Raw genomic sequence first — 72,089 nt, 5'->3', positions numbered from 1 at the left:
TCACTTTTGACATCCATAAATTGACGGAGGGGGATAGATTACATCAAATTGAAAGTTCGTGGCGTGAAATTAGGAGGTTTTGAAATTTATGGGGTCTTTTCAAATCGCACGGTAATTCATGAGTCATTTGTAAAATTTTCCTTCATTTTATCTCTACCTCTTCCATCAACTATTATCTCATCTTACCTTCATCAATAATAGATCATTTCACTTAATTTATTATTATTCTTATTTTTTCTTTTAGCTTCCTATCAGTTTTTTATGTTAGGATTTTCTTTGCTTCTCACCAACATCAATGTTGTTTTTTTGGGGTATAAGAATTTATCTCTTTCTTGTATCTCCTAATCCTGTCCTTGCAAGTCACATATCATGTTATGCCAATCGTATAATGTGACATCCTTAAGTAATTTGGCAATCAATATAGATAATATTTTTTTCATAAAGATATGCTACTAAAAAAAAAAAAAAAAGATTAGGAATGAAAAATCATGAAATTATAGATCTAACAGTTTAGAAGTGGATGGGTGATGATTACTTGATGGCTTTCGCTATTTACTAGCCTTACCTAGTGGTAGCACAAGTGCAATGAGCTTTTATGTTCTCTTTTTTTTTCTTTTTTTTTTTTGCTTGTCAATTGTGTATTAAAAATAATTTTCCTCTAATTGATCATTCTACTTAACTAGATGCATGTTTTTTCTATGTTCTTAGCTACTCACTCTATTTATTATGGTGCATTTCACACATAAGGCATGCTATGATTACAGATTCATATGTAAGCTTCTCAGGGAATGTGCAAGAGCAAGACTTGATAGATAGCAGTTCCCAGTTGTTACTTGTTTCAAATAATATTGTTTTAATTTGTGGAATAATGTTAATTTGGGATGTTGTAATACCTGATCTAATACCGTTGTGTTTTTTAGTTTTTAAGTTGGTCCATTTTGGACCCAAAACTATGCCATTTGGGAGTTGAATTTTTATACATGGGATTTATAGATCTTGTTTCCTTTTTTGAGATTTTAAAGTTGTCGACCAGTGTATTCAGACCTTAAAAGTAATATGCTTTTTGTATAAGATATTATATAAATACTTGTTCTTATTACTAAATCCTATGTTGTAATATATATATATATATATATATATATATATATATATATGTGAGAGCCATAAGAGTTGAGGATCAGTGTTTTCATTGGCTTAAATTTTATACTTTATTTCCCTCATATCTCTCTCTCTCAATTATAAACCAACCACCTAGTTAGGTAACCTCGGGTGACCTCTTAGTCCCATCTTAAGCCTGGGTTTTGGCGTCTTTGGGCATGGTTAAGGGTTAGTTTCGGCCAAGGGTATGTGTTGTGAGTTCTTGGAGAAGAGCCTATGTCTAAAGAAAGTAGTAGATTTTAGTTTTCGAGGATGTGGAGATCCAGTTCTTCTGTTAGCTCTAGGTCTTCCTTACCACCTAATGTTGTTAATATTGAACATTTCTCTACTGAAGATGGTAATTCTTTTAATTTTGATAAATGGAATATCCCTAAACTTTCTGCGAAGGAAGTTTACACCGCTTATTGGTTAAAATCCACTTTTAATGCTGAATACTCTATTAAAACTGTTGAACAAACATTTGCTATTTCTAGCAATAATGAAAAATATCAATTGTTTAATAAAAAATTTGTTAATAATTCTCTTACTAAAGGATTTAAATTTTTACATATTGGATCTGTCCAAGTAACTGTTAAGCCTTTGACTAGATTAGGCATTAATGCCTCTGTTTTACTATGTCTTCCTGATGCTAGGTCTGTTAATTGTCAGACTAGTATTCTTGGTATGATATATTCTTCTCTGTTTAATGGTCCTATTCATTTTGATACTTTCCCTAATTTAACTCTTGCTTTGAATGGCATTCATATTGTTAAAGCTTTAACTTTAAATGTACTAACCTCTGGTTATGATATGGAAAAAGGTAGCAGACCTCTTGCTATCATCTACCGTATTTATTACAAATTGTTGAAAACCAATCTAAATCCTCAAGTTGTTATCAAGAATTCTGGTAGTTATACTATGTTAATCCAAAGTTCTACTCAGGATGCTAATATACAAACTCCTAAAATGATTCGATGAGAAGAAATTGATCTTCCTAACGATTGGATTTTGGAGAATGTATCTAAGCCTACCAAAGTAATAAATGATACCAGTAATCTTGACTACATCCAGCAGTATTTAGAAGGATATGTTAAGATCAGTTTTTCTGATTTAAACCTTTCTAACAGAATTTAAAGACCATTGCTGATCAATGAAAGAAGAAATTCTTTTGCTGGTTCAACCACCAAAGAAGGACTCCAAATAAGAGATAAGGATGTTGAAAAATTTCTTGCTCATCCCGATTTAAAATTAAAAAGTGTTTCTGTTGATTCTCAAGTTTCTTCTGCTTTTTATACCACTAAGCAAACTCCTCCTCCCACTCAAGTTGATCATGATGGAGGATCTCTTTCTCCTTCTGCTTCAGATTTTAACAGATCTCTGCCTCCTCCCCATCAATTAAATGTTATTCATGCTCCTATAAAAAATTTCTTTTCCCAAATCGATTGGCCTGCTTTACAAAAAGATTTTTCCTCAAAAGAAAATCAACCATTACGATATGCTTACCGTTCTAATTTTTCTGAAAAAGAAAGATCCATTATCAGAATCCGTTGGACTGAAAAAAATTATTTAAGAACAAAGACATATTTTATTTTTTGATTTTCTTCAAAATCATTACCTCACCAACAATGTTCTAAATGTTGTTAAAAAAAATCTTTTGTTAAAGAAAACAAAACCACTATCAAAATTTCTCATCCACCACTTGAAAATTTACTAGTCCATACTTACGGAACTGATACTACTGTTAAAGCCTCCCTTTTAAAATTCTTGATCCTACCCACGATGAAACTAGAAAAATCATTGAGCAAACAATTTTGTCAACCAACCCCTTTACATCATTGGTCAACAATTGGACCGCATTGAAGATAAAATCGATACTCCCATTGTCCCCGGTTTGAAAACTGAAAAACCAATCATTTCTCTACTTGAAGAAAGAAAAAATCTCAGGCTGAGAACCACTAACCAAAAAAATGTTGTATGTTGTTAGAATTAAAAGCCAATCAAGCCACCACCCCTAGAAAAGCTTGTGTTAGTCAAAAAACTGATGAAATTTCTGATTCTAAAAATTCTGAATATTCTCAATATCCTTCTGATTTCAACCTTAAAATGATTGAAGAAAATTTTGGAAGCAATGATCCGGAGCAAGAACTCCAAAGAATTTTTTATAAAACCAAACTCATTAATATCGCAAAAAATTGGGACCCAAAACCTACTCCTCCTAATTTACAGTTTGAAGAAAGATTTTTTCAATCTCAGTTTTCAGTTTCAGCAGATAAACTCTATGAATGGAAAATCGACGGCTTATCTGAATAAGAAGTGTTAAATAAAATGAATCACATGTCTATGGTTGCTAATGCCTACGTTACCAATCACAATTTAAATCAATCAGAAATTGTTGATCTGCTTTCTACCGGTTTCTCTGGAACTCTTCGGAATTGGTGGGATAAACACCTTACCGAAGAATCTCGAGAAACAATTAGGAAAGCCGTCAAGAAAGATGAAGATGGTTTCCCAATTTTTGATGAACAATGTGGCACTGGTGAACGTGATAGCGTTAACACATTAATTTATACCATCATTAAACATTTTATTAGAACACCATCTAGCATTACTTCTCGTATCTCTGATTACCTAAACAATCTTCGTTGTCCTACCCTGTCTGATTATAGATGGTATCAAGATGTTTTCTTTCTCGTGTTATGGTTATATCTGATAGTTAGAAACCTTATTGGAAAGAAAAATTTATTGATGGATTACCTTTATTATTTGCTCACAAAGTTGAGGATGAACTTATTAACTCTAACACTGGATAAATCGAATATGAAAACTTAACTTATGGTGAATTGTTTTCTACTGTTAAAAAACTTGGTATAAAAATGTGCATTGACCAAAAAATTATAAGACAATAATTGAAGAATACTAAAAAAGCTAAATATGATATGGGTAATTTTTGTGAACAATTTGGGTTACCTCCTATGACTCCCTTTCGGAGAAATAGAAAGAAACCCAATAGTGTTTTCAAGAAAAGTCCTGTTCCATATTATAATAGTTACAAGAAAAAAAGATTTAATAAACCCATTAAAAAATTCTCGGTTAACAAACCCAAAAAGAATACCACCAAATACGATAAATCTTTCCCCGAAGGAAAATGTTTTAACTGCGGAAAATCAGGACATTTTGCTGACAAGTGCCCAGAACCGTCCAAAAAATTGAAAAAAGAAATTAATGCTTTGAAAATTGATGACAATGAAAAAGAAAATCTTTTTAGAATCCTACAATCAGTTAACTCTTCTGATTCATCTGACAGTGATTTTTTAACAACCTCAAGTAACTCTGATTACCATTCTACTAATGAATTCTCTGACAATGATTTCAAAATTGGTTGAAACGATTCTTGTTGCAAAAATGTCAAAACTTGCAATGTTCTCACAAAAACTGAAGAACAAGAAAATTTTCTAATCACTTTAGTTTCAAAAATTGAAAATCCCGAACTAAAAGAAGACTACCTTAAAAAACTCAAGAATACGATGATTAAAAATACTAATAAACCTAACAATTCAAAAATCTCTCTTGATGAAATTCTAGAACGATTTTCTAAACAAAAATCCAAAGAGATTACTATCTCAAATTTGCAGCATGAGATTAGTAATATCAAGAAAGAAATTGTTGATTTAAAAAATGACCTATTCACTATTAAAACTGATAATAACGATTTAAAACAACTTTTAATCCTAAAAATCCAAGATTGTTTTCATCATAACAATTTTGATGATGATAAACAATCTGAGCACTCTGATGAAACAGAATCTAGTAATAAAGTGATTTCCAATGAAGTCAGGATTATCAGTCTTATTAATAAGGTCATTCCACTAAAATGGTATTCTAAAGTTCATATTATCGTTGCTCCTAATTATACCCTTGATGTCATTGCTTTGATTGATTCTGGTGCTGATTTGAATTGTATTCAAGAAGGATTAGTACCTAGTAAATATTTTGAAAAATCCACTGAAAGATTAAATTCTGCCAGTGGAAGTCGTTTACAAATCAAATATGAATTAAATAGTATCCATGTTTGCCAAAACGATGTTTGTTTTGATACTCCTGCTGTACTTGTTAAAAATATGTCTGAAAAGGTTATTCCTAGCCTTCCCTTCATTGTCATGCTTTATCCCTTCCCTGTTGATGAAATTGGTGTTTCAACCATTAAAATGGGTGTTGAAGTAAAGTTCTATTTTGCTTCCAAATTTGAAATTGATGTTAGCCACTTGAACATTATTTTTGTTAAAACTAAGCATTTAAACATTTTGAAACAAGAAGTTAAATACAAAAGGATTGCTGAACAAATTTATGATAAATTACTGCAGTCTAAGGTTATAGCTTTCAATACTCTGATCATCAATCTAGTTTGCTCTGAACTCCCTACTGCCTTTTGGCATAGGAAAAAACACATTGTTTCTTTACCATATATTAAAGATTTTTATGAAAATAAAATTCCCACTACTGCCAAGCCCATTCAAATGAATGCTGAAACTTTAGATTTTTGTCAAAAAGAAATTGCCGATTTACTTGTCAAAGGTATCATTCCTAAGAGCAAGTCTCCTTCGTCTTGTGCTGCCTTTTATGTTATGAAAAATGCTGAAGTCGAAAGGGAAACTCCCAGACTAGTGATTAATTACCAACCGCTCAATGATGTGCTAGAATGGATCTGGTACCCCATCCCTAATAGGAAGGACTTAGTTAGTCGCATTAATGACGCTCTAGTCTTTTCTAAGTTCAGCATGAAGTCAGGGTTTTGACAAATTCAGATTGACAATAATGATAGGTATAAGACTGCTTTTACCACTCCTTTTGGGCATTATAAGTGGAATGTCATGCCTTTTGGTCTGAAGAATGCTCTTTGTGAATTCCAAAATATCATGAACGATATTTTCAATCCCTTCAGTCATTTTACCATCATTTACATTGATGATGTTCTGATTTATTCAAAATCTGTTGATGAACATTGGAAAAATTTGAATTCATTTATAGAAACAGTCAAACACAATGGACTTGTAGTCTCTGCTAAAAAGATCAAGCATTTTCAAACCAAAATTAGATTCCTTGGTTTTGACATTTCTAAAGGTCAGATAAGACTGATTGATAGAGCATTCAGTTTGACGATAAATTTCCTGATGTTATCACTGATAAGACCCAGCTCCAGAGATTCTTAGATTCTTTAAATTATGTTGCGGACTTCTACAAAGACCTGAGAAAACACTGCAGGCCCTTGTTTGACCATTTACAAAATGATCCTCCTCCTTGGACTAACATTCACACTTCACTCGTAAGAGAAATTAAAACTCATGTCAAGACCTTACCCTGCTTAGGTATCCTTTTCGATAATGCTTTCAAAATTGTTGAGACTGATGCCTCTGAAATTGGCTTCGGAGGCATTCTGAAACAAGTTGTTTCTCCAGGATCTCCTGAACAAATTGTTCGATTCCATTCCGGATCCTAGAGTAATACGCAAGCTAATTATAGTACTATTAGAAAGAAATTCTTTCAGTTGTTTTATGCATTACTAAATTTCAATCTGATCTGTTAAGTCAAAAGTTTTTGTTACGCATTGATTGTAAATCTGCTAAATACATTCTGAAAAAATATGTTTAAAATATTGCATCAAAACAAATTTTTGCCAGATGGCTAGCCGTTTTAAGCGTTTTTTATTTTGATATTGAATACATTAAAGGTTCCAATAACTCTATTCCAGATTTTCTCACTCGTGAATTTTTGCAGTGCCAGCATGGCAAGCAAAAAGGATAAGGAAAAGATCGATTCCAAGTCTTTGGTCTTAAAACCAAAGTCTACCATTACTCCTCTCGTTACTAATTCATCTGTTGCTCTTGCTAACTGTTTCTCGGCTTTTAGCCCAAAATCACCAGCTACCTACTCCAGTGCTATTGTTTCGGATTATGACCCTTTTGTCATTTCTTCTCAAAAATCCACTATTCCTTTTATTAAATACAATAAAACATCAGCTTATGTTATTCTTCCCCATTCTGAGCATTTATTTCATATTGAGATAAACCGTTCTCATATCAAAAACCCTACTCAAATTGCCGCTTCCTACTTTCCTTCCCAGTTTCATTGGATCCGTGAGCATCTTCTGAAAACTCTTTCATACTACACTAATGTCCTGCTCTAGACAAAGTCTGTTCATTTCAAACCCATTTACAGTAAAACTAAACCCAAAAAACTACTTTATCACAATGTCTATTTTGATATAATCATTCATGAAAAAGAATGGGGGAACATCCCTCTATCCCGAGAAAATTGGAAGATTTCCCTATCCCGTTTTGTTATTATGACTACATTGATGCCAAGTCCAAATTTATGCTTTATCAAAACCCCAAGTTTGATCACTCTTGGTTTATAAACTTTGATAAAGAATTTGGAGGAGGCATCCTCCCTTTCTGGTTCTCCAGATGGTGGATGAAGTTTGGTCTTATTCCTAATATCCTCCCACTAAAACTTGTTGAGACGTTCAACTCATTCTAGAATCTTTACAATATTGATGAACATAGGGCCAAATTTCCCCACATTCTGCACTTTGTCAAAAAGTTTAAAATTCCTTGGATCATAAAATGGCAATATGTCATTCTTGATGACAAGTTAGAATGACATTAGTATGTAAAATGGTGGGATAATTACCCACGAGTTGATAATATCGTTGAAAATGTCAAAAGTCTAGCCCATTTGCCAAATATTCAAGACCCTCCAATTCCCAATCAATTAACCATTGGCAATCCTGCCAAAGTGATAACTCCTAATACTTTCATTTCTCCTCCCAAAGAGGCCGCTACCCCCGCTACTTCTTTCAGTTCTTCTAAGAAAAAATCTTCAATGAAGAAAAAAGAAAAGAAGGACATTTTAAAAGCACTTCTATAATCTCTCAATGATAATTCTGATGAAGATGAAAAAAAAAATTATGATGCATCTTCTGAAGCTACTTTTAACCCCATGAAAGAATGGTACGGAAACTCTGGTTTCCCGGGTGATAGCCCTGATAATTATTACCTCAAAATTGAAGATTTATAATCATTTGTCATAGTGGCACCGTTTTTGCCCTTCACAGTGGCACCGCTCACTTGCCATTCATAGCGGCACCGCTCACTTGCCCTTCACAGCGGCACCAATTGGTGACGTGTTACTTTATAACACGTCTATAGTGACATGTCAAATTGACATGAATATAAATTAGTGACGTGTATACACTCACACGTCACCAATTGGTGACATGGCACACTGGCATAGCGGAATAAGGTTCCCGACCGTGTCATATTTTTAATTATTGGATATGACACGGCAAAATATATATATATGGTAATTTTTCCTTAGTCTATTATTTTTTCTTTTATCTCAATTAGCCTATTCTGAATTACTGATGCCAGAGGATCGAGTAGTATGATTACGTGGAGTACAAAACAATAAAAACAGTAAAGTAGAATAAATTTTAATAGTCTGTTAGGATTAATGCTAGTAAATGTCTGAAAAAAAAAAAAAAAGGAATTTTAGTAATACTATTTTTTTTCTTTCTGAAATGTCTATTTGATTTTTTTCTTAATTATTTTTCTCCTTTTTGTAGAAGAGTTTCCTTGGCTACGGGCTACAGCCGCTGAGAGAAAACAAATTAAAAGAATGGGCTCGCTGGATTCACATTGGAAATATAGTTGGGCTAGCTAGTACGGTGTAGTTAGGACCCATAAAAGGAAGATCCTTCTTGGGCCATGACCATGGAATATATATATATATATATATATATATATATATATATATATAGGAAAGGCATAATTGTATCTAATATTCAAAAAAAAAAATTTATTTAACAATAATTAATTTAAGAATTAGTTGAAAAAATCAAGACTTTATTGTTGAATAAATGCATAATAGAATTATAGTTTATAGCATCACTATTTTCCTTTATCTTTGTGAATCATCCTTCTACGTTCACGTGCCTTATAATTCGTTGTCATTACCTTGAAATATCTGATTCAATGATTGATGAACACTGCCGCATTAGCCGAGCGGTAATGGGAGAGAATATGAGTTTTTTTTTTTTTTTGTGAAATATGAATATGTGGTATTACTCTTTGGTTGGCCCTCCAAGGCTCCAACCAATACATTTCCATCCTATTTTATTTGTTTGAAAACTTAATGCATGCACTTAAACGTAGCATTTACTTATTCAACCATTTTGGAGTACGTAGACTTTGTCAAACCAAGAGTTTAGGAATGCAAAATGATCACCAACGTTGGACTGCATCGATGGATGTGTATATCAATTTGTCTTAGTTGTAATGTTGTATTACGGAATTAGAGTTGGAGATGATGATGAACTCATTTTGTTTGGGATTTATTAATCTCTGCAACTCATCTTTACGTAGCATTCAGTCACTCAATTCCATTAACTATATATATAAGAAAAAGAAAAAATATCCATTTTCTTGACAAATTGCTCTTATATATTTTTACTTGAATGCATGACACATCATATGGTGGGGATCCAATGATAATTAAAACTATGAATATAATTTCTTCTTCTTTTTTTTTTTTTTAAGACAACAAAATTATGGTTTGATGGATTCAAGTGTCATAAATGGTAGTAATGTCCTTAATTGCAAAAGAGATCCGAGTTTGACAAAGCTAAGTATATTTTTTCCAAGTTTTTTTTTTTATTTTTTTTATTTTTTTTAATTTTTTTTTTTAAAATATATATATTGTAATTGCTAATTACCTAAGGCCTAAATGGATTAGTGTTAGTAAATATTATTTTGGGAAAATTTCGCATACTCCTTCAAGCTATCACTCAATTGACAATGTTTCATCAAACTTTTAATTACGATAATGTCCTCAAACTACCAAACAATTGACCATGTTCCACCAAGGCCAGCAAAAGGACAAAATAACCTCGAATTTCTTTCAATAAGACAAAAATGCTCAAATAATCAATTTTTTTTTTTTTTTTTTTAAATTCACTTTTATTATTTTATTATTATTATTATTATATATTATATATTAAGGGTATTTTCATCATTGGGGGGACATTGACAATTTTTAGTAGTTTGGGGGGACATTGTCAATTAGGTAGTAGTTTGAGCGGGAAATATGAATTTTTTCCTATTATTTTTGTTAGTGTGCAAAATAACTTTTTAGAAAAATGTTCATTTTTAAATTTCTGCCAAAAGTACGTTTTAATAATTTTTAGAGTGAAAAAGACAAAGAAGTGATTTTAAACTTCTTACCAAACATGTCAATTTTTAAGCTCCCTGGTAATCCCAAACAGTCTAAATCCTTCTATCACAAGACCATTTCATGTTTACATTATCACATGCAAAAATAGACCATTTTGCTAAAGAAAGTGGGCGTGGAAAAATATATGCCTTGTGAAACAGGCAATTACCAACAAAATTTGAAGTTAGTTTACAGGGCATTAATTACGACCACTTCTTCAGATCACTTTGTCATTAGCTTGAAAGTGAGCCACAAATTAAACAAACCTTTATGATTTTATCTCATGGATCATGGAGGCAAGAGTTTGATACCACACGACGTACGGTTTAAAGCATTGAAGAGCCACTTGATTCTACTTTTTTTTTCTAAGCATTTTGAGCATTCATGCTATATGCCTACTTGCATTGCAACCTTCATTTTCTGGACTGTTTGTTGGGCCGTTGTTTAGCCTTTGTGGGGGTGCCTATATATTCTTCCTAAGGCATAAATTATCTTTGGAAAAAATATAAAATGGTCCCTCAAATTATCAGCTAGTTGTAAGTTAGTTCTTTAATGTTTAAAATGTAATAAAGTAGCCGTACGAAGTTTCAAAAAATGTCAAATTGACCACTCCGTTAATAACACCGTCAAATTGGATGAAAAATGCAATACGATGTCGTTTTTTTAGGTTAAGTTACTAAATGCCCTTTCAGGAAAAAAAAAATGAATTAAAAAAAGGCCCCCCAAAACAACGTCGTTTGACTTGAGAAAAAAAATTAAAAAAATTAATTAAAAAATGGCCCCATAGGCCAGGGGGGTGGCCGGCGAGCTACCCCTAAACCACCCCTTCTAATTTTATTTTTTATTTTTTCTCAAGCCAAACAACCTTGTTTTGGGGGGCCTTTTATAAATTGATTTTTTTTTTATTATATATATATATATATATACCCAGTTAGCCGGCTACTAGTTACTCGTTGGTGGCCGGATTTACACCCTTACGAGAAAAAAAAAACAAAAAACAAAAAAAAAAAAAAAGAAAAAAAAAAGGTGTGAATTACCTAACAACCGACCTAAAACAAAAATTACAGTAAAAATAAAAAAATAAAAATTTGGTCAAAAAATGACCCAATATATGGTTGTTAGAAACCATTGATCAGCTCTTCTTCTTCTTTTTTATTTATTTATTTTTTGGGGCTCTGGGATTGACTGAAATCGTCAAAGTCCCATAATTCAATTGAACACTCGCAACGTACGTCATGGAGTGCATATGCATTTTTTCTAACTGTATTATTAGTTATGAACTTTTCTATATATATTTTCCCTTTTCCTTTCTTCCACGTACGAGTAGAAAGGGTCAACTGGCAGGTGACTTTTCTAGGCCCGGTGAGGTGAACATTTGGTTGTCTGGTGAAAAATCCTTGTGATTGACAGATGGGAAGATTTTTGGTTGTGGGGGTAAAAAAAATAATTAAAAATCTACTTCAAAATGTTTGTACAGGTGGGACAGACAACGATGCCAGCCTATGTTGACGTACAGTCGATTGCTTCAAGTGCACAATAATTTATCAATTGGGCAATTCTGAGGTTGGTGGGACTTGCTCCGGCCATGATCATACATGCAGATGCAACAACAAGTCTCTCTCTCTGTGTGGTCCAAATTTCACCCTACAGTCCAAATTGATGGAAGTTGCACATAATTGAGAATGAATTTTGCACATTTTTCACCCACAATTTGTAATTATAGTTGGCAAATAGGGGATAGTAATTAGGGTTAAATTCCATTTTTTCACCTGAGTTTTCCAAGTTTTTGTTAAATAAATACATGGGTTTTGCAAAAGTTTTTTTTTGTTTTTTGTTTTAATCATATTTAGGATTATTTTTGAGAAAATGTCTATATACTTCATCAAATTACCGCTTAATTGATAATCTTTCCTCTAAACTTGTAATTAAGACAATGAGAGACACAACTGTGAAAGTTAATACAATTTCATTAAAAGAAAAGAGGAAGAAAAAAAATTACAAGTAAGAAAATATAGGAGAAAATATTGGACTTAAATTGCTGATAATTATAAAGGGAAAAAGTGGCAAAGCAATTTCTCAGCTTCTGGAATATTGTGATAAAAGGTCTTTACAAATAATTACAATATAGGCCGAATAATTAAACAATTTATAAATGCATTATACTATTAAGAGGGAAAAGAAAACGTATCTATTTATATGAAGATGTGTGAAAGATGAGAAGGAAAATAATTTTTATCATTTTTCATGTAAATAATAAGACTTTTTCCAATTATGTTTTTCACATTCACCACTTTCTTATAAGCAATCTTTTAATGATATTTTTATTAAATGTCCCTTATATTGTATAAGTAATATAAAAAATTTTAAATTAAAAAATAATTTTTTTTTATTTTTTATTTTTATGGAAAAGCAACAAACATTCATCGAAGAATAATGCTACACTTATTCCAATTTCTTTACACAATTTTTTTATACCCATAACTAGTTTTTAAAATTACCACTGAATCAAAATCCAATAAAAATTTATTTCATATTCAATAGTGATTTTAAAAGTCACACCGATGTGGGTAAAAAAAAAACCTTTGTTAGGAAGCAGGATTATAAGTCTAGCATTATTCCTCAATGATTTTATAAGTGTAGCATTAAGTGTAGAATAATGCTACATTGAGGGTATTTTAGTACTTCCCTTTGGATCTTAAAGAATGTTGAATATGCTACACTTATGACTTATAGTATGAAATGAAGGTTTTTTTGTACAGACTTGGGAAAGCGAGAGACTCCAAGGGCCTGCTTGAGATTACGTTTGAGAAGCGTAAAAATGCTTTTAATACTCAAAAAAAATCCATTTGAAGAAAAAAGTACTTGTTTGGTAAAAAAAAATTAAAAGCGTTTTTTAAGGTCTAAAAAACTTAAAAATTACCAAAACTCACTTTTGGCAAAAGCTTAAAATGAAGCTTTTGCAAAAAAGTATTTTATGACTTAAAAACTCTATTTCTCAAACGCAATCCCAAACAGACTCTAAGTGTGATAGAGAACGGATAAGCGTCAAGCATTGTGACTTTTATTTTATTTATTTATTTGAATTATCAATGACTTTTATTTATTTATTTTATTGAATTATCTACGACTTTTATTTGTTTATTTTATTGAATTATATATGACTTTTATTTGTTTATTATATATGCATGGTGGAGAGGTTTCCACCATGCATTGAGAGACAATTTTTTACAATCGTAATTTATACATGCATATGATCCTATCATTTCGTAAAATATAATATTTTTATATTTTTGCCCGCACGCCAAAACGTTATTATTTGACGACTCTATTATTTTTTTATTAAAACATGCATGAATAATATATTCTCAATTAAAAGCGTGTGCTCTATTATTAGCTAATTAAAATATCCATTATTGCTTGATGGGATGACCAATTTGACCAAATCTTTTTTTTTTTTTTTTTTAATCTTTTAAGATGTCCGTATGAAAGGAAAATGGGATTTAATTTAAATGATATCTGATTTCTAATTGATTGAGTTACTCATTGAAAATTTGTCTGAAGTTTTTGGTTGCCGGAACAGATATATACTTTTTTTATCTCATTCTTTTATAAATTTGTCATTGAATATATGAAACTCATATATGAATTTCATAGTTTTAATAATGAATTTATTCATCTATTATATGGAAATGAAGAAAAAATTGATAAAAGATGAAAACTAAACATTTTCCGGTTTGATAATGACAAGCAAGAGATGATATCCCCAAATTAACAATTAACAATTAACATTTTTCTCTTGTGCCTCGTGGTTTTTTAATTTAAAATTTTAAATAAAATTAATAAATTTATTTTATGATCAAAATTTAAAGTTGATGTATTTAATGATTTATATAAAATAAATGTTAATACGTCTTTTAAAAATTTTGAGGGAAAAGTGACACGGTTTGGCAAACCCCCTTCACTTATTTTCCCTTCTGTTTTCATTGTTCTCTCTTCTTTCACTTTGGCAAAAAAAAAAAAAAATCTTATTTCACATGTATATCACATCAATTATTTTTTATTGCTCCTCAAACAAAAAACTCACAACATAAAGGTTTACCAAACACACCCATTATACATACTCCCTCAAACTACCAATTGTGTTAATGTATCTTCTAAGCTAACAACAAAATGTCAATACCTTCAATAACAAAAATACCCTTCTTAAAATTTTAAAAATTATATTTAGTAATTTTAAATATAATTACGGATGGGGCTCTAACCTCTTGCCACATAAGGCTTTTATGAACACAAAATAATCTTTTTTATTGCACTATAATATTTCTCTCTTCTTTTTTTTTTTAATAAAAAAATAATTAAAAAAAATGGTCATTATGCTGAAGAAAAAGACATTTAAAAAAAAAATATCAAATAAAAGAAGACCACATAAAATGTTATTATTTTAAAATTTTTTTTTTTATTTTGTTTTTTTTTTTTAAATAACTAATCTATAATTTTTCTTTTTTAAATGTCAAATCAGTTTCGATGCAAAGGAGCCTTGCACACCGAATCTTAAAATAATAGCAATAAAACGGTCCCACCAACATAGTTGTCAAATAATGGTAAAGGACAAAAAGTGCACATAAGAGTAAACGACAAAAACTGCAAATAGGCTTGACCTTTAATGACAGCCATGGATTGAGTAGCCTTATATAAACAATTCCCACGACAAAAAAGGAAAAACAATTTAATCATAAATTGGGAGAGCCATAAATATCACTCAAGGTATAATTTCCGTCGTTTTTTTTTTTTTTTTTATAAGTAAGGTATAATTTCCGTCATTGTTGTCTGTTGAAGAATTTGTCCAATGAAATCTTTCCAAGTCTATGTAACAAGGGTTGGATAACTTGGATGTAACAATTTTTTTAAGGGCAAGCTTGCTGCCCACCTCGGCTACCCCTTCAATTTTTATTTTTATTTTTAAAATTTTTAGATTTAAATTTTAAAATTAAATTAATATTTTAATGAGGTAAAATGATGCGTTTTGATTTGGACTAATAGTTGTTAAAAAATTTTGATGGTAGGAATTTTATTGTTATTTCGATTAATCCAGAGAGTAAATTTTTGAAAAAAAAAAAAAAAATTAAAGGATTTTTAAATTTTGACTCAGGAACTTATTATACAATTATCCTTAAAAAAATGACTACATAAGAAAAAAGTTTGTCTAAAATATAAAAATTTTAAACTATTTAAATGTAAAAATTTATCTAAAATAAATGTATACATGTACAAGTATTGCATGACGGGTGTTTAAAAAGAGTTTTTCATATTATTATTATTATTATTAGTTTTTTGTACGTGTTTTGTAAGTAGTTTATGTCTTTAGGTTTTAACTTGTTAAGTCATTATACATGGACTTAATGTAATCACAAAATACACATTTTGTTTGGTGAGTAATGCGAAGTGTTGCCAGCTTGTCCCGAGTCTTCAACTTGCTTCTTATAATTATTTTGACTACTCAATTGGTAGGACTTTGGGAGGAAATTGGTGTGACGAGACTCGTCTAACTTGTTTATCCATGAGAGAAATGCTATTTTTTTTTTTTTTTTTCAAATCGATTATTGGATCTGATCTAATAGTTGATTTAAACAAAAGATAGATAATATGAAATATCATTTCTCTTATCCATAGTGGTATGATAAGATTCGTTTGAATCAATTAATCATGATCATGATGATGCTTGAGATGAGGCACAACTAACACCGCAATCGAAAGGGACCTAATTACCATTATGAGTGGTGATTCAATGGCTTCAAAATAATTTTCATGTGGTTAGATAAACAATAAAATACAAGTTCGACTCTATCTATCCTAACATATCGAGGTGAAAATTGGGAAAGAAAGCAATTAATGAATGAATCGGGATCTTCTACAATTCCTTAAAGGATTGTGATAGACCTTTTTTTTTTTTTTTTTTTTTAACTGGGAAGAAAACAGACAAAACGTGGTGGGTTCCCTAACGACAAAACCCAAACGGAAAAGGCAATATAGAGATATAAATGAAAACAAACAGTAAGGACCACACTAAGCGGTTCACAGAGGCGAAAATGCTCGGTTAGAAGCCCCATGCGATAAAGACAACCACCATGATTAAGTGATACTTGCAAATGAAGTATTGCAAAGAACTGAACAGAATTAGAGAATTTGTCGACGAAGAACAAACGCCAGTTAAAAAACGCCAATTGTGATAGACTTGTTTGTACATAGAGCCAATCAAGAGCCTCTCACAGCCACTTGCCGGACAGGAATTAGAAGAAAAATGGTTGGAATGAGGAAATTCCAATAGGCAATTAAATGTTCATGGCTGTCAAACAAATGAGTGTTGGGAAACAAATAAAGAACACATAAAAATATGTGGTTGAATGGTCTGGGAGTAGCTCCGTCAGCTACTCAATTGGACACATGGTGGGGCAAAGTAGATCTTGGACCACGCCATGCCTCAATCCCCATCTCCCATGTATTCATATTTCATGCCATGTGTTCTCTGGATATTGCGGATTTCAAATTCGAAACGTGCTAATTATTAATTTTGGTTTCCCACTTGCCCCATTTGGACGACTCTTTCCTGAAATATATGAATCAATGACAGCTAGATCCACAAAACTTCTTCCTACCTTCCTTAATTATCATCAAGAGAAAATGGCATGTCGGAGTACAACAAAATAGTTAAAAAAAAATTGTTTTGATTAATTTTGTAGTAATTTTTTTTTTTTCTTCGGAAAAAATATAAAATTAGTTGTCTTGGTTTACCTGATTTACAATTAGCTTCATACGGTATCAAAATGAACTCAAATGTCTTTGACGTATACCAAAAAACCAATTTAGTCTCACAGTCAAATTTTGTATACTAATTTAACAGATTCTGTTAGTGTGACACTGACTTAAATATGCCAAATAACACAATTTAGTTAGCTCTAACGTTTCACGCTATCATAATCTGTTAAGTCAGTAAACAAAATTTGGTTGTAGGGACTAAATTTTTTTTAGCGTACTTCAAGAATCTTTGAGTTCATTTTAATACCACATAGAGTTAATTACAAATCGGGTAAACCACATGGACTGATTTTGCATTTTTTTTCTTTTTTTTTTCAAAACTACTTCTCATCCGGGTTAGAAAAACTGAGACCTGCACTGTTGCTAAACAACGTTACTCAACAAATCTTAAAAAAAAATACTAATATTTGGACCTAGAAATAATTGGAATTTGGATGCTCTCAAGTTGGTTGGTTGCCTGGTTGGTATAAATAGAAAGACCCAAAAAAATGTGAAAAGACAATTTTATCCTTATTTTAAAACCAATTGGATCTTATCCATTTTAAATGAACCAAAGAGAATCCTTGTCCAAATACTCCAAATCCTGTCGATTCATTCTAGAAGGCAACATTGAATAATTTTGTCCTCATTTTAAAACCAAGTGAATCCCTCCCGTTAAAATGGGCCACAGAAAGGCTAAGGTCATTGATGACACTTACGGTGTTGGGTGACTTGGGTCCTAAGCGCATTCATTGAATTAAAGAATCTTTGATGTTAACACGTCGGCCATTACTGATCACATAGTTTTACTCTTTTATTTTATTTTATTTTATTTTGTCGAGCAATACAAAGGAAAGGGACATAATTTTAGTACTTATTAACAAGTGATTTTCATTCCACGGTATTTTTGTCCTTCTATATATTATATCCAACGCACCTGACCGTGCCTATATATATATATATATTTTGAGAAATGATATGGTTTTTTTATTTATGTTTTTTTATTTTGTTATTTTTTACATTTTACGTGGATATTATTTTCTAAAAAAAAAATGTAAAATTGGTCATTGTGATTAGCTTAAATTACAAATCATTCCATGAGATATAAAAAATAATTTATAGGTCCATGTAGTTGGCGTAAATCACAAATTACTCCATGTGCTATAAAAATTAATTTATAGGTTATTAGGGTAAGCCAAAATAACAGTTTACTCTTTGAAATCAATTTCCATGCTCTAAAAACAAATGTCGATTTAGTAAAAAGAGTAACCAAATTTTCTCAAATTTAATTTGAATGAAAACTTTGTCACAATTTATTAATTTAAATGTTGTTTTTATTTATTTTTCAATGGTTAGAAGATATGACTCTTAAATTCTCGCAAAATGCTCCAAAATAGTGACAAGGAAGATAAAAGTGAGAAAATGTTACGCACAAAGTAAAATTTTGGGGATATAAGAGATTATGTTAATTTACTATAGGAGTATGACTTAGAATGAGGGTTGATGTGAGTTGATGTCCTAAAATGATGTGAAAAATCTCAGTTGTCATTTTTTAAAGTAAAAAATTAATACTAAAATGTATCACGTTTTTATTGGGTATGGCGTGACAAAGTTACAAATTTTGTTAAGTTATTTAACATAAATTAATTTTAATGAGTAAACTGTTATTTTGACATATCTTGAAGATTTATAAATTATTTTTTATATTACATGGCCTAATTTGTAATTTAGGTCAATTATAATAACAAATAAATTATTTTTTATACGACATAAAATAATTTGTAAGATGACGAGAATACCATAACAAATTGTAACATTTCTCTATTTTTTCTGCATCCCAAAAGAAAGTGGTTATTTTTTGTACACTATAGCAATAGCAACCAAATGACAAGACAAGTGAAAAAACCAAAAACAAAATGAAAAGACAAGGCACTATTTTCCGGACAATATATCATATGTTGTGATCCCGAAGATGGAGTCGTATCCTAAATCACCAACAAGGAGTTCTGTATCAACAAGAATTCAAATTGTCTACTACCAACAGGGTGTCCCTTGTTAACAAGAGTTCAAATTGCCATCAACAATCCCTATAGATCATGTTGTGATGCAGTAACAAGTCAAACAAGGTTAATTAAGAAAAAAAAAAACAAAACAAGTCAAAAAAGGTTGCGTTTGTGGTGACCTAAGATTAAGAAGTATGTTGGTAATGTGAGTGTTTTTGATAGATATTTTAGTTTTATGTTTATCTTTTAGTCTTTGTCATGTTTATGATAACTCCATTATTGTGTCCTATCTCTTAAAAGTTTATGGATTATATAAGGTGATGTGATGTTATAGATGATGATGATGAATCAATGAAGTATTTTTACTAAAGTTTCTGCTATTCAAATGAGATTTTTCTTTATTAGGAGTAATTTTTCTTTTTCTCTTTTATCTTATGAGACTCTACCAAATTTTATTGTTGGTACGGGAGACTCGATTTTAACTTGAATTCTTCTAAATTAAAGTAAAATTTTATCTTTATTTTCCTTTGTTATTCCTTTAAGCTGCCTCACAAACTTTCTCTTCTTTTACAATTTTCTTATTAAACCTTAATTTTAATATTTGAATTATTAAATCAAAATTTAAATATCACTTTGTCACCCCCATTAATCTCAAGTATAAAAATTAATGAAGATTATATTAGCTTGATTTGAAGATGATTTGTGAGATTAAATCACCATATGTGTAGAGATTTGATTAAGTTTATATTGGATTCAAATCATCTGTAAACTCTCTAATTAATAAAGTTATTTGTATTGTAAATTGGATGAAAGTCTTTGGTTGTTTTCAACCAGAGAGGAATTAATTAGTTCAATTAGTTATAACAAAAGGGTAAAATGATCCAATCAAAAAGTGAAATGACCATTTTACTCTCATATTATAACTAACCAGTTCCTCTTAAGTTGTTCGAAAGTCATAAGTTGAACTATCATAATTTTCTTATTTCTTTCTTGTTCTCGCCACGTGTCAGATGTGACGTGATTTCAATCATGTACAGTCACCAAGCAGATAAGGTTTAGTTGAACTTGAATGACATATTAAGATACTTTAGGGGTATAACGGTATTTAGCTTTTATAATTTTGATTACATGTCGTCAAGTTCATTATAATCTATCGCGTTTGGGTTCAACTGTTGACTTGATATGAAAAAGTGGACAAAAATGGGAAGATGTAGTTAGTGCCCCACAGTCCAGGACAGTGACCGTGATGCTCAGCTTCGCAATGGTCCCTACTATAATTACATGCTAAATCAAATTAGGTGAGGGAAAAAAAAAATCAAATTAGGTGAGAGAAGTGATTGATGAAAGAATTTTTTGGGCCGTAGGGTAACCAAAAAAAAACTGAACCCTATGCTTCATTATAGGATAATTAGAAGAATCCTAAACCTCTATGTAAACGAAAATCATTTAAAAAAGAAAAAAAAAATGTTATTTATTATTTTTTTTTTTTAACATTCTTTTAGTATACTTGGCTGAAATGTATGGTATGTTTAATTCATTCTAAAAAAGTTTAATTAAGATTGATATAAGTGGAATTAAGCATGCTACATCAGTTTAGCTGAATATGTTGAGAGATTAATGCAAAATAACATTTTTCTTTAAAATATTAGCATTTCTTATTTTATTTTATTAATGAAGGTACCTAGAGTGGTTTATTTAGGTTTAGAAGAAGAATTCATGGAAGGATCATCCATAGTTAAGGATAAATTGGTCCAGAGACTAGAGGTACTCTGAAGTCTAAGTCAACCCAAATCCTAGCTAAGAGAGTAAAACTAGTAAAAAGAGGTAAGACAGAGTCCCTATGAGCATAGTGTCCGTGAGAGATGTACAAATGAGTGCCTGAAACCCTAAGTCAAAGAGAAGATAGTCTGTAGTACATCCCGTGGAGATGGAGGTGTTGGTCTTGGACCTAGTGTGCCTTAGCCAGGCATGGTTTGCTTCTTTCTTTTTTTCTTTTTTTTTTTAATCTTTAAGGTAGAAATGAGCGATCAGTGTAATTTCTCCCATTGAACGTGACCATCCGAGTTTCTATCCGCTGTAGAATGTTCGGTTTGAGCCATAACTACTACCTGAGAAGTCGAGTCCATCACCACAGCCTACCAAAGTATAAGTTGATAAAGCCTCTTCTTAATAGCATCTAGTTCGCGAACTATTATCGCAAGCGGGTTCGAATCCATGACCACTAAGAAGAAAAGAGGGGGGAAATTGAACTATATCCCATACTGCTTTACCAACTCAATTACCACCTTGGTGATAGGCATGATTTGCTTGTTTGTATGTAATATGGTCCTCAAGGACTCATAATAATCTTAATCCAAAAAATAAAAATAAAAATCTATATAACAATAAGATATTAAGATAATAATTATACTTTCATACAATTTATTCCATCTTATCTCTATATTCCTCGCCTTGTCAACTTTTGATCACCTATCAGAAACGTAATTCGACAAGATGGCTAGAATTGTTGTAGTTGTCTGTCTATATATATATATATATATGACAATCCTAGTAAATGCCTACTTGGCTGTCGTCCAATTATATGCTTGCAGCAGCATATTAGATTTCCTTGAACTTTTGTGGATAGGGCTACCCTCCAATAATGTTTGTTTGTTTATTATTTTTGTATAACTTCAAAGATTTTCCACATCAAAGCTTCAAGGGTTACACCGCAGGCATTGCTTAATTCCAATATATATGATATATTGACGATATTCTTCTCAACAACCTGTGACAGCCAAACAAAACCGTACCCACGATGCTTTGTTGGCAATGGCAGCTAATTAATCTTCAACTTTTAGAAGATAAACAGTAGTTTAGAATGACATAAACACGGTTCTGTCAAATACCCACGACTTATAGAATTAAAATCTATATATATCCACATTATTTGAGAGATTGAGCATGATCTTTAATTTGCTTCTTACGCTACCTTGAGTTTTTTTTACTTGAGATTATGTTTAATAGCCTCATCGACTCCTCTTTAAAGGCCAAAAAATAAAAACCCTATACATGGTGGTTTATTAAATATGTATGCTACTTTGGGGTGGTGATTTGTTAAATATATTTGAGAGGTGTGGTTGATGTTTATTTAATGCTCTCATCTACTCCCCAAATTACTCAATTAATTACTTAACCAAAAACACGGTTTTCTAAGTGTGTAAGCTGCCTTATATTTATGATTTATTTGTATATATAAACAGCAACTTTATATGGGCTTGAACCTTATAGAAATATAGTTATTATTGTTGGCTAGACTGTACGGTCGGCCTCTGCATGTGATGGGAATCAGCAAATGAATTCTAAATTAGGTCTAGTGATTTGATAGGATTGCTTTGTAATATATTGTGTTGTAATTGTTGTTGGAATGTTTTGTCACAGATTTGTCAAAAGAGAAGATTGTTAGGTTTTATTTTTGTATTTGGAAAATTCATGAGTCAACGTTTGGTTTTGGGTTGTAATGCTTACTGTTTGAGTTAAGGATTAAATCGATGTAAAAGTCGGTCTAATACATGAAAGTGATTCTTATAGATAAAGCCATATATTCTAGAGCCACTATGGTGAGAGGGGAATGAGTCGTTTCCCTCATTACAAATTGAGGTTTCAAAGTTACAAAGGTTTTGTAAGTAAGAATAATCCATAACACAAGTCTTTTATAATGGATGGATGACTTTGAGGTTAGCTGCCCCCGAAATGGTTTTACTTTTAAAGAGTTCAAAAGATGCACTTTGTTAATAAAATTATTGTGCTGCTTAATTATGCTTTTGTGGATTTTAGTATGGATAATTTTTGTTTCAACTTGGATCCATTAGCCAATAGCCCTTGATGCCATTGTAAAAGGTAAAACCAAGAAATATGCATTTTCTTGAACTTGGATTTAGCTTCGACCACCCTCCACTTTACATACGAGCCAATGCCGAACAACTAAATATTTTCAAAATTGAATAATTTATTGGCTTATCTGTTCATTCTTCCTCTAGAACCTTAGAGTCTGTTGCTTTATATGAGAGATTGGTTTGTGATCAAACATGCATAATTAATTGCCGCAACCTAAAAATTTCCAAACATGATTTTGTTCATCCTTTCACTAACTTTGTTTTGTTGTGGAGCCCCTTTAACTATAAAGCGACATACGATCCAAAGAAAGTATTAGTCGTATTTGCGGTATATTAATCCAAAATTATTAGACATATTTTCTGTTACTCCAAAAAAATTGATAAAAAAAAAAAAAAAAAAAAAGAGGGAGAAATTAATATATTCACAAATTCAAATTGGGTTAGGATTGAAATTAATATTTTCACAACAATGATAAGAAGATCTTCACGTAGAAGGCTTGAACGGCACCGTTTCCATTCCAATTTTTGTATATGCTACGTGGAGCCTCGTCGTTCCCAAGATGTCAAAACCATGGCTATGTTTGGCAACAGGCCGGGCCGGCACTGTAGCTGGAACGGCACTGTTCCAGCTACAGTGCCAGCAGCAAAAATTGACTTTTTGCTTAATTTTTTTTTTTTTTTTTTTTTTAATAAAGCAAAATATTAAAAAAAAAAGAGGAGAAAGGGATGGTGTTCCAGCCACCCCTTGGCCAAAATGAGGTGCCCGGACCACCCCATTTTTGGCCAAGGGGGTGGCTGGAGCCACCCCCTGGCCGATCTGGGGGTGGTCGAACCACCCCCATGGCCAAGGGTATGGGGTAGTCCCCAAATGCACCCGATCCCTCTTTTTTTTTGGCCAAGGGGGTGGCCGGACCACCCCCTTGGCCATGGGGGTGGTTCGACCACCCCCAGATCGGCCAGGGGGTGGCTCCAGCCACCCCCTTGGCCAAAAATGGGGTGGTCCGGCCACCCCATTTTGGCTAAGGGGTGGTTGGAACACCACCCCTTTCTCCTCATTTTTTCTTCATTTTTTTTTCTTTTTTTTTTTTTTAATATTTTGCTTTATTAAAAAAAAAAAAAATTAAGCAAAAAGTCAATTTTTGCTGTTGGCACTGTAGCTGGAACAGTGCCGTTCCACTACAGTGCCGGCCCGGCCTGTTGCCAAACATAGCCCATTGGACTCATCACCAAATTCTCTCCCATCTCGTGGGGAATGTTTGAAACGCAGCGTCCAAAAGACGCGGTGGCGATATTTTTAATGTTTTCGACACTTGCATCAACTATTGGGCTCCACTCACGACTTTTTGTCATCCACCTATATGTCCACGTAGGTAAATGCATATTTTTTTCGACACGTACAAAGTAAAACGCACATGTTAAATGTGATAACTACGATGAATTGTTCTGAGCTACCTCTTATCCCAGCTACGAGCTCCCCCAAGAAAAGAGGAAAACACCAAGAAACAGGCATGAATAAAAAATCTAATGAAGCATCCAGCTTCACCCTATTTCTTACTCCAACAAATAATGTTTCTTTCCCATGTGTTATAATTTTAAGAACTTATTTGGGATTGTGTTTAAGAAATAAAGTTTTTAAGTCAAAAATAGTTTTTGGACAAAAACTTCATTTTTAAGCTTTTGTCAAAGGTGTTTTTTAGCCATTTTTAGACTTTTTGAACCCTTAAAAGCGTTTTTTTTTTTTTTATCAAAGAATTTTTTTTCTTCAAACGAATTTTTTGAGTGTTAAAAGCACTTTTAGACATTTCAAACACAATCCCAAATAGGTCATAAGTATTTTACCTGATATATATATATATATATACACACAAAAGTTTTTAAACATTAGTTTTTTTTTTTTTTTTTTTTTCTCGCAAATCTGTCTATTCAAAGTATATATTATTTGTCATCAGAGTCAATATATCGTCACACCGAATATAAAATTAGACGTAGGATGTTGAGTATGAAATCAAATTGGTTGCAATAATAGTGTATTAAAATATCTTATTACCGTCCATTGAATAAATGTGTGAACCCGATAAAAACAAAAGACAAAAAAAAGAGAAGAAAAGAAGCTACCATATAATTATCTCCTTGCAAATGGACACATGGCTTAAGGATTCTCTCGCGTGTGTTAATTCAGAAGAGAATAGACTCGTAAATGACCACCCCAGAGAAAGGTTTACCTAGTAATTGTGCATATTAATTAAAAAGCATGGAGTCTTTTTCAAATGGTCAAAAAAATCTAGCAATTAAAGTTTATTAAATAGATAATAATTGACGCAGATGGAGTTTTGTTTCATCATCAACTCCATGGTCGGTGTTTGAGCTCCCTATCCAAACCGGAGTGGCCGACTTAATCTAGAAAACACCATATGGCCGGTGTTATATATATATATATATATATATATATATATATGAAGGCAAATTATTATGATGTTAATTAGAAAAATTAAGCTCTTTCACCTGTTAAAATTTTTTTAACATCTCACTTGGCGATCTGCCATGAGTAGCCAAGCCGCTTAGTAGAGATTAGGGACGCATGACATGAAATTAATGAGTTAATTAAAGTTGAAATGTCTGACCTATTTAATTAAATGAATCAGGTTAAGGTTGTGTTATATAATCTTAAACATATGCTTCAACACAACCCGAACCCAACACGTGACATTTAGTACTAACTATTAAGGGTTAAAATCGAGGATGTAAGCTGTTCAATTAAATGAGTCAGGTTATGATTAGCCTATATTGTCTTATACATGTATCTAGATACGACCCGAATTTAACACGCTACATTTAGCTGACAAAATTTTAAACGAAATTAAATGGGTTAGGGTGTTCGGGCTGTTCAATTAAATGGGACAGAATATAGTTGATCTATATAATTTTATATATATGCTTCGCCAAACGACATTTAACAATGTCATTTTTTTATATGAAATTAAATAAAATAGGATTAGGGTTAAGGTTAGAGTCGAGGAATTCGGTCATTTAGTTAAATAGATCGAACAATGATTTACATATTTAACCTTATACGGTTGTACCCATTGCTCAACAAGAAGCCGTGAACAGCAGGTGGAAAAGATATTCTTAGTACAAATTACTCTGCCACTCAGCAATTTTGGGTTATTTTATTTCTCTAAAATTAGAAAAAAAGAAGTCTAAATTACCATGTGACTGCACTGCTGACGAAACTTGACACTAACGGCTACCTTCCATTCAAATCACGTTTCCTGCTCTTCACCAAATAGCCAACGGGTCATCCTCCCTTCCATCTAATGGAAGACTATGAAAAGCCAAGTCTTCCAAGCCTCTCTCATAAATCACACATCTTTGAAGACATGAGAGCCAGGAGTATGACAGCTGCAAGCAAGAAGCACGAGCTATCTCCCACAATAAATCACCTTTCATCCGATTTCGACAATAATATAGCCGTAGAGCAGAGCGGTTACAAGAAGCACTTGCAGGGAGTGTAGAAGCGCAGGCTGTTGGAGAAGATCGAGAATATATATATATTTTTTCATATCGGAAAATGGGATTTGCTGCCAACACCATAGGAAAGTACAAACTTGGTCGGACAATCGGAGAAGGAACTTTCGCCAAGGTTAAGCTTGGCGTGGACAGCACCTCCGGCAACTATGTCGCCGTCAAGATCATTGACAAGCACATGGTGATGGAATGCAATCTTAAGTCTCAGGCAAAATTTCCAATCTCTGTTTCTCTGTTTTTTTTTTTTTGGTCTTCTTCCACCTACCGTAAAAGTAAAAGCTTTCTTCTTTCTATTTCAGGTGCAGAGAGAAATTAGAACAATGAAGCTTCTGCATCACCCCAACATCGTACGAATATATGAGGTGTGTTTTAGAGTTTCAGGAAAATTATATGTCTTTCTTATTCCTGTCTCTCTGTGTCTAAATCCCAACCGCATATATAGGTTCTTGGCACAAAGACAAAAATTCACATTGTAATGGAGTATGTGTCGGGAGGACAAGTCACAGACAAGATGGTGAGAATTATTATGAATCATCTGGTTTCCTCAGGATGTAAACATGGTGTTGAGAAAATTCTAATATTCCATGATCTTTTCATATAGTCTTATGTCCAGAAGTTAGAGGAATGGGAGGCAAGAAAGCTTTTCCAGCAATTGATTGATGCGGTGGACTATTGCCATAACAAAGGGGTATATCACAGAGATCTAAAGGTCGGGGAATAAAATCTATATAACATTTTCCTGTTAGCCAATTCTGTGTTATACAAAGGAGACAAAGAAATCCTGATTAGGATATTTGCATCCCATGTGCAGCCAGAGAACTTGCTTCTGGATCAAAAGGGGAATCTGAAAGTATCTGATTTTGGACTAAGTGCATTGCGGAAGGTAGCAGCAACCTTTAAGATCTTGTTCTGCTCATCATCTTTTATTTTTATTTTATATAAATATATATGTACAGTTGAGTTCTTGGGCTGAAATTCTGGTAAATTAACAGCCTGGCGACACGCTTACCACAGCATGTGGCTCCCCGAGCTATGTAGCACCCGAGGTGAGTAGTAGATGTGATTGGAGTTGGTTGTTAAATCATAACTTATCCTAAAAACTTAGGCTGATAAGAGTTGACGTTTATTCGAACACAGCTGCTTATGAATAAGGGTTACGACGGAGCGCCTGCCGATGTATGGTCTTGTGGGGTAATCCTATTTGAAGTGCTTGCTGGATATCTACCATTTGATGACAGTAACCTGATGAACTTATATAAGAAGGTACCTACGAATGTCAATATATATCAATTCAGTTTCTAATACAAACAATTACCATTTCCCTGATGACTATGTTTGCACAAAGATATCCAAAGCAGAATACACTTATCCACCATGGTTTACTGAAGGCCAAAAGAAACTGCTCTCCAGAATATTTGATCCCAATCCTCAAACGGTACAGCCCTTGAACATTCTAATTTTGCCAATTTCAGATTCTATAATGAACAACTACTTCATAATTTTGATTTTTGTTCCACGACCGCAGCGTATAACCATACCGGATATCATCGAAGATGAATGGTTTCAAAAGGATTATGTGCCTGCTTGTGGATATGAATGCAATGAAAAAATCCACATGGACGATGTTAAAGCCGCTTTCGATTCAACTGAGGTAAAAGCTCAATGCACTAGCAAGCCAGAGAGTTTCATGAATTGACCTGACTATCTGAATTTCTCAACAGGAGATTGCCACAGAGACAAAGATTCCCAAATCGCCAAGTTTCATAAATGCTTTTCAGTTGATAGCCATGTCACATGATCTGGATTTATCAGGTCTCTTTGAAGAGCAGGCAAGTCTAAAAATCTGAATATGAGTCATTATGGTAAAAGCCTACTTGGTTCATTTCCTAATTAAACCAATCCTTTTGTTTTCCAATTTAGGATGAAAATAAGCAGAAAGCAATGTTTGGATCCAAGCATACAATTAACGAAACGATAAAGAAAATCGAAGCTGCGGCAACGGATATGAGTCTGTCAGTAGAAAAAATGAAAAATTACAAGGTATAATCTGCTTATACTACTCTTAAGAACCCTCCCCAACTCTTTTTGGGCACAAATTATTCACAACTCTGCATCATATCAGATAAAGATGCATCCAAAACAGAAGATGACTAGATATTCTAGATCATACATTGACATCTCAGCAGAGGTAATTAACAGTCATATACTCTCCATTCACAATAACACATCATGGTCTCTCACCACTGTGGCAAATTACAGGTGATTGAGGTTGCTCCCACTAATTGTGTAATACAAATATCAAAATCTGTAGGGGAGCTACATGTGTACGAAGAGGTATGATGAATATATTCCTAAGCTAGTTATGTTTCTGGATTAGAGTAAACCTACTGAGCTAATCCCCATGTTAATGATCAGTTCTGCAAAAGTTTATCAAGTCTGCTGACAGAAGAATCAGAAGTGTCATCACAAAGGGAAGAAGCAGAGGAAGTCAGGGTTAATAGCAAAAAAATCCAAGATAGTGGATGGTAAACTGAAACCTAGTTTGAAATTGTCAATTTAGCATAGATTGCTTCTGCTGTCTAACTAGTAATTTTCAATTATTGTATACAGCTCTAAAGACACAAATTACAAAGATCGTAAAGATCCCCCTGGCTATTCATCCTGTTAATTATGGTTAGCTCGGCTCTGGCTCCAACATTCTTCAACCCAGGTTCCTTATGGATTCTCAAAGAAAGATGTAAAGCACTTCATATACAACCAACACCTACAAATATAGGCTTGATTTATCAAGTGGAAAGCTAATACTATGACTTTTTGCAGAGCTGTTTGCTTGTTCCAAATTGTTTGTTGTTTGTTTCCTTTCTTATATTATTCAAAGATGTGTACATCAATGTCAAATCTTCATGTAAGTTTTCATTGCATGGTAAATAACAGAGAATCAAATTTTAAGGTGCATAGTGTCATGCACCAAATTCCAAACGGGCATGCTAAAAACTGTCTCTATATCATTTTCTAAGATAATACAATACAACCAGAGCAACTAAAAATCCAGAAACACATATTCCTATGTTCACATAATCTCGGTATCCATAGTACCGTCTTATAACATCAAAAACCAATCAAAATGTATTTACAAGAACTTCATAAGAAACAAGACCAAAAAAAAAAAAAAATCAAATAATTGTAAATTTCAAAGTCGTTAGGTCTTAGGATGAGGTTAAAAAACTTGGCTCAAGGTGAAAACAGAATAGCTCGTTTGCAACATCGATTGTAGGGCGTTCGAACGTGACAACTTTCAAAGATCAATATACAAGGCAGAATGTCTTGATCGTAAGCATGTTCGAAGGACATTTGAACGAGAGTATGAAGACTTCAAAATTCAAGTTCTAGAAAGGCTTGATTGCGAGGGCGATCACATCCAACTCTAACAAGGTTGAACTGGAAGACTCACAAAATGCTCCGATCGCAATGGTGACCGCAATCATTGCATAGCGTTTGATCGAGATGATCATCAAGTCAGATCTGAGGCACTCAATCACAGACTCAATCACACCCCGTTCGAACACCGCTATGTGAAAATTGGGAAACCCTAGCTCACATTCGAATTAGATCAAGTGCCATTCGAACGAGACTGTGATAGACTGTTTTAAACCTAGCCGACTGGATCCCGACTGTGAATTGAACTATCTTTTCTTTGAGTGAATGAAGCTAGGAGTCGAATATGATGACAATTGGTATAGTGTGGGTAATATTAACTACAACGCTCTTGATGATTGGCTTAACGACCCTCGATTTATGTATGGAACAACTAAAAGGTGAATCCATGGTCGTGGCCCCCATAAACCTTTTCCAAAACTTCTATTTATAATGAAGATTCTGAATGTACAGGATAAAGGCCACAAGTTACTTTTAAGAGAGATTCTCTTAATCTTTTGAGAATCAGTGTTTTTTTTTTTTTTTTCTTAATCACTTCAAATCTTTTTTATTGAACTATTGGCAAATCATCTTCTTTTCTATGGGGAATAGGCAAGGCAAAAACGATATTTAGTTTTGATTGCATCAAGCACTATTTGCTACTTCGAGAATATTTAAGATTCATATAAAGTTAGTTTGTAGAAAAATTCGAAAGATATGTATAAAGAAAAACTTGGGAAGTAATGTTAGATTCTATATTTTTATCTCACAATGATAATGTGACAACTTCAATTAAACCTTCAATATATATTTTTTAATAAGGATTAATCCAATTATTTGTTATAATTGCCATTCCATCATTGTGGGATGTAATTTGTCATTTCGTCAAACTGAAGAACATTCATTTATCGTTTATATTCTATGATTTTTTATTTATTGTTTATCAACCATGATTGTTGGGGTTGTGACTTAACTTCAAAAATTTAGGTAATGAATCATGTCAAAATTAAAATCTATTGATACAAAAGAAAAGAAGTTGACATTTCAGAAAATAATACAGACCCTAAACCTCAAGTGGATTGAGGTCGGCTCCATGAATTCCTTTTCATCTAAAGTATCAATGTCCATCAACCTATTGCAACCTTCTCTCCTTTCTCCTGACCTGTCACTGGCTCTAGAGAGAAGTATAAACTATGCATGACACATCGACACTGGTGGAGTCGAATTATTGAACAATTGTTGAAAAAGAAAAGTACAACTCACATGTCAGCTTGTTTTAGGTTTGACTAGGGAAAGGAAATTTTTGGAAGGAACATCTAATATTACCAACCATATTTTTTTCTTAGATATTAAAGTTCAGAAACCCTAGGTGTATTGTTGAGCATCATCCTGTAAACTTTTACCAAAACGAGATGCCTATATTCGGCTCATTTAGCATGGTTTTGCTTTGTCCACCATTAAGGTTAAACACTAAGAACACTTTTTTTTTAAAAAAAAAAAAAAGAAAAAAAGAAAAAAAAAAAAAAAGAAATTACGTTCTATTTCATTGATTAAAAAATAAAGTAGATGTATAATTACAAATGAAAAGCTAATTTAAATAAAATATGCATACAAACAAACCTAGTAGGAAATAGGAAGCAACAATTCTATAAAACTCCTAATCTACCCAAATTGGCAAGAAATATACACAAGATCTGCTAGTGTAACAATTTGCAAGGTACTCTAAATATAGATGCAATCTAACCAATTGTGAGATCATCAACCCAAGCTTGTAGAAGGACTAGAGAAGGAAGTTATCGATCATATGGAAAACCACATCTGCCCCATCCGAATTCAACCAATAGCTCTTCACCTGAAAGCATAAGTAGATTAAATAAGGGAAAAAAAAAAAAAAAAACATAGAAAAATCAAGCATTTGTTAGTGACCAGTACTTGTATATTAAATATTTCGAATATCCAAGTACTCCTGCCTAGACCTATTCAAAGATGACCCTATTCAAGCTAACATAAAATCTCAAGTGGAAAGAAGACGAAAAGAAATTACAGAACTAAAGAACCAAATACTAATAATTTACCCTTGGAAATGAATTACTTTCTTTTGTTGAGATTATCTCTGATGTTTGTAGAAGAGACATGACACCTATTAGCTGATTTGAACACTATTTTTTTTTTTTTTTTTTTTTTGGGTAAGTGATTTGACCAGGTTGCGACATTGTCCCAAAGGCAGCACATACTTATTGACTTATTATGGTATACAATATCTACTTCAGAAAGCTGCCTCAGCACCCACATTTGAAACCACACAATCAGCAGGACATTGACTATGCTAGACTAGGCACATTTATAGTCAGAGCAAAAAAAAAAAAAAAAAAAAAAGTAAAAATGAAAAAGAAGAATGAATAAATAAGGCACAACCTCTCTCAATCAATGGCATCAAAGTTAAAATGGCCTATTAAATGATTTGTAACATCACAGGAACAGACAGAATGAATGTCCCACTCGGTCAAAAGAGAGGTGCTCAAAACGCAGGTCAAAAGAGAGGTGCTCAAAACGCAAGTCAAAATAAACGCAATTTGAAGAAAGTGATAAAACTTTTCAGATTATTGAAAAGCCACTTGGATAAAGAACTTGCCTGAATGGTGTTGTGAGCAATGTATCGCTGCCTACTTTTGTGAAAGCTAACATCCACACGTTCCCAAGGTACCTGAGTGAGACCTCTGATCATCTCCTCTACATGTAGGAAAGAAGAATGCTCATAAAAAACAGAAGTGAAAGGGAAAAAATAGTTAAAGCAATATTTTTGGTTTAGACAAATAAACATGACAGGAGTATGCTGCCAAGCACAATGGTAATGAACTCAATTATGGAACACCTAGAAATCACATGACATTTTTCCTGCAAATGGATCATAATATACAGTATTTCTGCAGCAATTAAATTGAAGGTGGCATGTCTATCGGATTCTTCTCCAGTGGATTTTTTTTGGATCTATTAACTTTAGGTTCTAGTCTTAGGCATCTATCTTGTATATTGCCGTATACTTCAGCGATGCCCGTTAAGATCTTATTAATGTTAATCTTTTACTTTATTAAACAAAATTTGAAGATGACGGTAAACAAGAGCTAAGTCTCCCTTCTATTTTTCTGTTTTTTCTTTTAACCTGTGATTTAATTAGTAATTAGTGACAAATCTACTTTACAGTGCACTATTCATCGGAGAAACCTTGTTCAAGGATCCAATAAAGATGCCATCTGCTAGAATTGGAAGTTTAGAGAAATTGGAAATTGTTTATACAATATTGAAAACATTATCAGCAATCATCAAGTGCAAGTTGAGAATTTGAATGATGCTTAATTGAATATTAATTTGACATAAAAGTTCCATGACTGCTCCTGTCTAGAGAACATGGTCGGGAATCAAATGCAGCAATAGATAAGGAATAGTGCATACATAAATTATGATACTAGACTCAAAGCTATTATGTCTTTGTCGTCTAACAGGATACTTCCTACCATAAAATTAAAAAGAAGTTCAGTTACATGATTGCAAGCACTATGACCATCTAAACTGGCATCACCCAAACAAGATAAATTGGACTGCATTTCTTATTTATACAGAGGACTACTACTATCAGTTTCACAACTTCAGGTAAGGAAATGCTTCTCCAACCCTTTAAAGAAAAGGCTAGACGAAGGGAGGGAGATGTGGTGGGGGAAGCAAAACACTTTCGGAGATCAAGATTTTGTTTTATTTTTCATCGAAAACGAAAAGGGATTCTATACTTCCTCTATAATGTGGTAGTTAACCACCACCTTCTGCCTACAAGGTTTCCAAACTAGTTACCAATTTCTTTACTTCTTTCTTGAGAAGTGAACAACCTAAGGCTAGTAATTTAGAGAAGAAATATATTTTATTAACATTATTTTATACATGTCAAACAAGCAAATTTGCTTTTTGGTAAGAAGATACATTAGGTGTTGAAGATGTTCAAATACATAGGTAAATTAATGGGAAAAGCAGATTCAACCACAATCTGATCTGGAAGGATCCAAAAGATACGTAAGTTGAGAAATATTGCTTCCACCTCCCATTCTTAATCCAAAAGATGACAATATATTTTTGGCCTACAAAAGTCTTAAGAGTGAGGGAATAAAGAGTCTGGTAATCACTTCTTTTGAAAGAATCTAAGACCGTCAGTTCTTTTTATAGGATCTAATCAACTAAGGGCTGTTTGAGGAGCCTAAAAGTGCGTTTAACACTTAAAAAGTCTGTTTGAAGGAAAAAAAGTACTCGTTTGGTAAAAAAAATTGAAAACGCTTTTGAAGGTTCAAAAATCTCAAAAATGGTCAAGACACACTTTTGACAAAAACTTAAAAATGAAGCTTTCGCCAAAAAGCATTTTTTGACTTAAAAGCTCTATTTCTCAAATACAATCTCAAACATGCTCTAAAAGTATTTGCTACAAAAGATGCAATACCTCAAGTTCCACCTACAGTCAAATCCCTTAAATGGCCAATGTTTCTTAAGGGGGCAACATTTATTAACTTGATTAAAGAAGAGAATTCAAGCAATTTCCTCCTCCCATTTCCCTTGCAAATGATTAATCTATTGATGATCTCTCTCTCATTCACTGACTCACTCACCCACTTAAAATGAAAAATGAAGCTCACCTTTCTTCATGAATCGCCATCTTGATAAGCTACAAGTCACAGCTAGTAGAAGGCTCGATTAAGCCACTCTTAACCTCAGTGCTCCAGCACAATCTCTTTCTTTTTGGATAACTCAAAGATGGAGAGAAAAAGTGGGGTTTTGTCTTGTTCTACTTTCTTTCTTTCTTAAAAAACACACCAACCAAGAAAAGAACACAAAGCTCCAACTTTTAAACATGCAGTGTCATGTCCATCCTCAGGAAATTAGAAAGTTTTGCCAACAACTGAGCAACACTGAAAAAGTGAGAAGTTTCACAAACCTTCTATGTCCATTGTTTGGCCTCCAACAACTAAAGATTCTTTGCGATGAATATCATCCATGCTTTCTTGCTCAACATATACGATATGTGGATATTTCTCATCTATTACAAGAAGATTAGACTGAAAATAAAAAAGTAACAAGAAAGTTATAATGTGTTCTTATCATACAAGACAAGTACATCTGAACAGGATAATTATGCACAAATGCATACAAACCAAACTTAAAAACTAACCTTTGGAAGTTCATTTTGACGCCGGATTGATGATGTTCTCCAGCCAACCATATCTTATGATAAGTGAAGAAAAATATAAGATCATACCGAAACCAATGACCTGACCTTATGTTTAAACAAGACAAATTCCAAATGCTATATCAAATACAAAAGAGGATACGATCATAATTTGCATTTGCGTATGCAACACGACGCTTGAATGCGCATAAAGCTGATCTGCAAAGGGTCATTGGTTAACATATTACCAGAATTGTAATAATTAGAATCTAGTGTTATTTGAGCAACTTATGGTGTTGTGGATAAATTAATACTAACATAAATTTAAGGTCCTCGGAGTCGTTAACCATTCGAAGGAGAAGAGGACGCTTTCCATCATCATTGTCAGTAAGGAAGAGATGCTTCCCAGACCTCCCAGCAATCAAGTGTGCCGTCTGAGATGCTCTCCTCTCAAGAAAAGGAAGACCACAGAGAATTGGAAGCTGTAATTACAAACACGAGAATAAAATACAAGGATCAATGTACTGATACATGAATCCACTGTCTGGTACATAAATCAACAGAATTTTTTATTTTTTATAAGTAATTGCAAATTCATTAAAAAGCGCAAATGCCTAACCCAAATACACAAGGAGTATGCAAGAGAGAATCTAACTAGAAGCAGAAAAAAGATCTAAGAAAACATGATAGTTTGAAATACTAAATTCAGTAGCAACCCAAAGAAAAAGAGTCTTAAAGAATAAAGCTTTTGACTCCACTAAGGTCCTCCCACAGTCCTCAAAGCTTCGATCATTTCTTTTCCTCCAGAGACACCACATAAGCCAAGATGGAAGTATCTTCCAAATTGCATTAAGCTTAAACCTACCCATGGCATTCTTCAACGAAAAAAAAAGACGTCTACCACACTACTAGGCATAACCCAATTCGTCCTTACACCGCTGAAGATAGTACTCCAAAGAGCACCTAGAATCTCACAGTGGAGTAGAAGATGATCTACTGACTCCCCCATTCATTTACATGTGCAACAACACTCAACCACAAGAATATGATGTTTCCTTAAATTGTCTATGGTGAGGATCTTCCCTAAACCAGCTGATAAAGCAAAGAAGGCTACTTTCAAGGCAACCTTATTCTGCCAAATACTGCTCCAAGGGAAAGAAGTATTATCATGGAAAACAAGAACATTGTAGTAACATCAAACTTCAAACAACCCTCTCCTAGAAGGAATCCAACAAAGCTTTTCTTCACCATCCCAACTCACTCTAACAGAATACAACAACATGAATAGTGAGGTAAAGAGATCCATCCCCCAATTGCTGCTCTGAGAAAATTAATATTCCACTAATGAAAGGTACTAAAAAGCTCCAAATGGTCTGCCACTGCAGCATCCTTAAAACGGGCAATATTAAACAAGTCCGGAAAAGTTGTCTTGAGGGCTTGATCCCTACACCAAATATCATGCCAAATAGAATTTTGAGCCATCACCCATCTCAAATCTAGTATGGCTAGAAAGCTCCCCCCCAACCCTTTCTAATATTCTTCCAAAGCCCACCTTATACGACCCATGTGCCTCATTAGAACACCACCCACCCCAAGCATTGCCATATTTAGAATCCACAATCACCCTCCATGAGGCCTCTCTCTCTCGTGAACATAGCGCAAAAGCCACTTTCCCATAAGAGCCCAGTTGAACACAAGTAAATTCCAAACCCTCAACCCTCCTTCAGATATCCGAGTATACACTTTAGTCCAACTAACCAAGTGAAATTTGAACTCTTCACCCGTACCGCCCCACAAAAAATCCTGCTTAGGCGATTGGCCACGCCAATTGGAAGGTGGAAATAGGGACATGAAGTAGGTAGGCAGCTTAAATAAAGTGCTTTTAATCTATGTAACTCTCCCGCCCTTTGATAAGTACATCCTCTTCCATCCAACCATACGACCATCGACCTTCTCAAAAATGTCATCCCAAAAGACTTGGCTTTAAACGAAGCTCCAAAGAAAAGACCTAGATACTTCATAGGCAATGAAGTACCTTGCAGCCCAAAATGCTAGCTAGACCTTCCACATTCATTACATTGGCAATCAGGACTAACTTTGATTTAGCCAGATTAATCCTCAAACCAGAAACCGCTTCAAAGTATAAAAACAAACTACACAAATTGCAAAGATGATTTAGATTTACCTCGCTAAATATCAAGGTGTCATCCGCAAACAAAATGTAAGAAATGTTGACAGCACCACCACTCCTTGACCCAACCAACAAGCACGATGAAAGACCCTCATCCACTAAAGTTGAAATCATTTTACTTAACACCTCCATAACAATAAGAAATAGAAAGGGAGACAATGGATCACTTTGTCTCAAGCCACCAAAGCTACTAAAGAAACTTGACAGAGTCCCATTCACCAAGACTGAAAAGCACACAGACCTACTTATCAAAAAAAAAAAAAAAACAAAAAAGCACACAGACCCATCCCAGCACACCAGAAGGAAAAACAACACAAACATTGTCGCCGGAAAATCCAGCAACCGCTGAGAAAAGACTGTATGCGTCTACTCAATATCAGTTGAGATTAATGGTAATATGACAGAAGGATTCTCTAATGATCGTATGAGAACAAAAGATAATTAAAACAGCATAAAGGTGAAATCTATGTAAAGATCTCAATTTGTTTCAGATATCATCATATTGATAGTCACAACAAGCATGCATTTACTTTCTTCTCAAGAATTTGTAAATATGATAACCATGTATCCACAACCATTTTTAACATTCCTAGTAACTAGTAAGTAGTGTACCTTAATTATCCATAATATTTTCCATGAGCCAAGAAGTCAAATCATCATTATATGATGAACAAGTAGATAAATCATATGTACATACATGTGTGTGTGTGTGTGTGTGTGTGAGTGCGCGTTTGTCAATTGCCTATAAGCAAGCTGAACCTGCCTGTTTATGTCCCCTTGAACCAAGATGTGGTGTTGCAAATGTTATAAAGTTCATGGGCTCCAATCCAGCAATTTTAGCTTCATGAGGCTGCTCATGGCCTTGCACCAAATATTTCTTGTTCTCTTCACTTAAAGAGTTTCCAGTAAGACCTGCAGGTTCCAGTTTCGGTGAATGTTCATACAGCCTCCCAATGGCATACCTTGCAATAAGGCCCCCTAAAGAGTGTGCCACAAAAGAGATCTTCCGCACCTCAGGCCTTTGTCTCACAACAGCCAACACCTGCATCAGATAATAATCTATAACTCAAGATTCATGCTGTAAATATACTCTTGATTTGGTAATCAAAAACAACAATGACAACCTATAACTCCAGATTCATGTTATAAATTCTCGATTTAGTAATCAACATTAACAACAACAACAATCGCAACAATAACCCAAAAAAGTTCAGGGTAAGTAAAGTTCAATATATCACTTATGCCTCTAAACACGAGGTCATTATGTTATTACCAAATACCTCTTCAGCTAGCCTCTCACCCATCATGTCGACTCCATCAAATGTCAATCTGGAAGAATTGCATTCACTGCCTGCTTAAAAAGGTATCAAATCAAAAGTAATTATGTTCTTGGCCAACTCATTAAGTACATAGATAGAGCCATTGAACGGCATAAAAGGAGGCAAGAATTTGCAGGTTTCAGAAGGCTTAGTAATGAACAAATTTGACACTATTTCCAAAGTAAAATCAACATAAAACTGGAGAGCATACGGATTATAATTTAACTTATATGCTCCTCAGAAAAAATATGAGATGGTTTTCACTTATGTAGTAACTAGCTATTTGACTTCATCCTAGATCCAACTTGATTCAAATTATTCAAGACTTTAAACAGGCTTTTAAAATTATATATATATATATATATATATATATATATATTTTGATAAGTTATATATATATATTTCTTGAACTTAGCCATAATTCTAAAGTAAATTGCCAGATTTCCTTATAAATTTGATAGAAACATTACATAATTTTAAGTTTTTCCCTACAAAAATTTCCCAGACTTAGGTCAAACCCAACCAGATTTCTGAACCTATTACCAAATAATCTTGGTTGTATTCAATAGAACCTGATTCCCTAAACATTTGGTTATTAAGGAGAAAACTAAGAGAACTTCCAATTGACATAATGCTCCAAAGTAATTACATTTTGGATTGCTTGTTTATTCTCTTTCTTTGTATGTTGCACATATATCCATGTTAGTATTTATAAACTTATCAGCAAAAACTTGAACCTTCAACTAAACATATCATATCAGTACCCCAAATTACTTTTTGGTATACTGTGTACAATTTGTATGATATGATGCATAATACAGCATAAGAGTGCAGTAGTCAAGCCTAGATGATACACTAAATGAAGTGAAAATTGACACATACTCTTAAACCATTTGGTAAAGTTGCTAAAGGCAGATACAATTAGCTTGGTAAAATTTTCCAGATCTATCAAACTCAACCAAATTTCAGAACACTATAACCAAATAATGTTGGTTGTAATCGATTCAACTTCATTCCACACTAAACATTTAGTAATTAAGAAGAAAACTAAGAAAAACTTCCAGTAGACATAATGCTCCAAATTCTTACATTTTGAATGACTTGCTTATTTCCTTTTTTTTTTTTTTTTTGGGGGGGGTATATTTTGCAAAGATCCACCCTCTGGGCAAAAAATTGAAACTTTCAATTAGAACTATCATGTCATCACCCCAAATTAGTCTTTGTTCCAGAGTAAAATTTGTGACCTACAATATATTGTACAGCATAAGAGTGCAGCAGTGGAGCCTTGACCATGCAAGGTAACTACACAAAGTGAAAATTGACATGCATAAAGCAGTTGGTAAAGTTTCTAAAAGCAAACACAACTAGCTTATGTTTCCATATAGCATAAAACATCAAAAAATAAAAAATTGATTTGCAGGAAAAGCACGATCTAGATGTGACAGGAAAACTCACGGTGCACAAATACTTTATCAGGAAGCTTCTTCACAAACTGCTCTGCAGCATATCTCCAATCTGCAGCACTGAGAACCCAAAAAACCTGTATTAAACTATGTGCATGCAGAAATACTCTTGCGAAGCAACCAATATCTAACAGACCAAATAATGATCATTTATATGAAAAATCAAATCTGTGGCTAATGATTGGTGAGATCAGGAAGACAAAGAATGGGGAGCCTGTGCCTCAAAATTATTTAGGGTGAACTAAGGGTAGGTTAAGTGCATAAATGAACCAAAGTTACATGGGCAAAGAAGACATAACAGATAGAGATATGACACAATCTGCAATCAAATATTTAAAGGCAAATATCATTTCCTGCAAAAACACATCAAGTTTGTCTGACTTACTGACTTTGAAACTTATGTCACAATTTTAGACACATACCGTATACCTGCTATATGGAAAATCTTCAGTATCAAAGACAAAACTATCCCATTGGAACAGGAAGAAAAAAATAAAAAAAAATTGAAGAATACATTTAATCCATGTCCCAAAAACTTGGAAAGGATTATTCTCTCAACATGAAAATTTCTTTTATGGGTAATATACACACGCACTCATGGGTGTTGAACAGATGACTTTACCTCTACCATATTCTTATGGGAAGAGGAGGTGCCATTTGAGCTAGAGCTCATTGGTGTCTCAACCTGAAATTTTACGCAACCAACTAGATAAAGCTCGCACCAGTTACTTAGTGATTCAATTGATGACATCACATATGGTCCTTTAAGCCTTCAACAATTTGAGTATAATGTTGATTTAGCATTCTAATCGAGTTTACTACCTCTAATGGAATGCTCATCAACTGTATGGAAAAGACATTTGATTGCTAGGCAAATCAGATTGGAAGTTAGTGACGATGTCTTGGTACAGAATATTTAGCCACCTGCTCCAGTTCAACAAGGACTTAAATTCAAAAATAGGAAGATGTAACGGACATGAAGTTTTGTTTGACTTTCTTTTTTACAAATTTGCCAGGTCCATTCAAGTGAACCAATAATAACAATAGCACACATTGAAGCTTTAGACCAAAGCGGTGATTAGTTCATACTGTTCTACACATAATTTTATGGCCAATATTCATCTTCCAGAGGCAAATTTTCGTTTGGGACTAGCAAGTCTCGTTTTCTTTAGTCATAATCAGATGGGAGTTGTACTTTTACAATAGTTTTTTTTTCATGAATTTTTCTGTTTACTTTTTTTCTTTCAAGGAGAAATTTCCTCCTCCTATGTCTCTCTTGTAAATAATCAGGTGAATCATAACAAGACAACTCATATCTCATAACAACTTTGCGGCAGTACTTGAAATCTAAGTATGACACATTTTTCTGATGAAAGTGACAACTGCCATTATTTTCATATAAAGTAATTCTTTGATTGAAACCCCACCTACCCCTCCCCATATCGCCCCTGAGGAAAGGAGAAAGATATGCTTTTTATCCTTCGTTAACAAGACTTTGGATATCCAGATAACTTTTCATAATGTTTTGAAGGAAATCAAATTCATAAAGTGGTTACAGCTTTAGGGATGCATATACTGGTATCAAATTTCCAAGTTCTTCTCAACCTGCTGTAGAAGCCATGATAAGCTAATTTCAAATTCATAGTAAACTTGATATGGAAAACTAAGTTTCAGGTCCCATTCTATTGCTAGGGCCATGTAAGAATCCGGTCCTATATTAGGAAGATGATTAGCTCACGTAGAGTGGGTAGTTTATAAAGAGACATAAGGGTACTAAGCCCAACATTGCTTACTTAATAGATGAAACTAGACTTTATAAATGATTTTAAGGAATCACCAAATTGATTAGTCCTTTTGTGGTAATATTGCAAATGTGACTAGATGTTTTACCTAGATCGTTACAAATGGTATTAGAGCCACCTAGTAATGCCATGTGGTACTGTTAGCATGCATGAAAGGGGCCCCAACGAGAATGTCAGGGGTTTAAAAGGGGGAGTTTGTACCACATCGGTCCCATATTAAGAAGATGAGTAGCTCACATAGAGTAGGTAGTTTAGTCCCACATTGCTTACTTATAAGGTAAAACTAAGCTTTATAAGTGATTATAGGAAAGCTGCCCCCCTCCACACGTATCGGATAATACTCCGACTTTGTCAGGGGGCTAGCTCCAAGGAATTGTTTGCACCCAAATTTGTCCATGAGCCACAGAATTCAACACTAAAATTAGCCTTGAATTAGTAGAAATGCTCTTTAATCGTAAGTTCTGTAACAAACATACTACAATTGCCACAAAGTACCAACATTTTAGCTACTCAAAAGTTAAAAGTCATATCCCCCCCACCCCACCACACACAGACACACACAAGCACATAAGTATATATAATGTGCTTCATTAGCCGCGTCTAAAACGGAATCTTTAAACCAATAGAACACATCAATTCACACTCAAAATCTTCAATTCTTCTCAAAATCTTCAATTCTTCACAAAATTAGCCTCACTAGAAATAACTATATAAAAATTAAAAAAATTTAAAAAAAAATCATGAAAACGACTAACACAGAGAGCACCATACATGTGTGAGTATGAGTACATATGCATACATACCTCCCAACGAGGCCATTAACCATGATGACGAGGTGGTCCGGGTCCGCCCACGGCGCAGCGTTAAAAACGTCCTCTCCGCCACCATCGGCCTCAACCTTAATGACGCCCATGCTCTGGTTGCTCCTGAAGCAGCCCCCTCCCATCTTCCTCACCAACTCCATCCTGCTCGAGCTCGCCGACAGCGCAAGCGGCCTCGGGCTCAAAAATGGGAACCCTAAGTTGAAGACGAAGGCCAATTCACGGCGGATCGGACTACAGGACGCTGAACCCGGCGACGATGACGGCAACGAAGACGACGATGACGACGACGATGACGCGGTTCGCAGCGGAGGAGTGGCGGCAATCATGGAACAGAGAATGAATGACAAAGACAAGAAGATAAATAGGAAAGCAAAGAAGAGATGCACAGCGATTGCAGAGAGGAGAACAGTGTGAAGAAACGAAGGTTCTTTCGGGAGTTCCAAAAAGCCACAGACACGGAAGCGCGGACATTGGAGAACAACAATAATACAGTTAAAACAATTAAATACAGAGAGAGAGAGAGAGAGAGAATACACACGTGTCACTTATCCATAATATTTTAACCACGTGATTTTATGCCTATTTTCTCAACGGCTCGTGGTGAGAAAATAGTGAATGATGTCAGGCAATAACAACGTGACTTATTGAGGAGGAAATCTCGGTAAACTCTGATGATTTGTAGGAAACTCGTGTGAAAATTAAATTTTGCATGTGGTTTCTTTCTAGTGTGGGGTTTGGCCGTTGGGGGTTGGGGCTCGAATTGGTTTAATTGCGACTTTTTAACTGTGGTTGACAAGTATAACATGCATGTCATTACCAAATTTAATTTCTATGACTTTTGTAAGTCCTCAAATTTGACTATTCTTCCCCAAATGAAAATTTTAAAATAAATTAATTAATTAAATTAATTGCATTTACTTGTCTTAATCCATCACCCCGATTGTAATGTCTTCTCGATTTTTTCTCAACCATCTTTTAATTTTTTTTTTTTTTTTTAGCAAATCTAATGAATTTACTATTAGATTTGTGAACTTATGTGAGTTCTACAAAAATTTAATAATAAATTTACTCATTCATTACATGGAGATAATTGACAAATGGTTGACAGAATAATTTTTATTATTTCTCAAATTTAATTTGATTAATGTACTCTACCCATTTATTATTAAAATTACAGTGTCCCCCTTTTACCTTAAAAAGATAAAAATACTCGTAAAATTCCTTTAACACGGCCACATCCTGGGTTGGATTTTCTTGAATTCTTTACTTTTTTTTTGTTTTTTTTTTTTTTTTTTTTTATATATTAGTCAAAATGGAGACATTGCCATCCTAATGATAAATTGATAAAAGGGCATTAACCAAATTAAAAGATTGAGAGAGTTATTACCAATTGAGTGATAGATCAAAGAGATAAGTGTAATTACCCTTTTTCTTTTCTTTTTTCCTTAGCAAAATAGATTTGATTAACATTTACAACAAAAACACAATGATTAAATGTAGATTGTTGACGTGGGTGCCTTTCACCCATCTAGTTTTGGGCCCCATTGGTTTATGTTTCTTTGTTTTAGGGTTGGAAACTTTTTCCTTGTCTGATTGGTGTTGGTGTCTCCTTGACCAACTTGGACTTGTATTGGAATTCTCCTGCGTACAACAGCCAACCTTAGCTTCTATATAAAGGTGTTTTCGATGTGTAGTGCGCCGAACAGCTAGCAAGGTTTTGTAGTGGCTTACCGCTTACGCATCACATAGCCGCACAAAGAAGAGAATAAAAGGTACGCTGCTGCGTGTGATAAAATTAGATGGGCGCCGACTGTTTTTTTATTGGTTTTGGAGGAGCCAAAACAAAATAGAAAAAGAAAGGGTGTTACGGTGAGAAAGAAAAAGAGTTTGTATTCATTTCTTTTGTATTCTCTTTGATGAATAATTTGTATTGTGTGATAGTGAGATCTAGATGTATTGAAATTTTGGGTCTGAGTGATTTTCTCTCTATTATATTTTTGTATTCCATCTTTCATAGTAAATTTCTACGTGATCGTCTCCGCTAGTGGACATATCTTACATTGAGGGAACCACTTAAATTTTGGTGTTATCTTGTGTGTGATTGTTCTCTCCTTATTTAACCGTAATTGTGATCGTGTATTTTTGCACAACAAGTGGTATCAAAGCTCAGGTTCGAAAATCAAATTTGACAGCAAATATGACAAGTATCAAGTTGGAAGTGGAGAAGTTTAATGGGAAGAATAATTTCTCTCTTTGGTAGAGAAGGATGAAGGATTTGCTGATTCAGCAAGGAGTCCACAAAGGCGCTATTGGGAAAGGTGAAGAAACCCAAGAAGATGGAGAATGATGTTTGGGAAAAGATGAATGCAAAGGCTACCAGTGCGATCCATCTTAATTTATCAAATGAAGTCATTCACAATGTGATTGATGAAGAAAAGACTAAATCAATTTGGCAGAAATTGGAAAGTCTGTATATGGCGAAAAATTTGACGAATAAGCTGTACGTGAAGAAGCAGCGATATGGTTTACAAATTGAGGAAAATACAGATATGCTAGAGCACCTCAACAAGTTCAACATGTTAAATACACAGTTGCTGAATTTTGCAGCAAAGATTGGAAAAGAAGATAAAGTGATACTTCTATTGGCATCTCTTCCCACTGCTTATGATCATCTAGTTACGACATTGTTATATATATGGGAAAGAGACTCTGGCATTTGAAGAAGTGACGGGATCTCTCTTGTAACATGAGACGCGGAGGAAACCTGTCAATGATCAGGCTGATGGGCTTATGGCACAGTTTGAGCTAAAGTGCAGAAAAGATAAGTTTAAGGGGAAGAATGGCAGAGGTAAGTAGTATCGATCTATATCACGATCAGCACAGGGTGGAGAATCTCGGTCATATGCAAAAGATGTGGAGTGCTATTATTGTCACAAGAAATGGCACTACATAAAATTTTGTAGACTGATAAAACAAGACCTAGAAGATAAGAATAATCAGAAAGGTTCTGCAGATTCAGTTAGTGTGGCCAATGGTGAGTCTGATGACAGTGAGGTTAGAGCAGATGTTCTTTCAGTTTCCTTAGGTAAAAATTTTCTCATAGACTCTTGGATTTTGGATTCTGCGTGTTCATATCATATGTGTCCAAATATGATGTGGTTCGACACATTTAAATCATGTAATGTGGGTACAGTGCTAATGGGCAATGATGCTTGTTGTAAGGCCATTGTAAAAGTCAGGATGTTTGATGGGATTGTCAGGATACTCACTAATGTTAGATATGTTCCCGGCCCTAAGAAAAATTTGATCTCATTAGGCACATTGGACTCTTTAGGCTATGGTTATTCAGCCAAAGATGGAGTTATGAAAATAAATAAAGGGACTATGGTGATAATGAAGGGCAAGAAAATTGGCAATTTGTATAAGTTACTCGAGGACACAGTTACAGGTGGAGCTGCAGTATCCACCTTGGCAGAACCAAATAATGATAACACAGTTTTGTGGCATATGCGGCTTGGTTATTTAGGCAAGCGTAGTATGTTTGAGTTTCACAAGAGGAATTTGTTGAAAGGTGTGAAGTCATGTAAATTGGGTTTCTGCAAGTACTGACTGTATGGGAAGCAATGGAGAGTCAGCTTTAAGGTGTCGTCTCATACGAGCAAAGGAGTTCTTGACTATGGTCACTCAGATGTTTGGGGACCAGTGGCAGTGCCATCAAGCGGAGGTGCACATTATTTTGTCAGTTTTATAGATGATTTTTCAAGAAAGGTCTAGATGTATTTTATGAAGCACAAGTCAGAGGTTTTCACCATCTTCAAGCAGTGGAAGGCACATGTGGAAAATCAAACTAGCAGAAGAGTGAAGTATCTGAGATTTAACAATGACTTAGAGTACAAAGACACTGCATTCTTGGAATTCTGCAAAACATAAGGCATTACGCGTCACTTCACAGTGAGAGGGACTCCACTTCAAAACGAAGTTGCCGAAAGGATGAACAGAACATTGTTGGAAAAGGCGAGATGTATGAGGTTGAGTGCAGGATTGCCAAAGATTTTTATTGGCTGAGGCAATTAATTATGCATGCTTCATCACCAACTGATCTCCAGTTGCTGGGATAGACTTCAAGGTTCTAGAGAAAGTATGGTCAGGTAAATTGGTTGATTATTCTATGTTGAGAATATTTGGTTGTTTGACATACGTTTACGTGCAAAGTGGAGAGCAATCAAAATTAGATTCAAAGTTAAGAAAGTGTATTTTTCTTGGTTTGGAATCTGGTGTTAAAGGTTATAGGCTCTGGGATCCAGTCTCAAAGAAGAAGATTGTTAGCAGAGACGTGGTATTTGCTGAGGCCTATATGTTAAGAAAGGGTGAGGGTGAAGCATCAACTGACAGTCAGAAAGGGAAACAGGTCATGGAGGTGGAGCTTGATGAACAGCATTCACTCACGAACATATGTGATGACAAAGAATCGTCAAGAGATTCAAAGCACCGAGGAGAGCCTTATTCTTTAGCAAGAGGCGGAGAGAAACGTGATCGAAAAGCACCGGAGCGGTATGGATTTGAGGAAATGGTTTCCTTTGCTCTGACAGCTGGTAATGGAGACTTATCGTTTGTTCAGAATGGCATGCTGAAAGAGATGAAGTTACTACAGAAAGGTAAAGCTTGGGAATCGACAGAATTGCTCAAGGGAAAGAAGGCTAAAGAGTGCAAGTGGGGCTATAGAAAGAAAGGGTCATCAGAGAAAGCTGTGTGGCCTAGAGGACTGGCAAAGAAGCATGGTAGTATGTCTAAACCAGGTCCTATGCTCAAGGTCAAGAGGTGCTTGGCTTGAGTGTCACTTGTGGATTGTGATAGCCCTTAGGGGCTTGAGCGAAGACATCAGAAGGAGATTCGTATTTCACCCACCTAGTTGACGTGGGAATAGACATCACTTGTTGACGTGGGTGCCTTTCACCCACCTAGTTGTGAGCCCCATTGGTTTTATGTTTCTTTGTTTTAGGGTTGGAAACTTTTTCCTTGACCAACTTGGACTTGTATTGGAATTCTCCTACATACAACAACCGACCTTAGCTTCTATATAAAGGAATCAGCCCATGTGTTTTCGATGTGTTGTGCGCCGAACATCTAGCAAGGTTTTGTGGTGACTTTGTAGTGTTGCGGTGCAATACGCATCATAAAGCCACACAAAGAAGAGAATAAGAGGTGGGCTGCTATGTGTGATAAAAGAGGGGCGCTGACTGTTTTCTTCTTGGTTTTGGAGGAGCCAAAACAAGAGAGAAAAAAAAAGGGTGCTACAGTGAGAGAGAAAAATAGAAGAGACCAACCACCATCGTATCCAGTAAAAGAAGAAGAGTTTGTATTCTTTTTTAGGAATAATCTCTATTATATGATAGTAAAATCTAGGTGTATTGGAGTTTTGGGTCTGAGTGATTTTTTTTCTACTATATTTTTGTACTCTATTTTTCATAATGAATTTCTTCATGATCGCCTCTGCCAGTGGACGTACATCACATTGAGGGAACCACTTAAATTTTGATGTTATCTTGTGTGCGATTGTTCTCGCCTTATTTCATCGTAATTGTAATAGTGTGTTTTTCCACAACACACCTTAACTTTTGTCTATTATTTATCAATCTCTTAAACCTTTGTTAAGACATAAAATAGGGTATTACAATAATGGAGTCAATCCTTCTGTAGGCATAGAGTTAAGAGTGTAGTGTGCGTAGATGAGCTTTTTTTTTTTTTTTTTGTTTGCTGAGGAGTAAAGGAAATGAATTGTGGGTTGTGATATTTTGGATTTGGGTTGGGCATTTCTTGGATTGATCCCTCTATTTATAATCCATATCAAAATGAAATTGGGCTATTTCTTGTTATAGAATTGGGCCTAGTTCATTGCTTTCTGCTTACACTCATCATGAAATTTGGCTATTTCCTCTTTGAATTTGTCAAACACTTGCCCGATTATATCAGTGTTTTATTTATGATAAATATTGGTGATTTATTGTTGTAATTATTAGAGACCATTTGATAAAGCCCTCGCTTCATAAGTTAGCAGCCACCTTGGGGGGTGGGGCGGCCACCCATCTTTATTTTTATTTTTTTGTTTTTTTTTTTTTAAAAATAAATAAATAATAAAAAAAAAATTAATGTGTGGGTGAGAGAAAGAGAATTTTTAAGTGTTTTTAGTATGTTTGATTGTTATAAGTGTCAATTTTAAGCGCCAAATTACCTTATGACGCTGGACTAGTATCTTTTAAACAATAACAATGTTCAAACAACATCATTCACGTGTTTAAATATGTACGTGAATAGTATTGTTTGAACAGTAATAATATTCAAACGACATTACTTTAAAAATAGTGTTATTTGAATAGTAAAAAATGCGCTTTTGTTTTTTTTTTTTTTTTTTGGTAGTGAAAGGTCAAACATCATTAAAGCCCCCCTTTTTTTTGTAGTGCAAGGTCAGTTCAATAAAGAAACTCCAAATAAAAGTTTACAAGATATCATGGTAGAAGTTGAATGAACTACTTAGAATTATGATAGTTGATTAGAGTCCATCTTCGCTGGTAATTAAAGAAAATCTTTTATTTTGTGCCAAATATTCGACGGTCTAGATGGATATGGATGCAATGCTACAAGCCTACAAGTATTCAAGAGCAAACCTAAGAAACCGACCAAAAGGCACAAGCCAGTGACATGTGAGAATGGCACAGTGGCACACTGTCAATACGCGCTTTCAAGTTTCAAGCCCAGTGTTCATTGTACGTCCAAGTCCTCGACTGCGATATTCATAAAGATCCCGGTGGAATTTTTTACACCACTTCCGAATATAAATAATTTTTAAAATCATTATTAAATATGGGATTAATTTTTATTAAATTTAGAAAAATAGGAATAAATGTAGTATTACTTTAAAAGTAGTGGATTGATGTCTGATCCACTAAGATTGACTTATATAGTCTACACTCATATCTTGATACAACTCGAATATAATGTAAAATTAGCAACTTAAAGTAAATGAGTTTGATCTATTTAATTAAATAATTTAGATTAATGTTTACTTATGTAATTTTGTACTCATATTTCAACAGCACGACCCAAACATTGAGACGCATACATAAACGAAAAGCTCACGAGATCACTCACTTTATTGTTAAATGTCTGTTGATCAAACCCACATATATAGATCGAGAGAGACACACTAGCCCACCACGTACAGTATACATATGCATGCTCTCATCATTTTCACATATCAATATGGCCTTTCGCCAATGTAATTCCCAGGAGGGTCATAGTTGCAAGTCATGAAAACCCCTCTGTCGCCCAAACACTTCACCCTGGCGCACCCAACTCTCCTCGTCGAGCTCCACACTATCTGAGTGTAATGCCCGCATTGCTCACCGCCGGCGCACGAGTTCGACCAATAATCGTACCACTGGCGCTCCGAAACCCAGTCCGCCACTGCCTGAGACGGCGTCCAGTCGTTGCCGCTGCCCCAAAAGATGTTCTCGCCGTAGGGCCCGTCGGAGTGCTCCAAAGCGCAGTCGAAGCGCCGTTGATTGGCGTACCATTGTGCATAGCGCGCCAGCTTTGCGTCCCACAGCAAGGGCCGCAGCCGAAGGGCGAGCCGAGCGACATTGTGAGGAGCCAAAAACTGGCTCGCTTGGCTTACGTGCTGGCTTTTCGTTGGGACAGCATGGGTGGTTGAGATTAGCAGAAGAAAAATGGTGATCGTGCCCAACGCAGGTTTCATTAGGGACATTTTTTGGGGGGGGGGGGGAGCTTAATTTGTAGAGGGGTTCATAGGATTTATAATTAAGAAGATGGGAGTAGTTGGATTGGAGGGTATAAAGTGTCAACGCAGCTGGGGTGGCACCCATGTTCGATAATGATTGCCACATTTGTTTTTGTGGGGGAAAAAAAGTCTCGAGTTGAACTCTTTTCTAAGATTTCATAATTTTAACTTGGCCTTGTCTGTTTTTCTTTTTAGATGTTGGTTTAATGGAAGGTAGTAATTTGTACGTTCTCACGTGTTGGGTTTGGATCGTGTATAAAAATATATAGGTCAACTATAGAACATGATACTCTCCAGTCCATTATGGACCGGAGAATATCCTGTTCATGGCTAGAATTTCATCTCAAAAATTCTATGGTCACAAATAGGACACATATCCCACTAATAAAAATAATAATAAAATATTATTTTAAATTTTTTTAAAAAAAAATTAAGAAAAATAAAATAAAAATAAAAGAAGCCACCCCCTATGGTGGCCAGCCACTCCCTTCTTCTTTTTTTTCTTAAATTTTTATTAATTTTTTTTAATTTAAAATAATATTTTATTATTATTTTTATTTGTGGGATATGTGTCTCATTTGTGGCCATAAGATTTCTGAGATGAAATCCTAGTCATGAATTGGATATTCTCCAGTCCATAATGGACTGGAGAGGATCCTGTTCTGTCAACTATAACCTGATCTATTTAATTAAACAGGCCGGTTAAACCCCTCAATTCGAACCCTCTAATTTTGTATTGGGTTCATGTTGGGTTCGCAGGTCATGTCAAAAATTGTCTACCATTATGTCTTGTGTTAGGTTCAAGTTGTATCAAAGCATGAATATTAAACTATATAAGTTAATCTTAATATAACCCATTAAATTAAACAAGTTAAACTCCTCAAATTAACCTAATCATTTTAATTTCGTGTTGAGTTTATATCGAATTTAAGGGTTGTATTAAGAATTGTCCGTCGTAGTTTAATGTTTATGGTTAAAGACATTTTTGGTACATATGGTTTAACTTAACCAAAAATCAAATAGACTTTTTCGGTTTAAAAAATTGCCAGAGATGGTACAACATGTATGCATCCAATAAACATAGATAATACTTTCGTCCATATTCGATTTAATATTTTAACAGCGTCCCACGTCAACTTATTTAGCAATTAACACGTGTCTCACTCATAGGAAATTAAAATCATAATTTTAATGGTGTATTGACTATGATTTCTTTAGTACTAGAAGTTGAGCATATATATATATATATATTAAAGATTCAGACTTGTTCAAAGCTCTCATAGTCATAGTAATGAACTATAAAAAAAAAAAAAAAAAAAAAAATTGATATATATTATATGGTTTGTTGCAAAATCTAGCATTGAATTTGAGAGAATCCAATCAAATTAAAGCCTTTGTAATCTAATGGGAGAAAAAAAAAAAATTGTTGAATATTGTGAATAAAAAATACTTATTATATATGTACAGCCTGCAATAATTAAAATATCTCCCAAAAAAAAAAAATCACTTTTGTCTTTCGTCCTTCATACAATTTCTAATTCTTTTGAGAATAAATAAATTATATAATAATGCTAAATTAATAAATTATTTTTTCTTCTAACACATAATGCCGTCCCAGCGGTTAGCAGTATATGATATCGATAGTCTGGGACACGATGGCTAGAAGATTCCCTTTTGTTTGTTGGAACTTAGAATGTTATTAAATTTGGTTCTTTATTAATTAACGGCGAAAACAACGGAGCGGTGAAATCAATTACTCTGCCGGCTCTTCCTTCCCGACAAGCATGAATCGCGCATGCTCTTCGTCAAATTAAGAGAGTAGTAGGAAGAAAAAGGTTGTCGCACGTACGTAGTCGTAGACTTGTGTGGTTGTACGTGGAATTTTGTCATGATTGAATTTGATGCTCAGAAAGTAATCATTTACTTAATTTAGTTGATACGCAGGTTGCTGCTCTGCATGCATGGGATAATTGTGGTAGACCCGGCCACCGTGTGAGAGACGGAAGAGCCCATGAAAGTGAGGGCTGTGACCGTCACCGATCAACCTATTGGTGAGTGGCGTAGCCAGAATCTTTAAGCTTTGTTAGAGAGATAATGCTGCCATCTCCATGGCTGTCACTGTCAGTGCCGAAGTGAGCTTTTTCTTGCCTCTGCAAATTCTGGTAGTGATCTGCAGTGAGGCATGGGGTGTGGAGGGATGGGGTGATTTACGGGAGTGGAATGGGCCTGGGCTGGTAGTGGTGGGCTGAGATAGTGGGTGCCCACTTGGGAGGGGTTTGGAGATCCAATCTGAAAGGGATGGGGGTGGGGTGGGTCAAATTCAGTTAGAGAAAAAATCTCTAAACTGAGCTGATCTGTTATTTCTTGGATCTGGGTTAATGGTGTTTCCATTGAATCCGGCTTGGATGGGGGTGGATAGTGGTGGTACAAGTAGGAATTATGAGAATATTCAATTAGTTATATTGGAAGATAGTTTTGTCATCTCAAAAGGTGAAAAGACAAAAATATAATTTTTTTAGATCCTTTCCTGTTAAAATGGACTGAAGAGGTTTTTTTTTTTTTTTTTTTTTTTTTTTTGAAAATTTATAATTTTAAAGGTTAAATTACATTTTTAAATCACACATTTTTAAATCGCTATTTTTAAATTGCACTTTTTAAAATCGCAATCTCAAATGGACCATTAGCTACTATTTTTTCTATACCCATTTTAACATATTCTCTATTCTACTATTTTTTTTATTCAAATTTCCTATTAATTTTCTTATTTTTTTTTGTAGGGAGAGAGAAAATAAAAAGAAAAAGAAAAAGGTTAAAGATGCCATAGTGAACTTTTACAAGCAATTTTTTAGAAAACTTTTACTTTGAAGGATTGAGCATTAAAATAGCACATAATAACTACATATAATTTGAATCACCTATTTCAAAGGTTTGTTGGAGATGCTCTTACGCATCCTCTCTCAACAACGTTCTTACATCTTCAAACTCGATCACTCTCCTTCCTTTCCAAAAGGGATTTAGATTTTCCTGAATTTACTGTTTGAATTCCAAAAAAATTCGGATAAAGAATGAGAAAGAGTTGTGTGGGTGCCCAAGCAGATTCCAGAACAGTCTGCACAGTGGGGCTCACCGGCTCTGGCACCTTGAGACCCATATACCTATCTCATTTTCAGCCTGAATTCTCTTAAATTTGGCAGACAACCCCTTTGCACAATCTACTGACAAACCATGCCGGAGATGAAAAAACACGTTGTAGCCTTAGCATTCCCATTCGGCAGCCATGCAGCGCCACTCCTGAGCCTCGTCAATAGAATCGCCACCACAGCCCCGCAAGTGAAGTTCTCCTTCTTCAGCACATCTACATCCAACCGCTCCATCTTTTCTGATTCCACTAACCAGGTGAATATAAACATAAAGCCCTACGACGTGACAGACGGCTTGCCAGAGGGCTATGCTACTACCCAGAGCCCGATTGAGGCAATTGGGATGTTTCTAAATGCCACGCCGGGGAACTTTAGGAGCGTTATGGAAGTGGCGGTGGCGGAGACAGGGAGGAAGATCAGTTGCGTAATGAGTGATGCATTTTTTTGTTTTGCTGGGAAGATGGCTGAGGAAATGGGTGTTCCTTGGGTTCCGCTTTGGACGGCTGGACCTCGCTCCCTTCTTGCCCACGTTTACACTGAGCTCATCCAGCAAAGACTAGGAACAAATGGTAACCATTTCTTGAATGAAAGTGATACAAAATCAACCATTAATATGCTATTTGGGTCGTTTTGGTTCAGTTCGTGTCAACCCGAAACAACGCGTTATCTAAATGAGTTACACGTGTCGTGTCGTATTACATGTTAAGAAAACGTGACATGTTCGGGTTTGAGTGTTCGATTCGGATTGGCATAAATGGGTTCACAAGTCAACCGGGTTGACACGAACCCAACATGCCAACCCGTTTTGCCAGCTCTAGCATTTATTGAGTCTCAAACTAGGCCATAACAACAATTACAATGAGCTCTAATTGTGATAAGCTCTTTTGGGTACGTTAATTGATTATCCTAAAATGACTTGAGATAATCTATTTAAATAGGAAAAATTGTGATTCAATCAAATTGTGATACCTTGATTGAATTGTGAAGCCGTTGCATGCATGGATGTGCTAGGTCAAACTCGACTATATAAATGATTGCATGGAACTCTAATTATGACAAATCATTTTTAATATCACGCAAGTGGTTTTAAAATGTCTCAAATTGCATCTTGCCGACATCAACATGTAGCTCCATTTCTTTCCCAACTAGATTACCTTGAAGTCATCACGATGTGTTAATTTTTGTGCACACCATATCACCAAATGGGCCACTTCAAACCAAGTGTTTAGAAGCATTTCCAATCATTCTCTCATTTTATATTCTTTACGTTTTAGGAGCTGGAAAGACTAAAAAAAAAAGTCTCAAATTGTGACTACTACTATAATTAATGTTACTAAATTAAATTATTAACGAGACTAGTGACATATTGAATGAAAAGGCAAAAGATTGAAGTTTGCTTGCATTCTATGAGTTGATTAACTTTATTCAATTGTTGCTTCACTAAATTGTAATGTTATTTTTGCCAATTTGTCTAACTGATAAAATCATTTATGCTTCTTGCAGTGTGTGGAGACCAAACCCTTGATTTTGTTCCAGGATTTTCCACATTACGTGTAGACGATTTGCCTGAGGGGGTAATAATGCTGGGAAAATTGGAAACACCATTTTCAAAAATGTTATACAATATGGGATTAACGTTGCCACAAGCAACTGCGGTTGCCATAAACTCCTATGAAGAGGTAAGCTTATAGAAATGATAAATTTAATCGCTTAAGTTGATAGGAATAGATGAATATAATCATTTAATATATATTATAATACTCTCGGTCTCACGTGTGGGCTCAAACTCTTACTTAATAGGTGAAACCCAACACGTGAAATGATAGGTGAATTGACGAAGATAAAGTTCAAACTCAAGACATTTGCTCTAATACCATGTTAAATCACCACTTGTCAGAGAAAACTTTAAACTGATAAAAATGAATGAATTCAATCATTTAATTTATATTCTAACAACCTTCCCCTTAATAAGAGAAGTCCAATATATGAAACATTTAATTTAAATGAAAAGTGAATTATGAAAACATGGTTCAAAAATCATTATCTTTGTTATGATATTATGTTAAATTTATATTCCAATAGGTAGACCCCGATGCCGTGACTGAGCTTAAGTCGAAGTTTCTAAAGTTCCTCAACATTGGTCCCTTCCAACTAACATCCCCACCACAATTCAATGCTGCTGATGAGCATGGCTGCTTGAAGTGGTTGGACAAGCATCAGGCGGCATCTGTGGCGTACATCAGCTTTGGAAGCATGATGACACCTCCGCCGCAAGAGCTAGCAGCACTGGCAGATGCACTACATGCAACTGGGTTTCCATTTCTTTGGTCATTTAAAGACCTTGCAAAGGAAAACTTGCCGAATGGGTTTCAGGAAAGGACAAGTAAAAATGGAAAACTTGTTCCATGGGCTCCCCAATTGCTTGTCTTGCGACATCGTTCTGTCGGAGTGTTTGTGACGCATTGTGGATGGAACTCGATTTTGGAAACTATCATTGCCGGCGTGCCAATGATTTGCAGGCCATTTTTTGGAGACCAGAAGCTAAACTCGAAGATCATAGAGCTGGTGTGGGGCATTGGTGTGGGGATTGAGGGTGGGGTTTTCACTAAAGAGGGAGTAGTGAAGGCATTGGAGCTAACTTTGTCAAGTGAACAAGGGAAGAAAATGAGAGGGAAAGTTGAAACCCTCAAAGAGCCTGCCATGAAAGCTGTTTTGCCTAATGGTAGCTCTAATGAAAATTTCAAGACTCTGATTCAGATAGTCACCAAGTGAATTATATTCTCATGTTACTTGAAGAATAACTAAGGTAACATTTTTTTACGTGGAATGGCTTGAATATGTTTTATAACTTTCGAATAGTCATTCCCACATGAGTCATGGGAATTGCTAGCTATTTCAAGTATTTGAATATATGTATACTTTAACACCAAGATTATTTTATTCCACATTCTTCCATTTTTAATATAGGCTATTCATTTTTCTTAATGAAATAATCATTCCGCGTATAAAACATACCTTAAGGATTTAACTTGCCTGTTGACAGCCACCTTAAGAGAGGAAAAAGGTTAAAAAGAAAATAAAATAAAAAAAGATCAAACTGTTAATTAGTGAATAATAACATGCAAGAATTTATTACATCAAATGGATTTTTTTTTTTTTTTTTCTGTAGGTAGTTTAAATATCACAAATTGTTGAATTATTGTATTCTAGTTTTTAGCATGTTTATTAAAGATTAATAATTAATATTGGAAGCTCTATGCTAGGACTAGATGTTTTGAAATGAAACAGGATAAATAAACAAAACAAATCCACAGATGTGGTCCACCCTAACTATGGCTACATCCATGAAGTTGCTGTAGTTTTTTACTATAGACATAGTTCACCCTTTTGTTGATTTTTTGTGTGCACCTTTTAGTTCCTATTATGAATAGTCCCTAAAGTGTTAGAGATAGTGCCCAAAACTCCAATTAGTTTAATAAGATATTTCAATTTAAATAGAATAAAGTTAATATTCACTTATATATTTATTGAGCATATAACATACTTATGTGCTTTTATTTTATGATCATTATTTAGCATATGCATGTAAATGGCCTTTAGATTACATTGAATATGGTATATGTTGGGAGTAATGAGATTATCACGCAAAAGATCTTTGATCATAACAAATGTAGTCTAAAACCTTGTGTTCGGAGTTATTAATGGAATTGGACATTCCATTGGATAAGACTGTATCAATTATGATGATCTATCTTGATCATGTGAGGTGTTAACTTCGGATTGATTTGTTGGTGTGGATTCAATGCAACCGAATGGACCACATAATTTGTTATTCCTTTAAACATCTGTCTAAAGGAATAATGTGAAATTCTATTAAGACTCTTATCATATTGATTCAAAATTTTGAGTGGATTGCGAACTCAAATGTCAAGTGTATCTGTGTATATCACTTTTATGCATTTAGAAGTAAAACTTTTTTGCAGTCAAAATTCTCAGTACGTTGGATGATTGCATGTAGCATTGTGGTAACAACGTCCTCAAGAAGGAATCCAAGTCCTTTGATTAATTCAAAGAGATAAGAAATTTTTCATTGAGTTTAAGTTTAATTAATAAATTATTCTCAGTCCTTGGTCAAGGTATTTTAGTATGAGATTACTAAAATAATTATTACTAGATGAAATATTATTTCACAAGTGAGATTAATTATGTGACTAAATGGGATACTCAAGGATAAAAGTGAAAACATGAAACCCCAATATAATTATTATGTCCAATCAGTACAAATTTTATATAACAACTCTTAGCGCCCGTTTGGTTTACGAAATATACCCCTAGAATAGAATGGCTATTCCTATAGAATAACTATTCTTTTATTTGGTAAGGGTCTATTTGTAGGAATAGTGATTCTTGTGAGAATCACTAATCCTTACACATAGGAATAGCTATAGCCAACATCATGAGTGACACAACATGTGAAGCGTGGAAGAAAGAAAAGATCGAAGAACAAGCTTCTTGGGTGCTCTCCAAAACATCCCTCATCCAAACCAATATCGATCAAAGCTCTGAACGAGATTCTTGATTCATACAAAATAATCATCCTTTTAATTTCTAGCATAAGCTCCAAATTTACTCGGCCCTAACCAAATTTAACTTACATCAAATTGTTTTGGACACCGAATTGATCAACATAAAACCTAACACTCTCTTTCCTTAAGATGAAGAAGCTATAAAATTAGTGTGTGCTTCAAATTAAATGGGTAAAGTTCTTACCTTTCCTTTTGAACCCTATTCCCTCTAGTTGACGGTTATGCCTTCCTCATATGAGCTTGTCATGTGTCACCCTTCGACTAGGTTGCATGTAATTTTTTCGTGGGGATAGATCATCGGCCCTAGTTGTTAAAGTATTGATTAAATAATTAAATTTACCTCTTCATACAAGCTTAAGCTTTTTGGATAAATGAAGATTTGATATGGTATCAAAGTGAGAGATCCTAAATTCAAACTCTGATTCCGTCAATTCACCTACATTTAAATTAAAAATTTCACATGTTGGGCATCACAAAAAGGAGTTTAAGACCACACGTGAAGAGGAGTGTCAAAGTAATGATTAAGTGATTAAATTTATCTCTTCTTATTAGCTTAAGCTTTTGGGATAAGTGATGATTTAATATGGTATCAGAGGCAAAGGTTCTGAGTTCAAACCTTGACTCTATCAATTTAACCTCCATTTCAAGTAAATATTTCACGTGTTAGGCATCACCTATTAAAAGGGAGTTTGAGCCCACACGTGAATGAGAGTGTTAAAGTATTGATTAAACTATTAAATTTACATCCTCCTATAAACTAAAGCTTTTGCGATAAGTGGTAATTTAACACCAGCAAGAGGTAATCCTAGTAACCTCTCCTCTATTGTGAGTTAAATGGCATTAAATGTCAATTGCCTTCATGATGGAATAGGATCCTCTCCAGTCTATTATGGACTTGAGACTATCTAGTTCATGACTCAAATTTCTTCTTACAAATTCTAGATCCACAAATAGGACACATGTCCCACTACAAAAAAATAATAAAAAAATAAGGGGTGGCTGGCTACCCCATCTTGGCTATAGGAGGTGGCCGGACCACCCCATTTTAGCTGGGGGTGGCTTAAGAGCCACCCCAATGGCCGGCCAAGGGTTGCCAAACCACCCCATAGCCCTTGGGGGTGGTCTGGCCACTCCCTAAACCCGAACTAAAAAAAAAAAATCGTTTGGCCCTTGGGGGTGGCTCAGCCACCCCCAAGGGCCATAGGGTGGCTTCGGCCAACCCAGACCGGCCGGTCTGGGGTGGGTTGGTCCGGCCACCCTAGGGCCTTTGGGGGTGGTCCAGCCACCCTGAAAGGCAAAACGATTTTTTTTTTTTTTTTTTTTTTTTTTTTTTTTGGATCTGGCCATTGGGGGTGGCTTTGGCCACTCCAGACTAGCAATCTGAAGTGGCCGAAGCCACCCCCAGCGCCAACTGGGGTGGTCCGGCCACCCCCAATTGAATGGCCAGCTACCCCTTAATTTTTTATAATTTAGTTTTATAATTTTTAAAAAAATATATATAATATTTTTTTAATTTTTTTATTAATATGACAGATGTTCTATTTATGGCTTCATGATCTCTTTAAAGAGATCCTGATTATTAACTGGATATGCTCTCTCCTGTCCAAAATGGACTAGAGTGAATCTGTTCCCTTCGTGACAGAGAAGAATGGTACTCCCATATCATCTTGGTTGTAAGTTACCCAAAAATCCTACGACATATTGTTGTTTGGGCCCTTTTTAAGTGAGAGGAGAGATTGAATTCTTCATAGCCTATTAATTATTATGATCCCTTTGCAGCTTGCCAGCTACCAAAATGGGGTTGATGGAGCAACTTGGGCCTGGGCTGGTCAGTGCCTAGAATGGGCTTCATGGTCGAAGCCCAGATGATAAAATCCAGATGTATTAAACTTCATTTTAAATATGTTCCAATCCAGTAATTACTTATATTGTTCTCGTTTCTCCTTTGATTTTAAGATTTGGAAATGTCGAAATGACAATTAAGATCAGCTCCGCTGATAGATTATTCAAGAGTGTTCCAATCTTCCACTGTAATTCAATTGTTGATTACTAAAACATCAACCCAAAAATAACCATTTGCGCTGCTTGTAATGATTCAAGAATAGCTTCTTCTTTTTTTTTTTCTTTTTGTTTTTGTAATGTTTTGTGCATATAAGCATTAATTTCTAATTAGTTCAGTAGGAGATCTTTGAGCTTTTTTATGTTTTGATCATTAGTTGTTGGAACCTTATCGTCTGCTTACAGAGTTTTTGTAACACTCTAATCCCACATTGTAAAAATGAGAAGTAGCCAACATAAAGTAAATAGTTTATAAAGAAATTTATAAAACTGGATTAGCTACTAAGTAAAACTGGATTTTATAAAAAAATTTAGAAAAGCTCTATATATATTAACTAATATTTTTGGGATCATATCATAGATATAACTACCACTTTTTTTTGGGTTGTTACAATTTTCATGATGTTAACTATGATGCTCCAATGCTCGTTCAACTAAACTTTATATTTGATCATTTACAACTTTTCAACTTCACAGTTAAGTTTTTACTATTTTTTTTTTCATTTATTATTATTATTATTATTATTATTACTTAAGACCAGCCCTGTTTATTTCTTGAGCTAGCACCCAAAATTTAAATAAATAAATAAAGAGTAGGATAAATACTAAGGCCCCGTTTGAGTTTGTATTCTTGTAGGAAAAAAAATATGTATTACTGGGAATAGAAGAAGTTAGAATTGAATAATTATTCTAGTTCTTAAGTTTGGTATCAACACATATTTCATAATTGGAATTGAACCAAAATTACTAAAAGGCCCATATAATTTTTAATTTTTCCAAAACTTAAAATAAAAAAATTAAAAATTAAAAATTAAAAAGTTGGAGAGAAAATTAAAATAATTTCAAATCTTTTTTTTTTTGTTAAAAAAAAAAAAAAGTTGGAGAGAAAATTAAAATAAAAAAATAAAAAATGTTTTTTTGGAAAACTTTGTCTATTCCCTCATGAATAGTTATTCTTCCAATTTTTTAGAAGAATGACTATTCCTATGTGTAAAGAATTAGTGATTTTTACAAGAATAACTATTTTAAATAGATACTTACCAAACAATATAATAACTATTTTATAAGAATAGTTATTTTATTTTATGATTTATTTTTCAAACCAAACGAGCCTTGATTAAGCATTAAAAAGCCATAGGCTGTTTGACTATAGATAAATTTGATAAAGATCCAAAGCCTCCAAACTTGACTGACTGCAGCTGCCAGCTACCAGCTACGACGTGGATGATAAGAACGAAACAAGCACCATATAACAAGAGTAATTTCTAGGAAGCATCAACGGGTCGGGGCGGCTCATCCTATAGGCTACTCAAGTGGATGTCCAAGGCCCAGTGGATTAATAAAGCCTCGAATATATATATACCATTATGTGGTATGATATATTACTCGTCAATTCTGTCGGCACAAGTTTACAAACGAAAGACACGTAGACTAATGTTGCTATAAATCAATTTAAAACTCTTTTTTTTTTTTTTTTTTTGTCTTATTTTAAAAATTACAGAGAAAATGAATCTCATTTGCTATAATTTCATCTAAAGAGTTTGATGGGAATGTCAGTACCGACGACATTGACGTGACAATACAATATGCTATAAAATCTTTTACAATCTGCTGAAGCTTATAGAATTTTATTTACAATATCACAATAAAAACTAAGCCATATTATCAACTGAGGAGGAGATATTATAAAAAGAGGCAGAACCCCCAAATTTGACTGCAGCTGATCAGATCATTTGGTATGATAAGAACAAAACAAAGAACGTAGCATATAACTCATGACGTGATTGCGAAGAAACATAAACTATTTTCATTCAACATTGCATTGCTGCCATTGCAGCCACTATCTAAAAGTATGGCTACAGATACTGACATTTTATGTTTAAATGCATGGTTGTCATAAGCTATATATGCTTGACGTTTGTCCGCGAGTCACAGTAATCACATGCATCCATGATGGTGAGATGGAGCATGTTTCTGCGGACTTTTTTCAGATTCTCATTTTCTTTGCTTGAAACATTGAATGTGCAACAGGCTGGACGGAGCCAGAAAGTACTAAGAAAATCTCCAAAATATTAGATACACGTTAAGGTATAAATTAAAAGGAAGAAAGAAAGAAAAAATTAAAAATTTAAATTAAAAATCACATGAAGAAGAAGAAGCAACCACCATAAGACGAGAATATAGTAAATTTAAGCCCCGTTTAAGATAAAAATAAATTACTTTGAACTACTTTTGTGTTGCAAATTGCGTTTTTTTTTTCCATCTTTTTTTCGTTTGAAAAATTAAATAAGTATAGGAAAATAAGGTTTAAATTTCAAATTTTAAGGTTCTTGACTGTAGACATGTGCTTGTTTAAGGTTAGAATGGTAACGAGATGTATAACAAAATGCTGAAGAAAGATAAAATTTAGTGGGTAGGGCCAAATCTCAAATGGGTAGCCAGCTTAATAGGTTAGGGTCAAAAATACGGTTACTATAGTTTTTAATGGGTAAGAGCCAAAAGATTTGAGAATTAGTAACCAGCTTTTAGGTTTTAATGAGTATGGTTCAAAAGATTTTTTGGGTAAAAGCAATAGGGCCAAAAAAATTTAGTGGGTGGAGCCAAAATGTTTATTGGGTAAGGTCAAAAACATTTATATGTTGGGGCCAATTTTTATTATTATTATTATTTTTTTTTTTTTTTCTAGTTTGGGTCAGGGTCATAGACTTAAAAACTAAAATATTTGACCTTAATTTTTTTTTTTTCTCAATAATTGAAGGGGGCCCATGGCCCCATACCAGCCCCTTTTTTTCCTCAATAATTGAAGGGGGGCCGTGGCCTATGCAGGCCCCCCTCTTTCTGTTCCTAACAACAGATACAATAGATTGCAAGTTTTTGTCATTTTCTTTTTTTAAAAAATAATCATAGATCAGAAGGTGAATTAACAGTGATATTATTATTATTATTATCATTGTGAGATGGTTATAAAATAAAATATAATTTTTAGCATTATTCATAATAAGAATAATTGAAGATATTATGCCGTGTTGAAATGGCTGAATATGAAGTTCAGTATTTTCCAGGAAAATTGGGGTTATGTTTGGTAACGGGTTCAAAAAGTCTTTTCTCTTCTAAAAATTAAAAAAACATCGTTTTCTTTGCAAGTTGAACAAACAATTCACTTTTCAAAACACAAAATATAAAATATTTAAAAAAAAAAACAAAACACAACACACTTTTTTGAAAACTATTCACACCTTATATATATGAATAATTTGAGAAAACAATTGCTTAATTTTTTAGGTGTAGAGACAAATTTCTTATTTATCAAAACTTTTTTTTTTTAAAAAAAAAAAAAAAGGAGAAAAAGAGAGAAAACACTACAAAAAAAAAAAAAAACCAATTTTAGTGACAATTTGGATTGTGTCAGTTTAAGAAACCGACATTATAACGTATCGGTTTCTGTTCAACCGATACCAAATTAAAAATGGTGTTGGTTGAACAGTAATTGACACTAATAATAGTGTTGATTTACTGTTCAACCGACATTAAATTAAAAATGGTGTCGGTTGAACAATAAACTGACACTAATAAAGATGTCGGTTTACTGTTCAACCGACACCATTTTTAATTTAGTGTCGGTTGAGCAAAAACCGACACTAAAATTGGTGTCGGTTGACTATTCAACCGACACCAATTTTAAATTTTGAATACAGATTCAACCCTCCTTTCTAATTTGAATCTTTTTTTGGGTTTAAAAGTTTAACACATTACCATCCCATTTCACGTTTCTTCCTTCTTTTTTTCTTTCGTCTTCTTTATTTTTTCTAACTGGATTTTTCTATAGGCGACCGTTCAAAGCAATCAAGAAGACACTGGATGTTTGTAAATCTAAGCCTATTTTAGAAGTGAAGTTTTGTGCTACCTCCTTGAAATCCATGGTTGATTTTGTGCGTGCCATTTTTGGATTGCAAGCCGCAAGAGCCAAAAGCACATGAAGAAAAAGCCCAACTGAGAGATCGATGCTGACATCAACAGAGAGAGATCGAGAAAAGAGAGGGAGAAGAAAAAGAAGAAGAAGTAGAATGAGGAGAAGAAGAATGAGATCCTGATCTGATTGACATTAAAATGAAAAAAAAAAAATGAAATGTAAAAAATGAAAAAAAAAATCAATAAATAAGTGGAAAAAATAATATATATATATATATATATATATATATATATATATATCGGAATTTAATAAATTAATGATGGTTTTTTTAAAAAAAACCATCACTAATTAAAAGGTGTCAGTTTGGACAAACCATCACTAATTAGTGTCGGTTTTGCCTAAACCGACACCTTTTCCCATTTTCCTACCCTTGTTTAGCTACCCTTTGGAACCATCACTACAAAACCGCCACTACTTTTGTAGTGACGGTTTTTAGTCCTAAACCATCACTAAACCTCTATTTTTTTGTAGTGAAAGTAGCCACGACCACTCCTAGTGAAAAGGAAGGGTAGCTGCACAACCACCTATAGAACAGGGGACCACCCCCAACCGGTTAGAGGTGCCTGCATGGACACCACAAGAAGACATGGGTGGCCATGCAGCCACCCCTTTCTTTCACTGAGCTAGGCTGGTCACACAACCATTTTTTTTGAATTTGATATATTTTTTTTTTTAAAAAAAAAAAATTACTTATAATTATGAAGTTAGCTCCATAGTTGTGTTTTTGTCAAAATAAACATGTCTAGTATTGTTTCTTTGAAAACAAACGACAAATTTCAAAAAGGTTTTACCAAACAACTTTCTTACGTGGATTCCACATAAAACATTTCTCAAATGTTCCTAACTTTATATCGCATCAAATTTTTTATCAAATTAAAATAAAAACATTTTTTTTTTTTCAAAATATGAACAAGTATACCCATGTAATGCCCACAATTAATATTTCCTAGAAAATAATATTAGGTGCGCTACTCTCTTACTCTTTTAACTTTTAAGTATATTATTCTATTAAGCCATAAAACTAGAGCAGCAGGTAAATTTTTAAAATTTCTTGTAAACTACTTGAAAAATCAATATTCCTTGCATGACAATCCTCATAACTATCAACTTTACACATCATGTTACCCACATACAATTTTACATAAAATCAAATCATATCCTATAACATTCATAAAACAACTTTTGTGGAAAACATTGTAGCATTTTCTAAAAACATTCATTTGTAAGCACTTTAACATTTGACTGAAAACGAAAAATTTATTTGGCTAAACATTTCATTGTAAATATCTTTAGTAAACATACTTTTTTTGGAATACAAATCCCTTTACCATAAAACTATTTCATCATCTTCTACATCACATAGAAAACATTGTTCTTTGAAACATTGCACATTACCATAAAACTTCATGAAAATCAACTCGATTGGACCACTAGCGAACAAGCAAGAGAACGGTGTTTTCTGGAGCTTCAAGTAAATACTCTCATCCATACCCTACCGGACGAATTTGCAAACGAGGCTCTCGGGGGCTTCAAAAAAATTGCCATGTTTGGACCAGTGTGAACGTCATTCCGAACGACCTTCTCTATGACTCTTTAAATTTCATTTCTTTAGCACCTTCTCGTCCAGACGTGTGCAATCGGTTTTCCGAATGAGTGTCTCAATGGCTTCTTATATCAATGCTCGTTTGAACAACATCAGTTAAGTTTCCAAACACAATCTTTTGTTCTTCACAATTTTGATGGACTTTTTTAGTCAATCCTGAGTACAAAACTACCCCACAAAAAATTACTTACATACACTAGGACTTGTTTTGAACAACGAATTGCCAACTCTAAAAACCTAACACTTCTTAGTTGTCTTTATTTGATTAAATATTTTTCTCATCACTATCAAGCTTATGGTGATTTGATGATTTGGATATATTAAATTACCACTTATAAAAAAAAAAAAAAAAAAAGAAGATAAAAAATTTAATTTAATTATTTAATTAATAATATGTTAACACATCTCAAGTATGAACTCAAACTTCCACTCAATAAGTGACACCCAATATTTATAATATTTAACAGTAGAGTCAAGGTTAACTTTTATTTTGATATTATGTTAAATTATTACTTGTTCTAAAAATTTAAAAATAATTAAAAATAATAAATTTAATTATTTAATTAATATTTCAAAAGAATGGAAGCGAAATCAGTATAATTTGATGAGCTATGGATATCAAGCAAAACTAAAAGATGACAACTTCCAACAAATTACAAGTCACTTTCGAATTTTCCCGTAGTTGCAGTCTCTCACCATCAATGGTGACGAAGAATCACACTAACCAAACATGTGATAAGACAATTTTCTTTTGTCCGGTAGATGAAATAATATTTTCCGTACATTTGTTTTGAACATCGAATTGCCGATTAAAGCTAAAAATATAATACTTCTTGGTTGTATTTATTTGATTATATATTTCTTTTATCATGTTGCATCACGTTACGTAATATAGACTGTTTATGGTGAGTAGGTGATTTGGATGAATTAAATTGCTATTTATCTCAAATACTTAAATTTTAAAAAAATAATAAATTTATTTATTTAATTAATACTATTTTAACATTCATTCTTACTTATAACTTTAAACTTTATCTCGACAAGTAAAACCCGACATATAAGTTTTTTTTAACATATTCACACAAAGAAATAACAAGTTAAAAAAATAAAAATAAAAAATAAGAAAATGAAAAAAGAAAAATTTGAATTAGTGACTACCGTTTCATAAGACGTGATTTCAGCAGATTGAACTATTCATTGAAAATGACATGTAAAATATTTAATTGTAGAGTTAAAATTTATACTCGTGACTTTTGTTGTAATATTATGTTAAATTACTATTTTTTTTTCGGTTTTTAAGGTGAGGAGAAATAATGAACTAATTAATATTTTAAAATAAGAGACGTGTGTTTTTTTAGTAAACAGATACAAGGACAAAATGGCATCAACTTATCTGTCTGGGTTGTCTTTAAAACATTAATTACTCTATCCCGCCCCCATCAATGCTGACAAAGAATCACACTAACCAAACATGTAATAAGACAATGTTTCTCATGTCCGGTAGATGAAATAACTTTTTCCTTAATTTATCATTTGTTTCCCATGATGAGCGGTTACCTTTCTGTTAATTACTATTAACTATTAAGGGTAAGTTTGCCGTTACATTTTAAAATGTGATTTAAAAATATATTATTTAAAAAAGTGAGTTTTGAGATCCGTTCGAGTTTGCAATTTAAAACATAATTTTAAAAAATACAATTAAGTATTTTGTAAAATTACGGTTTGACCTTTAAAATTTTTTGTTTTTAAAAAAATACTTCATTATATGCGATTTAAGAAAACATATTTTTTACATTTTCAAATCCAATTTTTTGTAAACGCAATTTCAAACAATTTATTTTTAGCAATTTGGTTTAAAATTGTATTTTTTGTCTATAAAATCTCAATGTCAAACGCACCCTTAAAAATGCAGTTAAACATTTGGCATAATCGTAATTTAACCTTTAAAATTATTTCTTCAAAAAATAGCTCATTGCCTTGGATTTGAAAACCTAAATTTTCTATGTTTTTAAATCACAACTTTAAAAAAACGTAATTGTCCTCAAGAGGTAGATCAATCGGCTGGAACCACGCCTAATGAAACGGAGGTTACTAGTTCGAATCTCTCTCCCCCTCTTGTACGGACATCTCAAAGAAAAAAAAAAAAAAAAAAACGTAATTTGAAATAATTAATTTTCTGTGATTTTATTTTAAATGGCATTTTTTTTTTTTTGGTCTATAAAATAGAACTTTGAGGCATGCTAAGAGAGGATATTTTATGATACTTGATTCTCATGAACTTGACGCTTTAACACTCGGTTCCGGGTGAATATGGAAGAGCAAAAAGCAAGTATGGAATCGCCGCTGCTGATTCCAAAAGCTCAAGGAAAAGCATTCCAATCGAGAGAGGGATTCAGCAAAGATGAGGTGGTCGCAGAGGTGAAGAAGCAGCTGTCCTTGGCAGGGCCGCTTGTGTCTGTTAATCTCCTGGTAAATTGTTTGCAGGTGATTTCAGTCATGTTTGTAGGTCATCTTGGAGAGTTAGCTCTTTCTGGTGCTTGCATGGCCACTTCCTTTGCATCAGTCACCGGTTTCAGCTTGTTGGTATGATGACTACTCTTCATCTTTTTTATCTTTTCTATGTTCTACCAGAAACAAGCTCTTTAATTATTTATTTACTTGGTGATTATATGCTTCTTACCTTATAAAGTTTGAACAAAGAACTTTTGCCTGATTCACTTTTTATTTTGATTACTCTGTTTTGTCGTTCGACCATGGGCCTTCTTCATACTGTTTGATCTCAAGTTTGTCGTTTTGTTTGTTCGGTTTTTTTTTTTTCGGTTCATGGATAGGAATTGGTTTTGGAAGTGATATCCTACACGTATATTAACCTCTTTGAACATTTTTCGACAGTATATCATTGCTTCACTAGCATAAAACCAGCAGCATGCTCTGCTTCGGCTGACAAAGGCTTATTATATTATCTATACCTTACTGTGAAGGAAAATGACTAAGAGGTGTTTGATGAAAAGTTTTTCTCGTGATTTACTGATTTTCACAGAGACCTGTACTTTCATCTCTAAAGCTTGCTACAGTATCTGTTACAACTGTTTTACAAATTCAAACTATCAACTACAACAGAATGGTCTAACTTCTAAGGATGGATAAAATCTAATCTTTGATTTTTTTTTTATTTTGAGCTTGTTTGATCCTTATTACGAGGAGTCATCTTTTGAGGTTTGTTTTGTTCAAACGATTTTCAAAATTAGTATGTATATATATTTAGTATGTGGTTTGAGAATATTTGAGGCGTAAATGCATTTTTTATCCTTGTGGTTTGGAGTTTTGATAAATAACTCACTGAATTTTAAAAAGTGATTAATCACTCTATGAGATAAGCAGAAAAAAAAAAAAAAAAAAATTAGTCTCTGTCGTTAGAAAAGTTGTCAGAATCTATTAATGTACTAAATAAGGGTGGGGTGGTTTACATGAATGTTAGTGAACAAACATGTCTGTTAGTGAATGTTAAATTAGCAGATATTTACTTGCGAAATTACATGTCTGTCAGTGAACAAACATTAAAACTACTGATACCACCATAAAAGAGTTCACTCCAAACCAGTTTTATAACACAAAAAATTCTATCTTTTTTTGTCTTTCTCAAAACCTTTTCTCTTGCTATAATAGAAGCTCTGAGGTGTTCTAGTTTGGTTTCGTTTTGTACAAAACATAATCAAACTACATAGGATTTCTCGGCCTCATTGTATCTTAAAGAAATATTTGTTGTAATCTAGTGCATACCAATTTGTTGGAATTAGTGGAGGCAATTTATTTCTTAAGGAAAGCGACTACTTACATTTTTTATTTTTTGAATAAACTTTTCATTTCCAAATACACACAAAGAACAGAAACTACTGAACAACAAGTTACTACAAGCAGTATCAAAAACCAACTAACAACTTTTCAAAAAACAAACAACACCCAAGCAAATATACTACACGGAAACATAGCTACCAAACAAAACAAATCTAGCTATTCAGCAGAAAAATCTAGAACAGCTCTCAACTGCCCATTCTGCAAAGACATTCCAACTGCAGAACTCAAGATAAAAACACAACACAACACAACACAAGCTTTACACCAACGGTTTTACTTTTATACTCCAATTCCAACATATTGCCATATTCTCAAGAGTCTTTTTTAACCTTCCTTTCCCTAACACTTTTGATCTGACTTCCCAAAATATTCTCTGCAAAATCTGCTCCTCTGTTTTGGTATGACTTCCATGCTTAATTTCATTTCAATTCCGCCAGATATTATAAATTGTGGAGCTTAGAACCAGTCTGCATATATTAGCATGCAAAGACTTCTTCTTCCACTCCTGCAAAGTTTTCACTTCTTCATCACCTCATCCCAATCAACTGGGGGATTAAGCACATTACATCTACGACAAAGTTTTCCTCCAAACTGGGTTGCCTTCTTTTCATTTCCTCCCACTGTACCTACATTTGAATTACAAATGCTCTTTACTTTGAACTCCATTACGACAAAACACACAACAAACTTCCCCTTTGTAAACCCCATTTCACCAATCTATTTCCCATAGTTTAGCCATTTTGAAATGCAAATCACATGACAAAAGCTTGCCTTGGAATAGCTAGAGAGAACCACACAGGCTACCACCAATCAACAACCGGATTTTTATTCTAATCCCCTCCCATGTTTTGTACTTCTTCCTTTTTGATAACAACCAGATTGGCTTATTACAGCCACCTACATTGACCTCCAAAAGCCTCCCTTGAATTTCTACTAAATCATCTGATCTGGCAGGATTACATACCCAAGCTCCTCTTCTCAGAACAGTCAACAACCGTGCATCCAACTGACTATCTGCATCATAAATGTCTCTAAAACTATATTTTTCATAGAGGACACCTGAAGGATGCCACCAATCTAATCACATGTGAATATCATTTCCATCCCCAACTTCAAACTTTATGAAATTCCTCTCACTATCTCACAATTTTAGGATTTTCCTCCAACTCCAAGAGCTGTTTTGAGGAATTCCTATCCTCTAAAAAGTCCTCCCTTTTAATAAATTCTTCCTTATCCAAGCAACCCAAATAGACCCAGCTTTAGCAAAAATGTTTCAAACATGCCGCAAAATTGAAGCTCGATTACACTCCTCAATCTTTTTTAAACCCAAACCACCTTCTTTCTACTTCTGCAACAGCATAGTTTGAGTTTTCAGAATCAGCAGCATCTGCATATCCAATACTTACAATGTGTATCATGTTCTTGGGTAGCTGATTTATATATATGTTGAATAAGGCAGGAGCTTGAGACTACCTTATAAATCTAATATGGAACAGAGCGGAGTTCTTCACATTTTGTTGTCAGAATTAATATAATTCCATTACTTCAGATCTTCTTTTCAACAGTTACTTGATTTTTTCATTTGAAACTGAGAGACCCAAAAAGAGGCATATCTTTTTGTTGCGAAAATTACTTAATATGCTGATATTAGTCTCTCTCTCTTTCTCTCTTTGAATTTATAGCTTGGAATGGGAAGCGCATTAGACACATTCTGTGGTCAGTCGTACGGTGCAAAACAGTATCACATGCTGGGAATACACATGCAGAGGGCTATGTTTGTTCTTCTCCTGGCCTGCATTCCACTTGCACTGATATGGGCAAATGCTGGCCATATTCTTGTATTCTTGGGACAAGACCCAGAAATCGCAGCAGAAGCTGGTCGTTATGCTCGCTTCATGATACCAAGTATTTTTGCTTATGCGCTCCTCCAGTGTCATGTCAGATTCTTAAAAGCCCAAAACAACGTAGTTCCTATGATGGTTAGCACAGGAATTACGACATTAGCACATTTACTCATTTGTTGGTTTCTGGTATTCAAGTCTGGCCTTGGAAATAAGGGTGCTGCTTTGGCAAATGCAATCTCTTATTGGATCAATGCATCGATACTCATAGTTTATGTTCGAATTTCTCCCACCTGTAAGAAGACGTGGAACGGGATTTCAATGGAAGCATTTCATGGGATTCCCAAGTTTCTAAAACTAGCAATACCCTCGGCTGTAATGATCAGGTAAGTTTCTGATTCTAGCTCTTTTCAACCTTTTATGTTCCTG

General features: G+C 33.9%; 5 protein-coding genes across 5 annotated transcripts in view; 3 read left to right on the top strand and 2 right to left on the bottom strand.

Annotated features, from left to right (window-relative positions):
* Nucleotides 1–26,399: 26,399 nt before the first annotated feature.
* CIPK21 (CBL-interacting protein kinase 21) lies at nucleotides 26,400–29,571 on the top strand. Its single transcript, XM_059603771.2, has 15 exons — nucleotides 26,400–26,807; nucleotides 26,899–26,961; nucleotides 27,042–27,113; nucleotides 27,201–27,308; nucleotides 27,411–27,482; nucleotides 27,592–27,645; nucleotides 27,737–27,862; nucleotides 27,945–28,034; nucleotides 28,125–28,250; nucleotides 28,321–28,428; nucleotides 28,520–28,639; nucleotides 28,722–28,787; nucleotides 28,859–28,933; nucleotides 29,015–29,124; nucleotides 29,210–29,571. The coding sequence occupies exons 1-15, from the start codon at nucleotides 26,643–26,645 to the stop codon at nucleotides 29,265–29,267; spliced, it is 1,413 nt and encodes a 470-aa protein (XP_059459754.2). The 5' UTR covers nucleotides 26,400–26,642; the 3' UTR covers nucleotides 29,268–29,571.
* A 1,962-nt stretch (nucleotides 29,572–31,533) lies between these two features.
* LOC132189180 (alpha/beta-Hydrolases superfamily protein) lies at nucleotides 31,534–43,271 on the bottom strand. Its single transcript, XM_059603772.2, has 10 exons — nucleotides 42,792–43,271; nucleotides 40,179–40,246; nucleotides 38,685–38,755; nucleotides 38,168–38,446; nucleotides 35,532–35,695; nucleotides 35,377–35,432; nucleotides 35,217–35,269; nucleotides 34,983–35,103; nucleotides 32,646–32,743; nucleotides 31,534–31,865 (listed from the first exon to the last, which is right to left on the bottom strand). Exons 1-10 carry the CDS (start codon nucleotides 43,136–43,138, stop codon nucleotides 31,794–31,796), a joined length of 1,329 nt encoding a protein of 442 aa, XP_059459755.2. The 5' UTR covers nucleotides 43,139–43,271; the 3' UTR covers nucleotides 31,534–31,793.
* A 6,735-nt stretch (nucleotides 43,272–50,006) lies between these two features.
* On the bottom strand, nucleotides 50,007–50,723 carry LOC132190475 (pathogenesis-related protein PR-1-like). The gene has a single exon (XM_059605474.2). The coding sequence runs from the start codon at nucleotides 50,572–50,574 to the stop codon at nucleotides 50,065–50,067; it is 510 nt and encodes a 169-aa protein (XP_059461457.2). The 5' UTR covers nucleotides 50,575–50,723; the 3' UTR covers nucleotides 50,007–50,064.
* A 3,118-nt stretch (nucleotides 50,724–53,841) lies between these two features.
* On the top strand, nucleotides 53,842–56,519 carry LOC132190971 (flavonoid 3-O-glucosyltransferase-like). Its single transcript, XM_059605996.2, has 3 exons — nucleotides 53,842–54,316; nucleotides 55,251–55,426; nucleotides 55,830–56,519. Exons 1-3 carry the CDS (start codon nucleotides 53,842–53,844, stop codon nucleotides 56,517–56,519), a joined length of 1,341 nt encoding a protein of 446 aa, XP_059461979.2.
* An 11,714-nt stretch (nucleotides 56,520–68,233) lies between these two features.
* LOC132190612 (protein DETOXIFICATION 16) overlaps nucleotides 68,234–72,089 on the top strand; it is a 5,827-nt gene continuing 1,971 nt past the window's right edge. The window contains exons 1-2 of the mRNA XM_059605651.2: nucleotides 68,234–68,547; nucleotides 71,502–72,046. Coding sequence (XP_059461634.1) covers nucleotides 68,275–68,547; nucleotides 71,502–72,046 — 818 coding nt within the window. The 5' untranslated portion in view covers nucleotides 68,234–68,274. The remainder of the gene's footprint in view (nucleotides 68,548–71,501; nucleotides 72,047–72,089) is intronic.

This window comes from Corylus avellana, chromosome 9 (genome assembly GCF_965113065.1).
Source record: "Corylus avellana chromosome 9, dhCorAvel1.hap1.2, whole genome shotgun sequence".
NCBI classification, from domain to species: domain Eukaryota; kingdom Viridiplantae; phylum Streptophyta; class Magnoliopsida; order Fagales; family Betulaceae; genus Corylus; species Corylus avellana.
The sequence above is the reverse complement of the archived record's forward strand: the minus strand, read 5'-3'. Positions and strand labels throughout refer to the sequence as shown.

What these genes read in the sequence shown, in the direction of transcription:
- LOC132190971 (XM_059605996.2), top strand. Translation starts at nt 53,842, where the DNA reads ATGAAAAAACACGTTGTAGCCTTAGCATTCCCATTCGGCAGCCATGCA. An exon ending in GCAAAGACTAGGAACAAATG is followed by an intron (nt 54,317 to 55,250) that starts GTAACCATTTCT and finishes TGCTTCTTGCAG; the next exon opens with TGTGTGGAGACCAAACCCTT. An exon ending in CCATAAACTCCTATGAAGAG is followed by an intron (nt 55,427 to 55,829) that starts GTAAGCTTATAG and finishes ATATTCCAATAG; the next exon opens with GTAGACCCCGATGCCGTGAC.
- CIPK21 (XM_059603771.2), top strand. Translation starts at nt 26,643, where the DNA reads ATGGGATTTGCTGCCAACACCATAGGAAAGTACAAACTTGGTCGGACA. An exon ending in ACATCGTACGAATATATGAG is followed by an intron (nt 26,962 to 27,041) that starts GTGTGTTTTAGA and finishes CCGCATATATAG; the next exon opens with GTTCTTGGCACAAAGACAAA. An exon ending in CAGGTCTCTTTGAAGAGCAG is followed by an intron (nt 28,429 to 28,519) that starts GCAAGTCTAAAA and finishes TTTCCAATTTAG; the next exon opens with GATGAAAATAAGCAGAAAGC.
- LOC132190475 (XM_059605474.2), bottom strand. Translation starts at nt 50,574, where the DNA reads ATGTCCCTAATGAAACCTGCGTTGGGCACGATCACCATTTTTCTTCTG.
- LOC132189180 (XM_059603772.2), bottom strand. Translation starts at nt 43,138, where the DNA reads ATGATTGCCGCCACTCCTCCGCTGCGAACCGCGTCATCGTCGTCGTCA. An exon ending in GTTAATGGCCTCGTTGGGAG is followed by an intron (nt 40,247 to 42,791) that starts GTATGTATGCAT and finishes TTGGGTTCTCAG; the next exon opens with TGCTGCAGATTGGAGATATG. An exon ending in GTTCAAGGGGACATAAACAG is followed by an intron (nt 35,696 to 38,167) that starts GCAGGTTCAGCT and finishes TTGTAATTACAG; the next exon opens with CTTCCAATTCTCTGTGGTCT.